We start from the raw sequence: 71,475 nt of genomic DNA, 5'->3' as shown, positions 1-71,475 counted from the left end.
ATTGTTATTTCAATATTATATGCATTAAGTATGTATATACGTATGTACATGCATGTGTGTAGATTTAAGTTTCACTTCTCTCTTATTCTTTATTGTCTGTATAAATAAATAAGTGTTGGTAGTCATTAAAGGAATATTTTCTAAAATTATAATTTAAAATTCATTTACAATATATACAAAATATTTTTACAGATTTGTCTCAATTTTTTTTTTTGTATTACCTGCACTGGAATATATTTATAAAGTTATTATTATTTGTTATTTTCAGTTGTATAAATAGATATTAGAGTTTGATTATTATTTTTTTTTATTCTGCTAATTTATTTCATTGTAGAGCATTATTAACTTATATACTCAATTAATATTTCTCACTTTTTTCTTTGCCCAACAGATAACATTTATTTATTTTATTGGAAATTTGATACATAGATAAAAAATAAAATAAAAATATCATGATTTTAAAGAAGCAAAAAAAGAAGACAAAAGTTGATAATGTAAGGGTCAAATAGGCATTTACAAAAGTCAATTAGGATAAAGGGGAGAGATTGTTTATTGTTCAAAGTTGAGGGAAAAATTTGATTTTTAAAGCAAAGTTGGGCAGTGAAAATGATTTTCACCCATTTTTTAATTAGGGATAATTTTTTTGAAACAAGCAAGAATACTTATTTGTTTGGTTGTCAATATACGATGGTGATAATTGACTGAGCACATCACAAGCATCCTCCAAGATTTTCTATATATAACTTCTAGAATTGTGAGACCTCATTGAGTCATTGTATAGCCAGGCCACTCGCTGAAATACTGGAATTTCATTCCCCATGTTTACACTTCTTAGTCTTATAGCCTGTTTGGCCAAACTTATTTTTCCCCCAAAAGTATTTATTTTTTCAATAAGTACTTATTTTAAAAAAAGTGAGGTATTTAGCCAAGCTTTTGGGAGAAAATAAGTGCTTATAGGGAGTAGCAGAAACAGTTTTTCAGAAGCTAAAAAAAATAGTTTTTGCCCAAAAATACTTTTGAGAAAAATACACATAGAAACACTTTTTAAAAACTTGGCCAAACACTAATTGCTGCTTTAAAGTACTTTTTAACTTAATTGGCTAAACACAAACTGATTTTAGCTAAAAGTACTTTTTTGAAAAATAATTTTGAAAAAAGTACTTTTTAAAATAAGCTGTTTTTAAAAGCTTAGCCAAATAGGCTGTTAGTTGTAATAAGTTATGACTTCTGACTAATTGAATTTTAGGCTCACTAATGTGTTGGAGCTTCGTTAATGCCAATGAAAAATACGAGGGGATATGGTAATGATAAGGGTATGAATATATCCAAAGTATATAAGATGATAAAATTAATGATTTCGGATTGTACAGAGGTAAAGTTTGATCCCCCACCCCTTAATTTTAAGCTATGATAGCGTAATTAACAATAAACATGAATGGGCAACACTGAGCTGGGCAACGTAGCCAAACTTCAGGATGTATAGTTTTAGTAAGGTGGTTAAGATGCATATGGAAAGAAGATTAATTTTTTTCTTCAAGTGAATGCATGTTAAAATGCTAGTTCATCGAAACAGAGGAATAATTTGAAGGGTTTCAATATCTTGCTGGCTAGTAAAGTACTACTCCTTTTAGCTTGGGCACATCCTATAAAAAAATTACTCATTTTTAGAAAGTAAAATGTAGGAGTATTTTTTACTTACCCTTAATTTGAAAAAAATGTAGCTCTTCACTATTTTCTTGGTTGTATAAAACTCCCTTTATTTAAATAAGGATAAAATTAAAAGAACATCATTAACGCTTTTTTGATTATATAAAACACTATTTATTTTGAAACAAAATGAAAAGGCATCTGACTTGAAAAAAAAAGGGTAAAATAACCACTTATTTTTAAATGGAGGGAGTATCGCAATATTGGGAATAGATAGAATATCTTTTCTAGTTTATACATGATCACTTTGAATTTTAAAAGAAAATTATTGTTCTCCAAGAAATGAAACAACTAATAGGAGACAAATTCAACGAGGAAGTACACCTGATGAACGCTGCATTTGTGATCTTCTTGGAATCAATCATGTAATATTCCTTTGCATGTGGGAGCCAGAAGTCGAGAACTTAACTTGGAATCATACAATATCATTGTCATTACTGGAAAATTCCTTCTTTTTATGTGCATGATATATATGCCATTAGACTCTAAAAGATAGGTGCCACTTGCGGTTAATTCGTTGAAATTCATAAGACTCCGGACAACCATTGTGTCCTGTTGCTATTAAATATTTACGACTCCTTCCGGTGGGTGTTTAGTTGACACTGAACTGAGCAATTTAACTTTAGTAAGTAGTTAATTATTTTAGTGAACTGTGAACCTACCTACTACTTTCACTTTACCGTAGTAAGGTGATGATATATGCGTTTATGACTGACACGTGTCTTGCTTCATGATTTGGTGTAAATACGGATTGGAAGTAAGTATTTACCGTGTTGCCATGAATTTACTGCCTATGTGAAAAACCTAAATTAGACTTGAATAATTTAAATTCAATCTAAGATTATTTACTGATTTATTTTTTATGACCAGAAATTAATGTTACAATCAAAATTACTTGCTTCATACATAGGAAGTATTGCATAGTTATACATAAATAGTTTGTTTTAGATTATTTAGGAGATATTACAGAGGAATAGAAACAGAAGACTTGCTGACAAAAAATAACTGCACAAATGATTGCAAGAACATTAACATAGTTTAACTGAAACTCGCAAAATATCACTAAGCCAACCAGTGACGAAAACAGAACTGAAATCATATATATATATATATATATAAGCAGGCCAAAGGCCTGCTGATGTGGCATGCCTCATTGATCAGAAAACCTATTTATCTATTTTCTCAGATTTTTGCTATTTTTATCTTCTTTCTATTAAATAAAATTACCAGAAAATAAGTTACCACATCGTTTCAGTGATTTATTATAGGACTCCAAGTAGGGGTGGGCGTTCGGTATTCAGTTCGGTATTTCTAAATTTCGGGTTCGGTAATTCGATAATCGGTAATTAAAAATAGATACCAAATACCGAACCAAAAAAGTTCGGTTCGATTCGGTAAATTAAACTTCGGTTCGATAAATTCCGGTACTTTGGGATTTACCATTCAAAAGAGAATGATTAATAATCTACTATACTAATTTAAAATGAACTGTCCAATGCTACATGAAAAAAGCAATTCAATGCTTCGAACATAGTTTTGGAAGCAAAATATGTCATGCAAAAGCGCAATGCTATCAATTGCAGTATATCAAAGTACAACATCTCTTTAACAGCAGTAACTTACAGGGATAACACCCAACACCCCTACTTCAATGATACCAAAAACATTTCATTCCTGTATGGGCCTGTGGCTTTGGTAGACTTACAGTCATGATCAAGTTGTTCTGCAACAACCATATATACCCTTTGGTCTATGGGAAACACTGTGAACTGATGGGAGGCCTAGCATATTGGGCTTGAGTTGGACTAGTAATTTAATAAATTGGGCCTTTAGGCTTTATTGATATTTATTTCGGTATTTGGTATTTACTGAATTACCAAACGATATAATTGTAAATACCGAATACCGAAATCGAAATATTGAATTTTATATTTTCAGTCCTGAAGACCGAACTACCGAATACCGAAATAACTGGTTCGGTTCGATAATTTGATTTTCGGTATTTTATGCCCCGCCCTAACTCCAAGAGTCGCTTTTGAAATTCCCTAATAATTGTCGGCATAAAAGAGTCGTCCTTCCCGTAACGTTACTCCTCACCAGTCATCAGGAAAAAAGCAAAATATCAACCGGATTTTTTCTCTTTTTTTTTTGTAATTTACGCCTTAAGGAGGCGCAACCCTTTTATTTCATCAATAAGGAGAGGTACACATATCTGAGGTTGGGAAAACCAGACCTCAGCAACCATTTACAGAAAATTTGAAAACATAAACTACGAGGTTCTCAGATACTTTAGCTACATTATACATATATGTTCTTCCTTTGTTTGTGTCTGATGGAAGCCACATTGTCTTTATCCAGAATGTAAGTCCCGACTGCCTCTTTTGGAAGATTCTTTATTTCAAAGACTATTTCTTCCTGACCATTCATACTCCATTTAGCCAATGCATCCGCGACTTGATTTGCTTCTCTATAACAGTGTTGAGCAATGTAGTTTGTTTGAGAGAGCAATTGTTTTATTGTATCAATAGAGTCTTGTAACTCCCAAGCAATGTTGATTTTTCCTTCAAGCATGTTGATTATGATGAGAGAATCACTTTCCAGAATTATGTTCCGAAAGCCATTAGAGATGCACCATTTCATTCCATATAAAGCAACTTTAGCTTCTGCTAAATTACTACTTCCCTTTCCGAGGGATTTTGCAAAAGCCATGATGAGATTCCCATTACTGTCCCTGACAATGCCTCCAGCTCCAATATCATCCTCACAATTGTGACTGCCATCGGTGTTCAGCTTAATCTAGTTCAAAGGTGGTCTAATCCATCTTACAATTATGCAATCAATTTTGGGAGACAAAAGCATAATTTGTTTGCAAAGTTCATGCCAAGGCCATTTCCAGCGTTTGTTATTGTTAGTCTTAGTGACTAACCATCTGATATGATAGCTTACCTGGTAGATAACCCTAGCCTTTGAGATTTTTGATTTTCCATATCTGTTTGAGCACCTTGATTTCCATATTTCCCAGAAAATGACAACAGGAATTACTTTGAGAAGATCTTTGTGCAGACCATTTTCTGCTTTGACAGACCACCATTTCATCAACAAAGTCCTTAAGGTATTGTGTTCCCTTGGAATTCCTGAAGGAATTCCAAAGAAATTCCATATAGTCCTAGCCAGCTCACCATCTAGGAAAGTATGATGAATAGTTTCATCTTTGGCCTGCAAACAACAACAACATTTAGTACCAACATCAATTCCTATCCTACTAATTATGTTATCAAAAGGTAATTTGTTTTTAAGCATTTTCCAAACTAGAAAACACATTTTGAAAGGGATATATTTGTGCCAAATTTTGTGGAGAATTTGATCAGTGTCTTGACTTTGTCTGATGATTCCCCATGCAGAGGAAGTTGAGAATTTTCCATTTGGAGAAGGCATCCAAATAGGATTATCCAGTAAATTCATGTTTCCAATAGGAATATCCAGAATAAGTTCAGCAAGATATTCTGGCAGATGTAGTTGTTCTATGTTCCACAAGCCATCTTCTATGATTTCATTCACCCTGTGGTTTCTACCAATGTCATTGTGAAGGATAATGTGGGCTAAAGCCCCCAATCCTGTCCAGTTGTCCCACCACAAATTGATGAATCTGAGTTAATTTTCCAAAGCATTTGCTCCTCTACTTTATCCTTTACTTCCAGAATACTTTGCCACGAATGGGATAAACCTGCTCTCCACTTCCTATCTATTGGGTGTGCAAGTCTAGAATATTTGATTTTCAAAAATTCAGCCCATAGTGTTTTTTCAGTTCTAAACCTCCACCATCTCTTCATTGCCAGAGCTTCACTGATATCCTTAAGTCTTTTAAAGCCCAAACCGCCTTCTTCAATTGGATAACACATCTTAGCCCATGAACTCCAGTGGCGCTTCTTTTTTTTCATCAGTTGAACCCCAAAAAAATCTTGTCATATATCTTTCTATTTGAAGAAAAATCTCATTGGGAGGTTTTAATGCTGCTAGAAGATATATTGGCTGAGATTGTAGTACATGCTTGATCAGAATTGCCTTGCCACCAACTGATAGCAATTTACCTTGCTAGCCCGATATTTTCCTGTCCACCTTTGTGACCGAATCATTGAAAGTAGATATAAGCTTCCTACCAATATAGATAGGGCATCCAAGATATATAAAAGGAAATTCCTTATGTTTGTATCCAGTAACATTTTTAATCCTGACAATCTCCTCTGAACTTGTTTTAGGGCTAACCAAGAAACAACTTTTATCCTCATTAATCAGCTGGCCAGAACAATTTGCATAATCATTTAAAACTGTTTTGACTAAATTCAAAGAGAAGACATCCCCAGATGTGAAAATTATAACATCATCGGCATAAGCAAGGTGAGAAATTTGGGGGCCAAACCTGGGCATAGAGAAACCTATATATTGTTGATTTTCATGAATAGTATTTAACATTCTGGATAATACCTCAGCTCCAAGGATGAATAATGAAGGAGATAAGGGATCTCCTTGTCTCAATCCCCTTGTTGAGTGGAAGAAACCTTTTCTGGAACCATTGATCAAAGTGGAATACCAAATATTAGAAATAGATCTCCAAATAAGGTCCACCCATTTGTCAGAAAAACCAAACTTTCTTAAAACAGTCATGAGGAATTGCCAGTTAACCCTATCATAGGCCTTAGACATATCTAGTTTAAGTATAACATTTTCACCTTCCTTCTTGTTCCTTATTCCATGAATAATCTCCTGAGCAAGAAGAAAATTTTCAGTAATAAGTCTTCCATGAACAAACCCTAACTGATTTTCTGATATAAGTTTTGGGAGGATAGCAGCTAGTCTGTTGTTCATTATTTTGGATATCACTTTGTTTGAGAAATTTGATAAGCTGATAGGTCTCATTTCTGAAAAAGTAGAGGGGTTCTCAACTTTAGGGATTAGCACAAGACAAGTACTTGAAAAATATTTTGTAAGTTGTGAGCCATTAAAAAAAATTTGAATCAGCTCCACCGGATCTTGTTTGATAATTTCCCAGCAGGACTGGTAAAAGACTCCATTGAATCCATCTGGACCAGGAGCACTGTTTGAATTTAAGTCAAAGACAACCTTTTTAATTTCTTCTTCTGTAGGTGTGGTTGTAAGAGCCTCGTTGTCATCTTCTGTAACCTCTTGAGTGATGCAATCAATATGATGTATTTGATGGATGTGATGACTCCCATCTTCCTTAAACATCTTCTCAAAGTGTTTGACTGCTTCTTCACCAATATCACTATCCCCAGAAATCCATTGTCCCTCTTGATTTTTGATCTTGTTTAAAGTGAGCCTTCTTCTTCTTTCGTTGATCATAGAGTGGAAATATTTTGTATTTGAGTCACCTTCATCTAGCCACTTTATGTTTGCCTTTTGTCTGAGAAGTGAGTCCTCACACTTTAGCCACTTAGTATAAGTAGCTTGAGCCTTATGCATTTCTTCTCTAGCCTCATCTCTGTTGTCATCAATGTATTGATCTTCCAGTTGTTGCATTTTATTCTCCCATTCCTTAACATGTTTCTGAATATCACCAATTTGTTCCCTAGACCATTTGCTGAGGTTTTTACTCAAGAGCTTCAGTTTTTGTTGAAACCTCCACATGATGTTGCCTTGTATATCATCCTGCCAACTTCTTTCAACAATATCTTTGAATTGAGGTTGGTCAGCCCAAAAATTTAAGAATTTGAAATATCTAATACCTTGAAATTCCATATTAGTAGATCTTACTAGCATTGGCGTGTGATCTGACCCTGTGCTAGCTAGGTGTTCTACACTGATTCTAGAATATTTAGCAGACCATTCTTGATTGATAAGAGCTCTATCAAGTCTTTTCCAGATTCTGTGCCTTTTATCTCTAGCATTACACCAAGTAAATCTTGGGCCAGAGAAACCTGTATCCACCATACCACATTCTTCCATACTATCAATGAAATCCCAGCTCTTCTGCATTCTGTGAGGATTTCCACCCTTCTTTTCTTCAGCATCCATAATGACATTAAAATCTCCAGAGAGACACCAAGGACCACTTATATAATTGCAGCAAGAGTGTAGACTTTCCCATAGTGGTTTCCTCAAGTGTTCCTTATTTTTGGCATAAACAACGGTCATATAGAAAATATCAGAGTTGTCCTTCTGCTTGAACTTCATAGTAACCTGTTGAGAGTCATTGGATATTTCCGTAGCCTCAAATAAAGAGGTCCAGAAAATCCATATTTTGCCATTGATGTTACTGCAACAACCATTCATGCCAATAAATCTTTTATAAATAGTGATAAAGTCTTTGTCTACAAAAGGTTCTAGAATGGAAATGATTTGAAGCTTATGCATTTTAGTGAGAAATTTTTGTCTTTCAAAAGCCCCTCTGGACTTTACCCCTCTAATATTCCATGTGATTGTATCAATCATGGATCACATTCTCTGTTGAGGCACTGCTTTTGGATGCCTTTACTTTGGCCCTTGTAAGTGGACCAGAAAATAATTTTTGCTTCCCAGTACTGATTGAGTTGCTTCTTGGAGAGAGATTTCCTTTCATGATTATATCATTTCTAAACTGAGTAATAGCATCTTCTGTTTCATCTGCTACCCAAGAAGTGCTAGGGGCAAAAGCCTTGATCAGTTCCTCTTCATCTGTGGAGTTGCATTCTTCATATTCATCTTCCTCCTTTTCTACTATTTCATCTTCACCTTCACTGCTATATTCCTCTATATCCAGTAGAGTGTCATTAGGTTGCCTTGTCTTGAGAGGAGACATATTTGCATAAGAAATCCCTTCAGATAGATCAATAGTAGCTGGAGCTGATTTATTCAACATTGCTTCTCGGCTCCACGAGTGAACCGCCAAATTGATACCTGGCTGGATTTTTACTAACTCCGCTGCTTTTGAATCTGAAACTAACACTCCTTCATTCTCCATAATAGCGTTATTAGGGGTGGGAACATTAGGAACTTCAGAGATAGTCAGATCATGTTCAATACTTGCACTGGCCAGTGGCCTATATTGGGATACTGGAGTAACCTGGCTGTCATTTGGAGAGTGCGGCAAGGCAGGAGAAGATGGGACATTTGAGACAAATGATCCTGGTCTATAATTAGGATCCATATGCCTTGGAGGAAACTAAAACATAGGGACTTCCTGGCTGTGTTGGATAATATTCTGCTTGGGAACAGGCTGAATAGCTTTTTGTAACTGAAGTAAATGTTGAAAAGAATTCCTTACAGGTATGGAGGAGGCATGTGGAACTGATATAGAGTTATTGACAGGTTCTATCACATTATTTTCCTTTATATTCTGGCTACGGGAGTCATCATTCACCACACTGTTAGAGTCTAAGAGTTTCTTAGGAGGATCCTGATTTTCCACCTGTATATTGAGATTGAAAGACTTAGCTCTCCATTGCATATTTCTCCTTTTTGCAAGCTTATCTCTGATCCCATTTCGAATATTCAATCTTGACTTACTTTTAGCCTTCTTAGGAGCAGGAATAAATCTGGACGGACCAGTCGTATCATTCATCTTTGGATTTTCCACATTCTGTAACTTATAAGGTTTGGAGACAACATTTTGTGCATTTGCTAGTGGCCTGTTTTCCCTCTGAGGGAACGGATATTGCACACAATCTTGAGGCCTGTCTACAATCTTTGGGTTTTCCTTTGGAGTAGCATTAGGATGAACATCCTGTCCTTGAATTGTATTCCCATTTTGAAAGTCCTGCTCATTTAAATTGTCTCTATGCGGATGTTTATTATACTTCGGAAAAGCCAAACATTCATCCTCATAATGGCCTTGATGTTTGCATTTGAAACAATAATCAGGGACAAAGTCATATTCTATACTTTGATAGAAACCACCACATTCAATCCCCTCATTATTCCTGATACTAACCCATACAAAATTCCTCCTTTGTTTAGTGAGATCAATTTCAACCATAACTTTAGCAAAATTAGGTCTTGATTTAAATTCTGTCGCTTTATCAATCTTAAGCAGAGTTCCTAGAGGAGAAGTAATTCTTACAAGAGCATCCCAGTTATAATAATGCCATTTAAGCTCAGGAAGATGAATCCATACTGGGGTTAGTGGTGTTTCCTCCTCCGGATTAAAATCGACAGTCCAAGTTACTAGTCGCATAAGAAAGCCCAGAACCATGAATTTCCTTCTTGAGTAGATATTCAAATAATCCTCTTTTAAAGAAAAATCCATGAAAATATGCTTATTATTATAGCGGCCAATGCTTACCTTACCTTTTACTGTGAATCTGGCTGAGAAATCGCTTTTGATATCTTCGATTGATGGTCTACCATGAGAAAATTTCCCAATTAGAGTGAATTTGAAATCTTTTGCAAGCTCTTCCTCCTCCTGAATAGTAAAGAAAACAACTGATTTTCCTTTGTGGATTTCCGGCGACCTGTAGGTGAGTTTAGTTTTTGTCACTGGGGTGAGGTTGGAGTTCAGAGCAGTGGCATAGGAGGGGTCGGGTAGATTGTTAGACTTTTCCCCTGTAGAATCTGTCGTAGCCATTACCGGTGCAAGATATTGCTCTATTCAATTCTTGTAATTAGAAGTTGCAGATTGCTGGAAAAGAAGACTTTGGGGAAGAAAGGTTAGAAATAAGAGTGTTTTTTTCACTTTTTCCACATTAGCACATATTAATCTCAAATGGGTGTACAAAATCTACTGCTCTAATCGAATGTTGACTCATGAGTAGATGGGTTTCATTGATGATTCACATTTGGGACATTGAATCAATCGTTAGAGATGAAGAATTTAGGGCATTTAGGGCAGTTGGGGAAGAAAGGTTAGGGAGAAGCCACACCTTCTCTCTCTAGAAAATTTGGATTTTTTCTCTTTCGATTCACATGCCATACATAAAATTAGCCGATGGTATCTGCCCTCTCCTTTTTCTTTTCCCTTTTCCGCTTTATAGTTACATCTAAAAGTCTTTTTTGGTCCCTTTGTCCCCATTATGTTTGCATCTTTGATTCGCTGGAATTTGGGTTTAACATGGGCTTGCTTTGTTTTTCAGTTCATTATTTTGCTGGTTGTGAGTGTTGTTGGTAATTTTATTGTTTATATTTCACCATTCTGATTGCAACTTTGTTGTTCAAATTCGCCTTTTTGATTTGTTTAACCGAATCACTTATTGGCTAATCTCGCGCTGAATTCCGCTTTCCACACTTTAACAGCGATCAACTATTGTTTCTCTCCTTCAACAATTTGTGCTTTCTTCTTCAACTGCTCTTTCTAAATTTGTTTAGTTATTTTTGTGAAACACTTCACTTATCATTATTATCAACACTTCAGTTATCATTATTATCGCATTGAATAAGTTGCTATTTCCTGGTGTACAGATTATTTATAGCTTTGTAGCAGAGATGTGGACAAGTGAAGAATCAGGTCCTACAGAGATCACTCTTGAAACTTCTAATGGTTCAGTTACACTCGAGGTACTATATTCTTCTACTTTTTTGTTTTTTATTATGGTGTATTTAGGGCTTTTGGGTAATGAGTAGATGTATTATAAGCATGCTCCAACCTTCCAGTGCCTCCCTGAAGCCCTTTGGTTGTGTCCAGCTTAGTCCCAGAATGGGAAGAAACATATACCACATATTTGCTGCCATAGGAAAATGCGAAAAAAAAGATGGTTTACTTATCTGTTATCAGTTAAAATACACTAAGATAACAAATAAAGAACAGCTGAAACAGTGTTCATGTAAGTTTTTCGCTGACAAAAATTAGACTCATCTCCCATTGTTGGCGGCCGGTAGTAGTATATCGTCATTCAGGCATAGTCATAAAAAATCTTCTTAGTACGTCTTGAAATTGTATTTAATGTTGGCTTTTCTTTGATGTCCTTGAAAGTGTAGCCAGTAGATTTTATAGCTTAAATAGGATTCATGTTTTCGTCTCTGTTGGCACGTGATGTACATACTGTCATACCCCATTTTAATCGGGTTAATGTATGGTCCACATAAGCAGATTAAGCCAAATAATTCCCAAGGCATTTTCAGCTAGAACAAACTATATTAGCACCTAAAACATACTCAACTGAGAGCAGACAGAGCTAAGCTGCCATACATTTAAAGTAAAATCCAGAACTAATCACGGGCTTCACCTAGTCATCTTATACTACCTGGAGCCATATGACACTGACCAAATCATAAACAGAGCATACTCGGGACAAATCGACCAGTTTAATCCACGCAATCATCAACAACCAACAACTCAACCACAATAGTTAAACCTAAAACAGACCCATTAAGACTAATTGTAATCTACCAACTGCCACCAAATATCAAACAAACAACCCGACACTAGGAAATTACATAATTAATTAACCAGAGCGAAACTGAAGACTGAACATAAGAGACGCATCAAGATTTACCTTTTTTGTGTGCAGCGAACTGAGGCGACGAAGTCTCGGATATACGCTCGAATTCGAACGGACTCGAAATCGAATAAAGAAACTAAAGTTTTAAACCGAAAATGAAAGGAAAATAGAGTAATTGTTCGTTGTCTTTGTTGATTAAAATTTGTGTTTGGTAGGGAATTTTGTTCTAGCTCCTTTTTTTTTCAATTGAGTAATTTCATTATTTATAGAGTTGGGAATGAAGAGGAGCGTATGAGAGAGAGGAAGCGGGGAACAGGCGTGGTGGAAGTGTCAGGGAAGATGGCAGAGGCGTGGGTGTGGGGAGAACGTGAGGAGAGAAACGAAGGCGTGGGGGGACAAGGAGATGTGGAAGTGCAGAGAGAGAACGTGGGCGTGGGAGAATGGAGATGACGATGAAGGAAGGAGAAAGGGAGGCGGGTGAGATGGAAGAGAAAATTAGGGCAAAGAGAGAGGGAACAGGGAGAGAGGACAGAGGAGGCGGAGAAGATGAGAGGAAAGAAAGAGGTAGGGTTGAAGGGTTAAGGGTAGATGAATAAGAAATGGTGGGCCGGGTCGGGTGAATGTGGTTGGGCTGGACCGGGTAGTTTAGGATGTGGGCTGAATTATTTTGGGTAGGGGAATAATGTGGGCTGGTTATTTGAGATCAAATGTTGATTCGAAAATATGGGTCCTTCTTCCTTTATTTAAATTATTTTGGGCTTCTAATTTAACAACTAGCACAATATATACTATATGAAGACAATAAAGATTTTACAAAGTGTTGTCTCGTCATTAATTTAACGATTCCAAACCAAAAGATGAAACGATGACGAACCATTTAAAATGTGTGATACTCGTAATGTTTAAAAAAAATAAAAGTAGCGAAAATAATAGTAGTGAAAATAAAGTATTTAGCTCGTCGGTAAATTTAGAAGCCCGAGTAAATAAATTAAATAAAGGAGGGACAAAATTGGGTGTCAACACATGCTCCACTATTATGTTTTGGCTTAACTGATTGAGACTCCTAATTTTCAAGTTGTTAATGACTTCTGTGGTGAAAACCTGTTTTAAATGAGGAAAAAAAAAATGAAATTCTAACTTTTGGAGTAGATGTATCAACAAGTATATACCAACACCTTGCTGTGAATTCATAGACCTTGCTTTCATAGGATATCTGATAATGTCCAAATCCACATATTCATCACGGTTTCTTTTGCCTCATCTTTTTTGGGTGTTCCTTTGGTTCTCACTTTAGATTGGGGTCTATATGTTGAATTTAGTCGGAGCAATAGTGGAACATTTTGATTATTCATTTGCATTTAAAGAAGAGATACTTGAAGGTTTCTTTTTGTTACCTGGAATGTGCTTATTTGGTTTTTGGAGTTCTTTCAGCAAATATTTTTTCAGTCACTTTCAAAGTGTTGCTACTAACCGAGAAATAGCCACACCAGTGATGGTGTTCAACTTCTTTCCGCGAGATTAAAGTCGTTTTCCCGCTAACAAGGACATGGGAATCCTGATAGTAAGTTTGTATATTACCGATGATATCGTTTTCATTGTTCCAAAGTGATCCTATCCTATAATTGTTTCTATATGGTTTTTCCAATAGTTTGGAAGAGTTTTAATCGGTATTGTTTCGATTCTTATTGTTGCTCCACATGATGATTGTTCTTTGTGTTTGACCTCCAATGTTTCAGCATATTTAATAGCTGGATAATTGTGATACAACATGACCATTGTTGCACCTCATTTTAACCGAAGGCTAAACAAAGCACAACTTATGGAGATCTGAAATAATTAATTATGTACAGAGTCGCCACCTAGCATTTAAGGTATACTAGGGTACCTATAAATTATTAATATATGCAGCTTAACATGGTCTACGAAAATAAGTGAGATTCTAGGTAAGAGTTCAAATTATTCCGAAGGGAAGGTGTTAGGCATCCTTCAGAATCCACAAATGTGGTTCCCGGCTGGACCAATTTAACTATTCGAGGGATGTGTAAAAAAGCTTGATTATTACTTACAAAAATTAGTAGAATTTAGACTAAAGAATAACTAATATGACTATTCACATAAATAATCGTGCAATATGTATTTTTTACATATGTGATATAATAATTACTTTTTTTTTTAAAAAGGGTTATGTGCAACTTAGAAACTTGGGTATGTGACAAAGGTATAAAAAGAAAATGGACATGAAATTATTTTGCACTCGAAGTGAGTTAACTAATTTAACTAGTTAAGTATGTACGCCTAATCAATTAATTATGAGAGTACATTCTAAAGCCTAAATATTGAGGCAAATCGCCCTATTTATTCACTTAACTGTGCTATGCTATTGAATTAAAACTCTAGCGAAACATGATAACTATCATAATATTAACTACAAAAATAATAACTGTCTAATATTAATTTATCTAAAACACATAAAATTTAAATCACCTAAGCAGATCATAAATAAATACCACTAGCCTACACCCTAAAAAGTAAAGTTTCACTATATTTTATGCTTGCATAATTTAAGAATGTAAAAGAAAATATAAACAAAGAATTTAAGAAGCTATTTGAACTTCCTTTGAGTGCCATCTTCAAAAAGTAACTCCGGATACCTGCGTGAGACTTAATAAAAATGTTAGTAAGAAAATAAATAACTATCGGATGAATTAAAGAAATAATGCATAAACTTAAAATAAAAACCCGTCTTTGTACATGGAAGGCCTTGGAAATCGACGGAAATTTCTTCATCGGCCAATACATGCTTACAATACATATCTATTTATTTTCCTTGTATCTTTTACCATATTCCTATCAAGGGTCTGGGTTCATATGACATAGGGGAGTTTCTCAAATGGGACTAACCTCAATGGCTGTAAAAGTAGTTGCTGTTAGAAATGAAAACTAAAAGACATTTGGTTTTCTATAATTGGAGGCCTAATTACATGACTGAACTACGTTAGTGAAGTGTACGTTTTATTATTTTCTAAGTACCCCAAAACTATTGCATTACTCCGTCTATTCATCGGACCTGGCATCTTCTACACGGCTGCCTAGTTTAACAATGTCTTCGACAAAATCTTTCCATCTGCAAGAAACAGACCCAACAGACGTTAAAAGCAGCATAAATAGAGAGAGGTTCATTTTTCATGTCAGTCTTGATAGATTCAGTTGACTCCTGGAAAATTGTAGCGCAATGGTTGTTTGGTCGCGGTGTCGTTTGTGGTGGCAGTGAGGGTGGTGGTGTTGGGAGTCATGGTTCGTCGGCGATGGCAGTTTCGCCGGAGAATGAAAGTGACGAGGCTCAGGCAGCACTTTGAGAGAGAAAGGGAGACGAACTGGCGGTGAGCGTGGTGGCTCGCAACTCTTGTTGGCTGCTCCGGTTCGCCGGAGCTAGAAGCTCCTCGCCGAAGCAGCGAAGAAGACGAAGAGGGGGCTGTTTTGGTGGTTGTTGGCGGAAAACGAAGGGACGAGGACGAGAGGGAGTAGTGAGACGAGATGGTGTTATGGTGCGTGGGTGGTTCGTGGTTGTGTGGGTTGATGTTCGTCGTCGCCGGGATTCGCCGGAGTTCGGCGTGGAGTGGATGGCGGCTGTGGAAAGAGGAGGGAGGGAGAAAAATGTTTAGGGTTTTGTTTTTTTAGAAGAGAGAGGGGGAAGCAAAAATTCTGAAAAAAATTAAGTATGTGTGTGTGTGTCCAATAATTAAATTAACCCCACCCTTTTCTTATAATGCAAAATGGTCCCTGTTTTGTCCAAAGAATAGAAGATTGCACCCTTTTGTCTCCTCAATGCTTATCTTAATCCCTTTTTAAAAAAAATGATGAAATCTTGACTTGATCCGATTTTACTCTGCGTTAAAAAAAAAAAATTACTCCGATTTTCTCTGCACTGTCAGACTGTACTAAAATATAGTTAACTAATGCATGTATAAATAATAACGCAAGTATAAAATATAAACATTAATGTCTATGATATGAAAATGTATTGCTATAAAATTAAGAAACAATTATTAATTGCACAAAAATGGTAGTATTACGCTGTACATGTGCAAAATAATGATTCTTGAAAAATGACAATAAATTGAGAAAATTCCTAAAATAAGGATAATCATCAATAAATTGTTGAAAAAATGTAAAAATGTGTAAAAATGTATTTCGTGCTCTTTAACGAATCAGGGCCCCCCAAAATGTTAATTTTAAGCACGTCGAGCCAAAATTAGGTGTCAACAACCATGGATAACTAAGGTTTGTTAATTAGTTGCTACATTGAATATATGGTGACTTTTCTATTGAAGGATATAGATTTCCATTATAAATCGTTATGTAGGTCGGGAATACTCTTGAAAGCATACGAAGAAAGAATATACGTCAATCATCCATGGAAATATATATTTACCAGCAGATAATGGCCACCACATCTGTTTGTTGGGGACATAAGAAGAGCGTGTCTAAGGTTTGGAGAAACTCTTGCAAGTTTATGTTACGTCAGCATGTTACCTTATTCAACAACAAAAACAAAATTTTATGTTACGTCAGTATGAATGTTGGATGTGTTAAAGGCGGTCCTGACATTTATTTTTTCCCCTTGTGTCTCTGGAGTTCTCCCCCAACTTCTCCTCCTTACTTTCTTGTCCTGGTGCTATAAGTAATCCTGCAATTTAACCTGTTAATTAGGAAGAGATCCAGTGGTTACTTCGTTTTAGTAATGATACCTAATTAGCAACAGAGTGTTTTGCCTTTTTTTAAGACCTATTAAATGAATCTTATAAATTGTAACATAAAATGCTTATGGATGCAACTCACATTGGTTACTGGATATCGCAGCGTTTTCAGAGTTGACTTTGGCAGAATTCAAGAGATGATTGAAGAAATTCGATGAGAACAAGGATGGAGTTAATAAGCGAATAAGATCTTACAGGGGCGATCCATTTGTCGACCGGAGGCTGGTTCTACCGACGCTAATGGCAATGGATGCATTGGTGAGGATGAAATCGTCAACCTCCACGAGTTCACGCTGAAGCACTTGGGTATTAGGATCGTCGTATCTTATTAATTTTCAAGCTAAGTGCTCTTTGTATGTTAATAACAAATTAACAGTGATGACTCCTTTTGTTTAAGTTTTGATTATTATGGCAGAATGCTATTTGCTTCATTTGAGTTTTTCTTTTTTGTTTTCCTCACTGTGAATTTTCTAACTGGAAACGTCTCCCTTTTTGGTATTCTTTAGCGTTGTGTACTTTCGAGCATTAAAGAACAATACTTATATAATGTATAAGATATTGTAAGCGAGTCAACAATCCAAGAATTTTTCAGTGTTCTCATGCGATATTAAATATGTCGAGACTCAACAATTTCAATAGCTGGTTTACATTTGACATTTTGTTCTAAAAGTTACTGAGTACCAAAAAAAAAAAAAACTACTAATGATGAAATTTTTAAAATTATATAGTAACACAATCAAATCTATTTAACTTGAAATCAAATATATTTTGGTTTGACGTCTAATATATTTAAGATAATTGTTTAATAGAAAAATATTACTTACGGATTTTTTGACCGCACGAAGCGCGGGCATATTCACTAGTATCAAATACAAGCAGGTAAAAAATAAATCCAGCACGATTATTTTTGTTGTAGTGTAAACTCCAAGATAGCAAATTGGAAGCCTAACAACATCCTTGATTAGTCCAGTTTAAAGAAAAGCAGCCATGGCAATCGGGGACAGGCTGGGCAGAAGACTGGCCAATATGGTCGTTGAGGATGAAGCAGGAGGAGGAGCACTACCACCTGGAATGAAGCTTGAAGGTCCATTAGCAACCAGTGTAGGTGCACAAGCTTCAGGTTGAGTGGAAGAGGATGGTGAAAGTACAACAGGGGTGGTTGGATTGCTCGGGTTAGGCGAGTTGGCTCCTGAAGGTCCTGCAGCAAACGGTGTAGGTGGGTTGGCTCCCGCAGTAACCGAGCTGGAAACAGTAATAGCTAATTTCAGACCATTTTGGCAATGCCTGCCAAAAGTGCAAATATAGTAGTGGTCTCCAGCAGAGTCAAGAGTCACATTTGCTGGTCCTGTCATTATGGGATTGCCTATGCATTCTGCGAATTGCACCGATCGAACGAAGATTTTTGTACCTACAACACGTCATGTCGGTCGGTCATAAAATTGAAAACTGTCAAAAAGAAGAAATGTAACATGATAAGGCACTAAATTTTTAAATTTAAGTTGAAGGATATATCTCAATTCAAAGGAAAATGGATATTGAGAAATTAAGTGTACGTAGAGTGTCACCAACCCTAAAGGTTTTCCCAGCAGCCCAATTTGTGTAGGCTGCTGCACCATTGCTCGGTATGATCCAACCCATGCTGTCCCCGACCACATGCACCGTTTGTGCTGTTGCATCTTGCACCAAACTTGGGACGAGTAAATCACCGAAGCCGATCATGCACAACATTTTGTCCATGTCTTTGAGTATTAATTTGGTAACTTTCTTAATTCTTTCGAATGAAGATTTTAAGAAATGATCCTATATATCACAACTGAGGAAGTTGATGATTGCTAGTTCGGCAGTGAAGGATGAGATGCCTACAGCTAGCAATATGCTTCTATACAAATAAGGAACGGGATTTTGAATTGGTCTAATTAATTAACTTGCATGGTGCTTGGTTTCGCAAGAGGAGTCCGGAACCAAAATAACCCCAAAAAAGTATTTTTGAAGAAAAATACCCCAACAAAAAAAAATATTACAAAACAGCCTTTAGCGCAGTAAATTACTGCACTAAAGGGTCCTTGTTTTTTTTTTTTGGTTAACCTCTCTTTCATTACATTTTTTAACGTACTTTGACCATAGATTAATCATGCTTCGGGACCCCGAAACTTTAATATTTTATACAGAACCCTACTTATTTTTGTGCGATTAATAAGTAGGCTCAATACATTAAGGATAAGAAACTTCGAATTGCTGTTTTAGTTGTTGAAAAGTGCTCGAACACCAATTTTGTTTGAAGGCTTGGTGTCATTAGCTTTAAGTTCTTTATGATTTAAGGTTTAGCTATAAGTGTACTATTTTTTAGTCAAAATTGCGGCATTCATACCAATCTCAAAATAATTAAATTGCATCATTCATAACAATATGAAAATACTTAAACTTGTTCATTAATAAGAAACCCAAACTTTTTAAAATACAATCATCAAAGAAAGAAAAAAACTTAAAAAACATTCATCAATTAATGCCCTTGAGTTGATCTTCCACCACCACCGCTAGATGTGCCACCACCGCAAGATGTTCCACCACCACTAGATCTACCACCACGAAAGTTTTCTCCACCACGAGAGGTACTTCCACCGCGAAATGTAGTTTGATCACCATGCTGTAAGGGACACTTGCGCTTATCACGACCAACATAATTGCAAAATGAGCATTTTCGAGTGTATCTACCTGGTGGAACATCCATTTCATTATGAATACGGGAGTATGCTTTCTTTTTTAATTTAAGGATAAATGCTTTATTTGCAACCATTGAAAATGGATCCGGTGGCCAATAACTCTCATTACCAAGTGGGTAGAACCTTCCAGCATACGTTTTTGCATAATTTTCAACTGTATATTCCTCAGCCATGTACGGGGAGGCGTTCTTTTCCATTGCAATAAAGCACTTGAAGGCATAAGAACATGGCATGTGATATGATTGTCACTTACCGCATGTGCATGTTCTTGGAATCTCAAAAATTGTGTGGACGTTACCTCCTTTACCTTGGTGCACACTTGTTGTGAGTTCAAATATGCGCTCTGCAGAGTTGTACTCCATCCGGTCATGTTGCTGAGCCTTAAATTTGTAGTACTCGAACAGTTTTGACATCCATCTTAGACTTTCTGTTGCATGTGCTTTGGCCTCTTTTGATCTATTGATGAACCGCTCCACAACCTATTTAAAAGTCATTCTCACAATTGCGGTGGCGGGTAGTCCTCGCGTTGATTTCAACAAGCCGTTGAATGACTCAGGGCTGTTTGTTATTAGTATACCCCGTCGTCTACCTTCATCTTAGTGTAATGTCCATTTGTCTTTACCAATTGCATTCAACCAATCGAAGGCTTCCTCATTCGCCCGCCTAATAATGTCCATCTACAGGTCAAACTTCTTCTCCTGATGCGTTGTTGCAGCCGCCCACATCCAATTGCAAAGTGCTGGGCTTCGATATGCCTTTTGGAAGTTTACCTTCGAATGTCTTAAACAATAACGATGGTAGGCAAAGGGTGGCTGTCACCCCTGTAAATTAAACATATTGTGCAATATGACAGCATTTCTGTCTGAGATCACACATATTCCCATGTGATCCTTAATAATGTCTTGCCTTAAGTAGTCTAAAAACATACCGTACGTACTAATGCTCTCATTAGCTGCAATTGCAAAAGCTAGAGGGAATATAGCTCCATTTGCATCCATTCCAACTGCAATTATAAGTTTTATGTCGTATACCCCGTACACATGTGTTCCATCTATTGATATTACAGGCGGACAATGAGCAAAACCATCAATGCATGGTTTGAATGCCCAAAACACAAACTCAAAAATATTACCGGGCACACCAGTATATATATATATATATATATATATATATATATATATATATATATATATAGAGAGAGAGAGAGCCGACTAGGTTGCTATACATGTTGTACAACAAACCAGGAGCCGTCATGGCTACATAACATCCCAACTACGTACATTTGTCTACAGACCTCTAGTGGAGTACAAGCTGTAAAGAGGATGGGACAGGGCGCCCGTCATACCCATACATTTATAAGTCAAAATGGCATACCAAAAATGAACTGCAGCCCCGGACTGAATGGAGCGCACCAACTACTGTGAGGGAAGTCCTACCGATCTGGACCGTCTCTCTGCTTATCTGAACCTGTGGGCATGAACGCAGACCCCCAAGCAATAGGGGAGTCAGTACGAATAGTGTACTGAGTATGCAAATCATGAAATCAACATGTACATAAAATCATGGAAGACATCTGAGACATGTCAATCAATGTGTAAAGATAAATAAATCAGTATGGCTATATCAAGAAAACTATAAAAATGCCACAACATAGGTCACATCGTCACCCCTAAAAACATCACAACATAGGCCACAGCATCACCCCCTGTCAACTGTGCCTCATATATGTATACATCACATCATAGGCCACAGCATCACCCCCTGTCAATTGTGCCTTATATATGTAAACATCACATCACAACGTCACCCCTGTCAATTGTGCCTTACATATGTAAACATCACATCATAGGCCACAACGTCACCCCCTGTCAACTGTGCCTTATACATGTAAACATCACATTATAGGACACAGCTTCACCCCTTGTCAACTCTGCTTTATATATGTAAACAACACATCACAGAATGAGTGCAGTACAATAATGAAATGAAATAATAAAACATGGTAATGTCACAAAATAGCTTTACACATATATTATACTCATAGCATGCATGAGGGTTCAAACATAAGCTACTACTTTAGCGGAGTGAAGTAAGGTCGGTAATCTCCTATTTATATTATGGAATAACCATCACCGTTATATCTCACCTTGAAGGAACAAGAACATGAGGTGAGATCAATCAACAATGAGTGGCATCAAGAAAATCATGAACTTGGAATTAGAATAGAATCATCATTGTCGTTATCATCATAAAAGCATACTCATCTTTGGCGTCATAAGAAACTTTCAGAATCATGAATCTCTAGCTTTTGAGAGTACGGACATTTTGGAAAGTAAGTATGGTTTCACAAGAAATGAATCATGCCTTTGGAAAGGAAGGGATTAGCCTTAGCATACCTGTTCGGTCTCCTAATACATATGCTTATCCTTTCGAGCTCGTAAATCTACATTCGAAAGAAATCATACTATCATTAGACTTATCGTCGTATACTTGTACCAAGCTTTCAACTTAAACTACTTCATATCCTGCCGAAAATCGAGCAGCATCTCTCCTGTTTATATGCCTAGCCCGTAATCTCAATTCAACAACTAACAACAACAACAACAATACCAACATCATCCATAATATCATCAATACCAAAGTACTCCATAAAAAATCTCCTAAGATATTTATCCCATATTTCCACCGACAAAATTATTATACGATTATTTAATAGTTCTATCTCCATAATTAACTTAAATCAATATTAATAAGGAAGAATTCATACCTTACTCTCGCTAAAATCGTGATATCTTTGATATCCACCCTGAATTCAAGCCAAAATCCCTCGCAATACGATACTATAATCGCAACTATACGCTGTCTGGGCCGGAATTCGGGGGATTCTACTTACTCCACATTAAAATTTGATAAGTGGAGGTTGGGGGAAGTTTCTAGAAAATTTGAGAGGCTTTGGGTATGTTTGGAAGAGGAAAGAAGGGGGTAAGCCCCTTTTTATAACGGTCCAGGATCTGCCTGAACCGATTTAAAATTTGCTCAGCATGATCGTGCTGCCTAGTGGCGCGTTCGGGCTGAGTTGCAGGGTCTTCCCCAGCGCGTTCGCGCCACCTTCTGGCGCGTTCGCGCAGGGTTAATTCCCAGCCCTGACAGCCTATCTTAAAACACGCATAACGTTTGGTCCCGATATCGTATGAGGGCCCACAACCTATGGTTGGAAATCTATTTCAATTATCTATAATTTCATTTTTGGTGTGTTTCCAAATTCCAAGCTTATAATGGCGTTTTGGCCTCTCTAAGTCAGTCGTCCGAAAACGTATCCTTAAATCATCCTTTGGGATGACTTATGCCCATATTTGGCTTAAGGGTTCTTCTTAAGACTTGCTCGACTTCCCATGTAATACTCATATAACTTTTCATATGTCCTTTATAAAATCCCGGCATGTGGGCCCACCTGAACTGCGGTTACGAGGGCTATTCATCAAGTAACGTATTAACTGATTTACACCATACGGTCTCCAAATGTCATATATATATATATATATATATATATATATATATATATATATATATATATATTACACTCATATAATATAATCTTCGTCCCTAATCCGGGGATACCTTGGGTTTTTTCCAATGTCGCCAACTAACACACGAGCAATCATATTGGTATCTAGATTGATATGATCATCTGGGAGATCACCCATATCACAAGTGTGCTTTGTGTAGAACTTTGAAATAGTCTACATCTTTTCAGCAATTTCCTTACCACGGAGCATCCGTTCGCAGCGTTGATATTTTCGCTTACAGACTAATCGCCAAAGTTTTCGTGTGGAATCGTCAACTTTAAACTTCCTCATCCCCTGGATGCAATAAATCTTAACAACCCTTTGCAATGATTTTTTTCGAGTTGAAAATCATGCCTTTTTCAATACGAGCCTTTTGTTTTAAAAGATCCACTGGCTCTTTCCACAAACTTCGCCAAATATGATCATCATTCCTAGTAAAGACAAAGGCATCTGGACGATCTTGAAGATGATCAAGATAGGGGATCTCATCGGAATGCCACTGAATCGGGGTTGACTCTTGCTGTTGAAATTGGCTTTGTGGCTGAATCGGGGTCGACTCTTGCTGTTCAAATGGTTGCTGTGAATTCAGTTCCTCCTGGTGTGCCGGACTGTTCATCATGTCTCGCAACAGTTAATTGATGATTAGTTCCAACCTTAACCTTATCCTCACTTTCTTCATCGTCACTTTCCTCCACATTAGGTATTTCCTCTCTATCGCTCGATGATGTCACTATATAATTCGGATAATCTGGACCATCCATAGCAGGTCTTTGCCTATAATTTGGTGCAACCACCACATTCTCCCTACATAAGAAAGTAGAGTATTTTAACTACTATACATCAAATAATACTATTGATGTTAAAAAAATAGATGTACCGATAGTAATCAACTGCACCGAAACTTGAGGAAGGACCATCGTTTTGAGTAGTTGGATAGACTGAGGATGTTCAACCTGATTCATCCATCCCGATTTAGAGGACTGTCTGATATGATCCATATCAGGTGTATAACCCCTAAATAATATAATCGACATTATTAGTAGCATTCAAGTGCCACTACACAATAATAATAATAATAATAATAATAATAATAATAATAATAATAATAATAATGTAAAAAATGAATATTTACCACTGCTCATTAAATTGCTGACTTAAACTATCCAGAGGCATTTGGCTCATCAAAATGCCTTCATAAGTACTTATGTCAGGGTAATTGTGTTCATAAGTAGATTTCGCTTGAGTGACTTCGGCTTGAATTCTGGACGAGGCTTCCCGACAAGGTCTATTTCGGGCTTCCCGAGGAGCCCTAGCCATGAATTCAAGTCGATTAATGGGGACCTTCTCTATGTACATTTCAAGGACGTTTAAAATTATGCATTCCCTATAATCATAAGGCGCCTTCAAATAATCCGTCAAAGAACCATCGTCTTGAATGTACCACTGTCCATAACTGGTTATACCTTGCTGCATAAATGACATTGGATATCTTCCAATTATAGTTAAATCAAAATCACTCCTACTAACTTGTAGTCTATTAAGAAACCGCCAATATTTTTCTGAGGATGATATTGAGGACTTCTATTCTAATGTGATTAAGAATGTTATGATTTTAGTTTTAAGTTTAATTTATGATGATGTTGTTATTTTGAAGAATATTAGTATGTTTAGTTTTTCATCAACTCAAGGGCATGTATTGATGAATGTGTTTTTTTTTTTTTTTGATGATTGTATTTTACTAGTTTTGGTTTATTATTAATGAACAAGTTTAAGTATTCATAAAGAACTTAAAGCTAATTACACCAAGCCTTCAAACAAAAATGGCGTTCGAGCACTTTTCAACCACTAAAATGGCAATCCGAAGATGTATTGAACCTACCTTATTAATCGCATAAATATAAGTAGGGTTCTATATAAAATATTGAAGTTTTGGGGTCTCGAAGCATGATTAATCTATGATCAAAGTACGATAAAAAGTGTAATGAAAGAGAGGTTAACCAAAAGAAGAAAAAAAAACCAAGGACCCTTTGCGCAGTAATTTACTGCGCTAAAGGCAGATTTGTAATATTTTTTTTGTTGGGGTATTTTGGTTCAAAAACACTTTTTTGGAGTCATTTTGGTTCCGGACTCTTGCAAGAGTGGTGTGGGAAATCAAAGTAGGAATTAATGTTTGCTTGGACCAATGGGACATTAACAAGAAATTAGCTACAAAGAAGAACCCGAAAGAGATGTTGGAACATCGGGCTAATTCAACTCCCAAAATAATCAAATGAAGCAAGTCTCTAGATACTTGACTTGAACCTTCCCTTCTACGGTTCGTGGACTTCATAATTTTGCCGTACGATTTACGAAGTTGATTTGCAGCTGGTAAATTCCTCCTTAATTATGGAGAAATTATTTCTTCTGACTCGCCTTTTAAAAATTAAAGAACATATTTTTGATAGCGTTAATCCTTTGAGTATATATTTTGTCTAAACTACTCTTTGTTATTAATACAAAGAATCGTGATCAATTGCGGAGTTAGGTAGGCACAAGTGATTTATCTGAACCGTTTTTGCCGAAAAATTACTACGTCTATATAAGGCCAAAATGATTTTTCAATATAATAGCAATCAACTAAACAAGTGATTTATCCGAATCCTTTTTGCCGGTGAATTACTATATTCCATTTACCTGATAGTACATAATAGCAATCAACTAAACAAGTTAGAAAGCATTAAAGTTCTCCAAACAACGTTCGTTGACTCAATTTTCCTAATATAGCTTCTGGAATTGTGATACCTTGTCCTCATAGCCAGACCACTTGCTGAAATAGTGGAATATCAATCTCCAAGTTTGCACTTCTTACTCTTAATTAGCTAAAATTAAGTTCCTAACTACCTGAACTCTAGTCTCTTTTAAGAAGCTCACCTGTTACGCATTAGTAGGCGTTTGGACATGCGATTTCATTTCATGATTTCAAGTCATGAGATGAAATCAGTGTTTGGACATGCGATTTTATCTCATGAGATGAAATCCCAAATCATCCAAAAAGGTAGGATTTAAGATTTCAAATCATGATTTCAAAATTTTTAAATGTAAAATTTAATCCATAAGTTTGTATTTTGTAAAAAAGGCCCATAAATTGATACATATTTTTAGCAATTACTCTCACCAACTATTTACCAACCTCATTAACTTCTACCAACCGTTATTTATGTTTGTATCATGTGGGAGGATTATATTAAAGAGTAGTTAATAACTATTTATGCTAAATTTTCCTTTTTATTGAACTAAAGTTTGATCAATTGATGTTGTATTTTTTTAGAAAGGCTATCTAGTAGCGTATTAAAGTTTGTTATGAACTATGACTTGCTGATTTGGTAAGATTGCATAAGAATTGAGAAAGTTTTGATAGTTTTCACGACATGTGGGGTTCTTATGTCTATAAAAAAATACAACTTAAAAAATCCAAATTGCATGTCCAAACATAATTTCATCTCATGATTTTAATACGAAAATATTGGGAAGGCTTCCCGTTTCTTTGTCTCCCTATAACACTAGGAGTCTTTTGCTCAGCTCCATCCAAATTTATTCAACAGTATTTGATTGCACAGAGTTTAGAGTTCAAAAATAGAAGGATAAACTTTTAGAACTTGTAAGAGTACTAATTATATATCGCTTTTATGTTGAGAAAAAGAAACCTCCAGTTTAAAGTATCTCGCCACACTTTCACAAGAAAAGAATGACAACCTATGGCAATGAGAATTATTTACTTTTTTCTTGAAAGTTTTTTACTTTATTTGGAATAAGCAGGGTTTGACCATGAAAATTTGAAATGTTTTCACATTTTTCACTTTTAAACAATCAAATATTCTTTGCAAAAACTATAATCAAACACAAGTGCAATATATATGCCATTAGACTCTAAAACACAGGTGCCACTTGGGGTTAATTCATTAAAAAAACATAAGAGTCCGGACAACCATTGTGTCCTGTTGCAGTTAAATATTTACTCCTTCCCATGGGTGTTTAGTTTACACTGAACTGAGCAATTTAACCTGGTAGTAAATTGTGGTAGTGAAACTAACATACTATTATCACTTAATCATAGTAAAGCGATAGATGCGTGTATAAATGACACGTCTTGCACTGCTTGAGCCTGTCTATGTGAAACACCTAAATTAAGGCTTTAAGAGTTGAATATTTTAAACGTTATCTAAGATTATTTTTATGTTTTATCTCCGGAAAATGTTACTATCAAAATTACCTGCTTCATACGTAGGAATAATCGCAGAGTTATACAGTAACATAATAAAGTATGTTTTTGATAATTTAGGCGATACTACAGAGACATAGAAACAAATTATCTGCACAGATGATTGCAAAACAATTATCATAATTTTACTGAAATTCACAAAATATCACTACGACAAATCAGTGCCAAAACAGGGCTGAAATGTCCAATACAAGCCAGTAAACAAAAGGAAAAAATCCATCACAGGTTTATCAGTACAAACTGTAGCATAACAAATGCAAAGCTCAACAACCTCCTTAATTTATCCAATTTAAAGGAAAGTGGCCAAGGCAATTGAAGACACACTGAGCAGAAAACTGGCCAATATGGTCGTTGAGGACGAAGCAGAAGGAGGAGCACTAACACCAGGAGTGGAACTTGAAGGTCCAGCAGCAGACGGTGTAGGTGCACAAGCTTCTGGTTGAGTGGAAGAGGATGGAGAAGGTACAGTAGGAGTGGTTGGATTGCTCGGGTTAGGCGAGTTGGCTCCTGAAGGTCCTGCAGCAAATGGTGTAGGTGGGTTGGCTCCTGGAGTACCGGTGCTGGACACTGTAATAGCTAATTTTTGGCCATTTTGGCAATGTCTGCCAAAAGTGCAAATAAAATAGTGATCTCCAGCAGAGTCAAGAGTTACATTTGCTGGTCCTGTCATTATGGGATTGCCTATGGCATTCTGCGAATTGCACCCATCGAACGAAGTTTTCTGTACTTGCAGCACGTCATGTTGGTTGGTCATAAAATTGAAAACTGTAAAAAAAAAAGTAACATAACATGAATAAGGCACTCAAAATTAGCCTTAGATTGACGGATATCGCAAAGAAATTAAGTGTACCTAGAGTGTCGCCAACCCTGAAAGTTTTCCCAGCAGCCCAATTTATGTAAGCTGCCGCGCCATTGCTCGGTATGATCCAACCCATGTTGTCCCCGACCACATGCACCGTTTGGGCTGTTGCATCTTGCACCCAACTTGCGACGAGTAAAGCACCAAAGACGACCATGCACAGCATTTTGTCCATGTCTTTTAGTATTTGGTAATTTTCTTAATTCTTTCGAATGATTGGAACGGATATCCTATTTATCACAACTGAGGAAGTTGATGATTGCTAGTTTGCTAGGGAAGGATATGAGATACCTAATGCTAGGAATATGGCTCTATATATATACAAGGGAAGGGATTTTGAATTGGTCTTATGAATTAACTTGCATGGTGGTAGGTCTTGCAGGAATGGTGGGAAATCAAAGTAGGAATTAATGTTTGCTTGGACCTTCGGGACATTAACAAGAAAATTAGCTCGAAAGAACGCAAAAGAGATGTTAGAACATCGGGCTAATTCAACTCCCAAAATAATCAAATGAAGCAAGTCAACGGACATTCGACTTGAACCTTCCCTTTCACTGTTCGAGGACTTCACAATTTTGCCGTACGATTTACGAAGTTGATTTGCAACTGGTAAGTACTAATTAGTTCCTCTCGCCCTATTAAAAATTAAAGAAGATATTTTTGGTAGCTTATTTCCGATGAGTATTTTGTGTAAGATACTCTTTGTAATTTATACAAATAATCGTGTTACAGTGTTACTAAACATTGTATACAAAAGTTAAAAATTAGTTTTATGTATATAAAATATAATAAATGTTACATCCCTTAATTTATTCATGTGTTCACGATCATATCCCGAATCTCATATCTGCGTATTCCGAATCTCATTAGTAAAGATTCTTACTCTCGCTGATAGTGTCATACATAATAGCAATCGACTTAACAATTTCCAAGCCATTAAAGTACTCCAAACAACGTTCATCGACTCCAATATGGCTTCTAGAATTGAGAGACCTTCTCCTCACATCCAAGCCACTCGCTGAAATGGTGGAATTCCAATCTCCCAAATTTACACTTCTTACTCTTAATTAGCTGGAGGTTCTGTCTGAACTCTAGACTCTTGTAACGAGCTCTTTTGTGACGCATGATATAGATTGTTTTTGAAAGGTTCCCCTTTTCTTCGTCTCCCCCAGGGGTGTTCATGATCCGGTTTGACTCGGTCTTTGGTTAAAATCAAACCAAACCAATTAAGTCGATATTTTTGAATATTCAAACCAAACCAAACCATTATAGCATAAATTCCATCGGTTTGTTTTTCCGATTTTGTCGGTTTTATCGGTTTGGTTCGATTTTTGCGGTTTTTTCGAATTTTAAGAATGTATTAATACAAAGAACCTTTAAATTAAATGGTAACTAAATACGGCTTTGACCGTGATCCATTCAAATCTAAGAATCTTCTTAATTAATTCATTAACTTTATTTAAGTATAGGCCTGGTTATGGGTATAGGAATTACAGAAACATAACATCTACTTTTCATGATTCTAGTTACTTCCCTACATGTAGCCTTTTGATATTACGCAGTCCTTCAGAATTTTTGTTATCTAGACTCATCGTGTTTATGAAGCATTGAGAAGAAAGCACAGAAGTTGAAACGGAAAATGATAAACCAAAAGACAAAGTCATCTACAAAATCATTTTAAATTCCAATTACCATTTTCTTCCCTTTAATTTTTGACGGATAAAATGCTAGCTTATAAGTAGTAATTTAGATGGCATGTAAAAGAGGGAGCCGTAAAATTGGATAAGAGGAAATTTTTTATTTTACCTTTAGCAAATTTCTTTTTATTTTACCTTAAACTTAAATGGGTTACACTTTTCTTTCTAATTATTTGAATTTGTATTGGACTTGAAATGAGCCAAAATTTTCAAGAATCTATATATATATTAAATATGTATCTATCTATCGGTTCGGTTTTAGTTCGGGTTTTTTTTGGTTTAGCACCAAACCAAACCACATATTATCGATTTTTTTAAATTTAAAACTAAATCAAGTCAAACCAAGCCGGTTTTCGATTTATTAAGTCGGTTTAACTCGATTTATCGATTCGAATCGATTTTTCGGTCTCATTTGAAAACCCCCAGTCTCCTCCCCAAACGCAGCGTCTCACGCTGTTCTCCATCCAAATTTATGTGATAATATTCAATTGGCATGACGTTCAAAAAAGTAAAAAAGAACTTATGATCCAACTTATATGTATAAAAAAAGAACTTATGATCCAACTTAAATCATACATACTCATGTAGTTATATCGATATATCATCTCATAACAGGTAATATGAAATACTTCCATTCTGTTCTGAGAAACTAAAAAAATAACTACCACATAACAGGAGTGGTATATTATTCATCATTTTCCTGTTGCCTTATCCGTCTTAGGCAAGGCCGCAACACCATAACGACGAATTACGCCACTGCTTTGCCCTAGTAAACAAAAAAATCAACTATTTGTGTAAAGAAATGAACTACATAGTTGATTATTTTGGGAGTTCATATACTACCTTGATCTAGTATGCGAATCCCACAATAAACAACAAGCTATCCATGTTAGAAAGAGAATAGAACACCATAATATATCACAAAGTACAGATCACAGATGCAATGTCACAGAAAGATCAGTAAAGTTGACCCCCGAAAAAGCTTAATCCTAAACTAATAAACATACTATTGCAATCGTCCAAGCAAATCCCAGTGAGACGGATGAAAACATGCACTGGGCGAAGGCGTAATTTACTTTATTTAGTTTAGATGGCTACACTCAACAACTAATAGGAGCAGCAGATTGATGCTGTGGGGTATGTGCCCGCTCTGGTTGGTTAATCTTGCCATTATCCATTACAGGATCAGCCCTATTCTTATTTTTCTCTTCTTCCAGCGACTTATGCTCTCCAAGGTTCTCGCAGAAATCACTAGTTTTCCCAACAAATGCAGGGTCCTGCATGTTGCACGTCTCACTTCCCGAGACAGGAATATCTTGAGTCATATCATCTGCACTGCTGTCTATCGCAATCTGGGAGTGTAAATTTTCTCCATATCCCCGTTTATCCTCGACTTCTGTTCCTGCTTCAGCAGCCTTTGTTTCTCCAATTGCAGCATTTGAAACCACTACCTGGAAATTGTCCTTGTCCATGGGATCATTGTGGACGTTGGCATCAATTGCGATGGTCTCCTCTATATAATTTTCAGCCATTTTACCTCCACCCTCAATCTGCCAGTCATCACTGGCCTGGATTTTAACCTCTCTATCAGACATTTTCTCTTCTTTGTTGTGCTCTGTATCTTCCTTATTAGCCCCCATCTCATCCTTCTCCTTGTCCTCCATTTCATTTTCTACTACATTCTCCTCCTCTAAGCTTTCCCTTTCTTCTTTGCCAGATTCCATATCTATCTCGTCAAAGTTTTCCTTCTCTACATTTGCAACATCTGTTTCTTTAGCTTTATTTGCATCCGCGGATGTACGGCGTCGTTTCTTTTTTGGCTCAAGCAATGCTGGAGGTGGCATTGCCTTAACCTTCTCAAGGATCCGTGCTGATCTTCTCGGAGCCTCACCAGTAGTCCAATCAAATTCTGATATACCAGGATTACCATCGTGTGTTTTCAGGTACTTCACCAACTGCCTGCGATTCCTGATCTCCTCTCCTGTTGGAGCAACAAATACAACCTCATCCTTCTTTATTTTACCCACTTTCTTCGGCATGACCTGCAAAGCAACAGAGAGAGAAACAGAAACATCGTAAGGTACCGAAGCTCACTAGGAAAGACCATGCTTAATTCGCTTATGAAAGCTATTTCTTTTCTCCAAAGGACTGCTATGGCCACAGGACAGTTATAATTCAATAATCCAGGTAGCTTTCGCACACTGATCTTTTCATACACTCACTAATAGCGAGACCTAAACATGGTAATGGATTTATCTAGCTTGGAAACCAGAATTATTTAAAAATTACACAAAATAGATGCTAAAAATTGTTAGGTGTCTATGCCACGGACTTTGGCACCCCGTCTGTTATCTATGCCACGGACTTTGCTAGACTTTATGATGGTAAAAATTGTGCCATCTGGTTGCCAAAGTTTGGAGCATAGCTTACTCAAATTTTTGGCTAATTAGTGACTAACACTAATATTGAAAAATTCTTGTTCAGTTGGTTTACTATTCATTTCTTTTGCCTCTTTCAATGCCATTTGACAAGTTGTGAATGGCATTGAGAAGAGGTCTTCATCTACTAGTAGTATGAAATTACTATTCTTGAATGTTCCGAAAATATCAGGTAGCCCCTTCACATCTGCCTCAGTTCCAAGTTACAGCTTCCTTCAGAAGTCAGAACTAATGTTTGTTCAGTAACATTTGAAAGCTCAGCCAGCAACTCACCTTTTTTTTTTTTTTTTTTTGATAAAGCAGCCAGCAACTCACTTATCAGCTCAAAAAAAGGGGATTAGCATGCAGTTCCGCTGATCCCAATTGATTTGACTTAAGTTCCAATATATTGTTGTCGCTCTCAGTTCATTGTAAGCTCCAATTCTTTGCTCTAATAGAAATTGACCTCAGGGCTACTAAAAACAATCAGCTCCTAACAGATGATTGCCAATTCAAAAGTTTCAAATCTTCAGTAAATCATTCCATTTTCTATTTCCCTTGATCTCAATTGTTTATAGACCACGGTTCTTCTATCTCCCATCTTCTAACCCAATCAATATAGGCTCAGAAAAGAACAGATATAACTAGACATGTCAGCAAGTAACTGAAATTGGGGGGAAATAGCAGAAATAATCAAAAGAAACCGCAAGAAAGAGATTGAGAAGACGTACAGGATACAGTAGCATATATTAAAGACTAGCAAAAGAGTAGTATTACAATCGCAGCAAAGTGTAATTCTGCTAAAGCACAATCAACGACACTAGAAAAAAGCTGGGGAAGAAAGAAAGGAATACCAATTTCTTCCAAGACGGAGGTGCAGGAAGCTCCAAAGGCAAAACTTCATTCTTCTCCATATTTTTGCTAGCTCTTATCCCCTCCTCCAAAATTCAAGCTCAAAAACTACACTTCCTCTGTTTTAGTTCTGTTGGTGCGTCAGTAAAATAAAATCAGCTCTGCTCTAATACATAAAGCCGCCCAAAATGTACGAAACCGCCTCAAGCACGCAACGGAAACATCACACGTGCCACCAAGCCAAGTTTCCAGGACCCTCCACAATAACTTATTTTATTAATAATATGCAATCTAGGAGTTACAAGTGTTAACTTTGACGGATAAATTCGTCCATTAAAAGCTGCTACAGGATAGGGTGATTAGTATTCTCCTAGTCTGTGATTTAGGAGATTGGACACGTGGTATCTGCAGGGTTAATCTCATTGATGAAACGACGTGCACCATTTGGAGAGAAACGTATATGCTTCACGCTTTACATGAGTGTGTTTAATTCACATAGAAATGGTGACCGTTGGATTTGTCGGTGACACGAGACGCACAGCCTTGTTGTTCTGGTCCTGTTAAACAAGAGCATCGATCTCGTGCCACGCCGTGTTGTTTGTGTGGATAACGTTCCCCAAAAACGCTATTAACTGAATTTAAACATAGGATTTTGGGTCCGGACAGTCACTTTCTCTTTCTTTCTTACGCAACCTCCTTTTTTTAAAATAGTCAAAGGACTGTTACCTTGGGGCATATTTTAACTCAAATTTATCAGTAAAATATATTCAAAAGATATTTGAGAGGATGCGCATTAATGAATCATGAGCAACAGCCTTGTTGATAAAGCTGTTCTAGTGCGACGGATTTCACATTCAGTGCAATACATCAATTAGTAACTGATTTTTCTACCAAAATGATTAATCATCTACATATTTGCACGCTCAGTAATCGAACTTTGATTATTACAAAGCAAACATATTGCCAAAACAAGTGAATACTTAAAAAGTTCAATACATAGAATAAGGAAAAACTATTTACCTGGAAATAATAAACAGAAATAGGAAACAATACTGATAATTAACATTTACTCTAATGATCTTCTCATGATTCAGCTGAATTGAACACATTTAAAAATCTGCCCAACATACTCCGCAATATGGTGGTAGCTCAAGTCTATATTGGGCTAGTTTTAGCACGGTACCATGAAATAGAAGTCCAAGAAGACGGCCCAACCGCAAAGAGCAGTAGAATTGATGGGCCTAGATAATATGTTTAGAAACTAAAGAAACGAAGAACGCATTTCTCAAGTTTCATTAGTTTGGCAACGATCCCAAACGAGATGATATCCGGCTCATTCCAATTACTATTTAAGGAGTCTATGAGGTAGTATAACCACGTTTTCCTTACATTTTTTCATCATAAGTTATAGTATTTTTTTTTATGTACAACAACGTACCCTCGAAATCCCACAATGTGGAATCTAGGGAGAATAAAGTGTATGCAGACCTTATCCCTACAATATGCTTCCTAAATATATAAATTTTATTTTTACGAACTTGAAAAATCTATATCAAAATTTATAGTCAAAATTATAAAATTTGATCCTCGTATTCCGAAAAGGTTCACATAAATTGAAACGAAGAGAGTAGATTTGATTGGTTGACCAGAGTGCTTCTACTTTGTCGAAAGAGTTTACAATTTTGGAGCGAAGAAAGTGCTAGTGTTGTTCGTTTTAGGTTAACCAAACATAGACAGGTTCAAATTAAATATTCAACCCGAAAAGATGGAGGGGAGATGTGAGTTACTCGGTACCTCTACTGGTGAGCGGTAGCAAGTTCCTGATGAAATAGTTAAAGTGCATGTAAATTAGCCCAAACCCCACCTTCATCAAAAAAAGTTCTGGCGAGGAGTTGGATTCCCTATGTACACAAGTGAACACTTGAAACCTGTGTATTCTGTAAAATGGAGAGAACTTATTATACTACAAAACAACTAGCTTCATGCTTTATTTGAGGGCAACGAAGTGTACAAATGATATTACTCGGTTATCAGACATCACAAAATTACAATTAGTTAAGACCTCTAGTTTTATTAGTACTTGTGAAAGAGACAGAAGGAAAACTCTTCATAGTCGAGAGCAATCTATTTCTTAGCTACTTATACGCTAGTAGTACATATTAGTTATCTAAATTATGTGCTTAGGAGTCTGATTAACATCGGAAGAGACCGTTGAAACTAAGAAGCAGCAGTCAAGGGAGGTCGATGAGACGATGCACCAAAGAAGTTCTGGGTTTGTGCTGAATTCCCATTTCGAATACTATATTGCCTACTTAGATCTTCTTCCTCATTCTCGTCCTCTTCTTCAGCATCCCACAGGAATCGAGCGTATGATGCCAATACATAGCTGCAATAACAACATAGCACCCATTCGTCACGCTAAAAGACAAATAAAGCAAGCCACCACAAGCTTAACAGGGTCAACTTGTTGAAGTATGTCACCACCTCATTTAAAAGCTTAAGCTATTAGAGAAATGACACTTTTATTTATTGAATTATATCTTTAACACACCCCCTCACTTGTGGCTTTGTTATTTTTCATGAGCCAAACACGTGGAATTCGGTTTAATGAGGGGCGGGGGTGAGACTCGAACATAGTAGCTGTTGCTGGCTTTGATACCACGTTGATTAAACCGAAGATCCATTTCTTTAATATGGTATCAAAGCAGGCTGAAGTCCTGCATCGAATCTCACCGCCACTCATAATGAAAAAAAAAATCACACGTTTGATCATGAAAAAAAGAACCAGCCCCGCACATGAAAAGGCGCGTTGAAAATATAATTAAGTAAGTAAAAGTGTCCGTTTCAAACGGTCACACAATTGGGTGATGGTGCGGGCAATGGACCACCAAGATTTTTTCAAGAAAGTGGGCAAACAGCACAAAATAAGTGGTCCATCTAGTAGAGCCATTCAGGCTGGAAACATTTGAAGGTTCCATCAATCATTAACGTGATACCAATGCCCAGAAAGTGACAACTAGAATCTTATTCCACAAAAGATTTCAAATCTTAAAAAGGGGATGCAGAGCATATATATACCAGTCATCAGGGTCAGATTTCACGGCTTGATCAAAGTAAGTGTGCGCACGAGCTGCGTCTTTTTGAGTTTGCCATATCAGATCAGCGTAAAGTGACAACGCATTACCATCATTTGGATTTGCTAATATTGCTCTTCCACAGTACTCCTCAGCCTTCCCTAAATCACCTTTAACCTATTTACACCGATAATTGGAATCCCACGGGTCAATAAATCATAGTAGTAGTAATAAATGACGTAATTAAAAGGGTAACCCGGTACACAAAGCATCCCGCGTTAGCAGGGTCTGTAAAAGGAACGCACCCCAAAAGGATGTGATGTAGACAGCCTTCCAAGATGCTTTGTGCAATTAGTTAGAGGTGGATGGAGCTTTAGCGGTACATGTTATTCTGAAAGCGATATATACTACTCCAATAGATACTTCCTCCATCCCAAAATACTTGTCACGTTCCAGATCTCGAGAGTCAAACTATTAAACTTTGATCAACAATTTAAGATGTATTTATCGTATTGATATAAGAAGAATTACAACATACATTACTACTATTAGTTTAGTTTTTGAATATCCTAATTTTTAATTTTTAATATATTGAATTAGCTCCGAAAATTAGTCAAATTCACTCTCGAGAACTGAAAGGTGACAACTCTTTTGGGATGCAGGATATATATATATATATGAAATATCACAATTTTGAACGCATAATTTCAAATGTATAGTGAATGCTGAGATCTTCAAAGGTGGAACCCATCAAGTCGTACAAATTCTGAATCCGCAGTTATTACATTAACAAAGGCAATGAAAATCACATACCTCTTTCAAGAATCTGGCATAATTGGCCAAAAGCAGCCCATTCCCTGGATTAGCTTCAATCATTTTCTGGTAATAAGCATCAGTACTATCATGCCCATGCCAACTATTCGAATCCTGAGAATCCGACCCATCTCCACCATGCGACCCACCACCACCGCCAACTCCACCAACACCACCCCCCACCAAAGTAGACTGCAACACCCTCCCTTTTTCCTCCACAGCAGCCTCAGCCTTTCCCAAACCTGAATTTGATAACAATCTCCTAACCTCAGTCGAACCCAACCCCACTTCTTTCTCTTTTAATTTCGTTAGCTTCGGTGTTTTTACCTCTCTCTTTTTAGTGGGAGATGTTTTTTTAGTTGGAGATTCATCATGACCAAATGACGTGGACATTGATGCAGATCGAGTGCGAATTAGTTGTTGGGTTTGTATGGGTAGTAAGTGGTCGGATTCGGGTGATGATCCACATGAGTTTGGTTTCCATGAATTGAGTAAAGGGCTTGATGAACTTCTCAATAACATCTTTTTTTGTGTAAGATTGATCGAGTCACCTCTGCACCCTCCGTTGGAGGAGAGAGTGGAAAGTGGTTGGCTTAATTGAAAGGTTTTATAGACGACCGAAAAGATTGCTGATGGGTATAAATTAGAGCCGTTGATTGGCCAATTACTCCGCTAAACGACAAAAGTCAGTCATATAGATCTGCACGTTGAACATGATATTTAAGTGCGACGACGACGTATTGCTTAGCTCCCGATGCCCCAGATTTACCACACTGCTGTGGGCTACCGAATTGGGCCTGCATATGGTTCCACGATCACTTGATTTAGCATGGATGGTCAGTTGAATCCTATTAATATTGGCCAATTTGCACGAATGTCCCTATCTTGGGTGGATGCTCTTTAAATTTTGGCCCTCAAATCGCTTCTCTTTAATTTTTGTATTTCGGCACTTTAAATAACAAAAAATTGAGATATTATTCCTGATATCAAAAAAAAAAAACAAAGAAAAAAGAAATTCGGTCTGCCCTTATCTATGACCTAATTTCGCATGGCAAAATTTCTACCTTTTCGGGCAAAGTTACATAGAAACTTTGCCTTGTCTAGCATAAGTTCTGTAGGAATTAAGTTACCCGGCATAATTTCATTTCTACAGAACTTATGCCGAACAAGGTGAAATTTCTATAAATTTATGTGAGCGAATTAGTTACTAAAGAACTTATGCCCTTCATTTCTATTGAACCTATGGCGAACTAGGCAAAATTTCGATTTAAATTTTCCTGAATTGCAATTTTTTTCCCGACTCTGCTGGGGATGATTTCGTAGACTAGCAAATAAGGGTACTTTGGCTCACAAGTTTTCATTAAATGATAAGCAGGGACAAAAAGTAAAGACCAACTATTTGAAAGGGGGGGGGGGGGGGGGGGGGAATTAAAGACCAGTCCATATGAAGGCCAGTCCGCGCAAAAAATTGTTTCCCTTCAAATAGGCTGGTCTTTAGTTTTTTCCCTTCAAATGGCCTGGTCTTTACTTATTGTCCTTAAAAATCAAACTTATGTCTAGCGAGGCATAAGTTGTTTAAGGGCGCAGATTACTTGATTATGTAAGAATTTGCCCTAATTGACGGTTTCCACTTATTAATAGTTAATCACAGTTTGAAATGTAATTGTGAACTGGCGAATATAACATCTGAAGAAACAAAATACTCCTAACTTAAACACGAAACAGCTTTGTAAAAATTTGTTGGAGTTTCAAATTACTTGAATGATTAATGGAGTTCAAATTTAGGAATGGTTCATGGAATCCAAACTTTCACAATCAAAGTATGATAAATTGATATATTTCAAACTTCATGGAGCTCGAATTCACAAATAAGTGCAAAAATTTGTCACGAGTATTAAATTTCATGAACGATTCATGAAGTGTGAAAAATTATTAGAGCTTCAAATTTCAAGAATGACTCATGGAGTTTAAACTTCACAATTGAAGTGTGAAAATTAATTGGAGTTTCAAAACTCCATGAACGACTCAAAGAGCTCAAAGTGGTAATTGTTCAAACTCCAGTGAAAATTTCCATAAGTTTTTTCGCGTTTTAACTTGAGGAATTTTTATCATCATTTTATTTCCACATTAAAAGTAGTTAAACACTTTTAATTATTTTGGAACACTTTCTAAAACTGAAGTAGGAAACGAAGAAAAGACTATTTGTCAATTTCTTTCCGTGATTTTAACTTATAAAGATGGTGTTCACTATTGAGAATTGACAGCCTAGAATGGCTATGACATAGCATATGCGATTGCTCCATCTTTATGTCACATAATCGGGCCGAATTATTTATAGAACCTTTCTAGAGACCTTTTGTGATATAAGAAATTGTAACTATATTAGATTACAATTTAAGTTCCAAAATTCTAATTTTTTTGCAACGTGACGAGAAAAACTTCCCTACGGCTATAAGTTGTGTTACCAGTTACTAAATGTTAACAACAACAAATCAAAAGGATGAAGACGAGATGATATTTTGGGACAGTGTGGCTCCACATTCACTAAATGATTGAAGCCTTGCAATAAAGGGAACTTGAAGTTAGCTCACAAGTCACGTAATTGCAAATTGACACAGATTATTTATACAGGTTGAAAACGACTAGAACAAGCAGTTCCTCCTCATTTCCTTCTAAGTTTCCACTTGACGGACGTCAAAACACTAAAAATCTATGAAATGTTATACAAGTGGAACAGTTCAAAGACTGAAGAGTCCCTCAATTATTCTACCCCAGATTCCATATGAATATAACTGGGAATTATCCTGGGGTTTTCCTCCTTTGATGGCACATCTAAATATCTAATGCATAATGCACGAATAACACAATACCAAATGCAGTCTAAGGAGGTCCCTGTTGCCCATGTACAATATAACAATTAACCAAACACGTTATAATGCAGACAATCAAATAGGTCTATCAAAATCATTAACGACCACATTAGGAATAGACTACTAGTTGGTTCGTTTATGTTTGCTAGCCAGTCATCAATAATGCAATGGAATACCAAATTAAGGTACGAGAAGGGGACCAGCTGCCCTGTCTTTAACTGCAAGAATATACCTACCCTCTCTTTCCTGGTACCAGAGGAAAATGGTCCTGCTTTTATTGCGACCTTCCATAACTACAAGTTTCCAGTTCCATTCACACCCCTATACGAACAGTTTAAACAAATATGCTCAAAAGTAGGTAGATTATGAATCCACGACCTAATACAGTACAAAGCACAACAAATGAACTTCCAATACTCTGCCATAGTTCCAACCCCATACCCTGAGGACTCCAGGCACATTTGAACTTTAAAACATGTATTGTGCTTAGTTCATCAAGTTATTCTTAAATTTCCGTTAACTTACAGAAGGAGAGACAACCAGAAAAGAGAAGAATATTTTACGATGCATAGAGTTAATTTTAATATTTCATTTATAATTACAGAGGTATGGAGATATTAAACAGCCATGATGAGAAGTATCAAAGCAACTATAGGACAGCTTCCATCCCCAGCCGTGTTTCTTGTTTCTCACGTTCAAACAGCAACATCTAGAACTTTGGTATTTATGATCTTATTAGCAACACTTATTTGAATGAGAGTACTAAACCACTTTACTCAAAAGCCAGGATGATGTGCAAGTCTTTTACGTTCAATCACCAGTACAGGGAGAGAAAAAATAGCTCCTGCGAGAAAAGAGAATACACACCACATTCACCAAGGAAAAGACACTAATAGTTGCTTCAGTTCATTAGATCTCAATTTCTCCAAATACCTCTTTGACAAGTAATACAATACGCTCTACCCTATGATATGTGGTACAAATCCACATTTCCCTTCATAAGGATTAAAGCCACTACGACGTGTTTTTCCAACCTAATTCCATGCAGATACGCTGAAAGAATTCATCTTTACTTACTTGATCAGCATCAAGATTTTGAGAAGGTAAGGAAAGAGAACAAAGCTTGCGAGCTTCAGATATTCAGATACATGAGTATTTGTTGAACTGATACTTTCAAAACTTCCTTAAGGGAACTACTTTAAAACACTATGTTAAGTCCAATAGCTCTGGTATTAGATAGCAAGAACATACTAAATTTAGGTTTCTTTTTCAACTCAAACCAACAAACACCACGAGAGAGAGAGAAGAGAACTTCGCTTTGCCTTACCAAAAAGCACTGTATTTCACAAGTTCTTATACGAGACAAGAAAAGGTATTCTTCTATTAGAGATGTAATTAAAGACGGAGTAGCTCATAAGTTCTTGAACAAGACAGGGAAATGTATTCTTTTACCCGTAATGAAAGAATATAAGGACCACTGCAACAGACTCTAATCCTGTATAATTGTACAAAACCCAAGAATCATAGCATGAATGAACTAATGCTAGCTGGGCTAACGAGGAGCTCTACACTACCTTAAAGTGAAGTAGACAGAAGAATCTCCACGTTTCAGTAACTCTAAATAACTTTAGACACTAAATTTCTCCTCTTTTTCCTTTTTCCCTTTTGCTCCCCCTGCTTTACACTATAGCGTAAGACAACATCAGGAGTTAATTGTAGATGACACCATAAAGAAACTTCTTACAATTTTATCTTCTAAATCGAGAACCCTTGTTCGGTCTGCCATCATTCTTCCCATCCCACACAGAATACCAGAAGAAAAGCGACATCCAGAATAACACAGCAAAAAAGATCCGCATGGTGTCTTGTGCTTTGGAGAAAGATGACATGATACCTGGTTAAGAAATTTAAACATTTATCAGGGATCCTTAACAATATGAGTACTGTCAGGTCATATGCTCAAGGAGAATGAGAGTTCAATTAGTTTGAGAAGAAAACTAAACAATGTCAAAGTTACTTACATGCTCAATCATCATACACTCTCAGATTATCAGTTAAGTCTAATGAATCTTGACCATCAGTATCTCATATAATCAGTAAATAAATACGAGGGGATCCTTTTAGTACAGAAATAGAGCACAAACCAGCTCCACCGTAGGGCTCAAAAACAACAGCACAGCAAAAAGCTATGCTAAACCATTAAATTAATAAAAGAATTAAATTTCAGGCAAAGCATGAATGTTAACTATTTTTTCTCTACGAAGAGCTAAGCCTTTCTTGTACTTCGATTATCTTATTTATTTGTGGTAGCTACTGCTTCTTTTTCTCAGACTGCTTTATCATGACTTTTTCGCTTTCGTTAGTTTCGTCTTCATATTGCTTTGAACTGTTTGTGCTTATCTGACCTTTTCTCGCCATGTTTTCTTTTGAGCCGAGGGTCTTTCGGAGACAGTCTCCCTATCTTCCGAGATAGGGGTAAGGTTTGTGTACACTTTACCCTCCCCAGGCCCCACATTGTGGGATTTCACTGGGTATGTTGTTGTTGTTGTTGAAATGCTAATCCTGATGAATTCTAGTCATTGGAAGATGTCATTAACAATGGATAAGATCGCTGCCTGACATCTTTACCTGGATGTAAAAATATTTGTTTCAGGTTATTAAGCAAGTGACACAAATCATTCATTGGATAATTACTCAACTTGATACGCTGTGAATGAAACATCATAACCATATGGTAGGGGTTGTTTGGCCTCTCAATGCCTTATCTCTTTTAATGATGGCAACTGATCATTTTATCCAGGTCATTTCATAAATAGTTAAAAGGATCCGAAATTAAAAGTGCACTGGTCATAATTTATTAATGACGGTACTGCTAAGCTCATTCCAATCATTAACCTCCAAGTTATGACATATTTTTTGTCTTTGTCAGCCATATTTTTCACTTTTCCCAGATGATTAGCCTCCAGATATTCATGTACCTTGCAGACTAAACATTTGGTTATCCATTTAGCAGATCGTTTGCTACACTGCATCCAGGAATGCAGTAGAGATATATTAAATGGGCATGGGCTGGTAATATATGGGTGGGGTTATTTGTCACCTAACACTTAGGATTAGGGGCACAGAAAGGAGTATAGGTGTGCTGCATACGGCAATCAGATGTACAAGGATTAATTTAGAAGACAAAGAACCAAAATAAGTAGTATATCCAATTCTACAAATAGCTAATGTTCTATTCCATAAGCATATCTCATACAATAGCAAAATATTCTATAATACTTATGCAATTATCTGTACAGAGTATGTATGTTTGTTTATGTGTACCCAACTGAAACCAAGAATCCCAAGCACCCTATGCTTCTCAGTTCATGGGCAGTCAACTTGCACCTTACATGAATTGATCAAATCTGGTATGTATCACAGAGCCACATCCAAGTTGTGTCAGTGCAGCAGGGTATTGAAGGATTCATGTAACTATACTACCCTAAGCCAAGGTGCATTACTCTTTCCAACAGCTTGTATCTTTTTAAATATGATGCAATAGAATATGTAGCAGCCCCAATCAGAATACACTTTTTTTAACTTGTCTAACCAAATCAGTTAAACCTGAAAGTAACTGGAGTATTATATATGATAAACTTTTCGAAGTGAAGAAAAGACGCGTACAACTTAATCAATGTAGAAGTCAAGCTGGTTTCATGAAGACATTGTGGTAAAATTGTCTTCTACGATATCTCAATTTCGTATAATTCTGACCTTGAAAGGACAAAAATATATCAAGCAAGAAGCATAATCTGCTTTTTCTTTCTTCCATAGGTGATTTAGAATTAGTTACATGTCAGTTATATCGCACAACTTCACAAGGAATTGGCATTAAATCAATCTAATTGCTACCAGATATAATATCTAAACAAAGATGGTTCCTATCCCCCAAACCATAAAAATATAGTTCATGATATGCATCATGTTTCGAACATGGTTATTCTTACTAAAAGATGCAAAGTACTAGCATCAAAGTCGAATTTAGCTTTTGATAGCGTCTAATATCTCAATCAATAAATAGGATAACAAAAATTTCAGCAGAAATAGAATAAAACGAGCTACGAATACCTGGAGACGATGACGAGTCTTCTTCGTTATTGGGTGGTTCGGTCTGCGGTGGGCCAGCACTGGTAGCCCGGCAGCGACCCGGTGACGTATTAGGATAAGAATAGGAGTGAGTTATTAAGCTTTGTAGATTTACCATATAATAAGAGAATCTAAGGTTAGAGGAGGGCCAACACCGGCGCGAGGGTGTTACACAATTAGCAGTACTGGAGGTGGAAAATTTTGGGGGTGAATGCTGAATGTTTTTGAGAGAGAGCAACGATTTCATTTTGCTCATTTTGTTACACCAATTTTCCAAGGGAAAGTCATTTTGATTAGCACACTCGGACTAATTTGCGACACGTCTTCTTAATTTTCCCGACTGCGACTGTTTTCATTTTTTGATTTCATCTCCTTTTATCTGTAACTAAGGTCTTTTCTTGGGACTCTTTTTCGCTTTGTTGTGTGTCGCTACAATTTGTTACGAAATGACATATCTTGATTTTGGAATATTTCTGCGCATGGTATTTCGAGACCTCTTGAATTTGATACCATATATTAGATGCACATGTAAACTATCTTTAGTATTAATTAATGTTTTAAATTTGATAATTTGATAGCTTTAACCTCATTAGATGTCTATGTGGCAAAGAAGTTGAATATATACTGGTTTTTAAGCGCACGATAAATGAAGAAAAATCAATTTGCAAATTTAATATTTTCCATCCGTTAATCATCACATATCCTCATAGGTTTACTTGTTTCAATTGTATATTTTTTGTTGCTTCTTCTTAATATAAATGCATATTTTACCCCAACTTTATATATATTTTTTTTAATTTCTCCTTTTGGAGCAATGGCTATTTCTTTCATTTGTGTATTTTATTTTTTACTAGATTTGTAAAAAAAAAAACGTGACTCGAACCCTGTTAACTTTAATCAAATTAAAAAACATTTTAGTCAAAATAATATAGAGTTTCAATTTTATTTTAGTTTCAGTTTCTGTAGATGCAATACCTATTTGTTCGAATAGTATATTTCTTTTTTCAAGTTAAATTTTTTAAAACTTAGCGAAAACTCCATTATTTTTAGCCAAAACAATAGAGTTTCAATTTTATGTTTGTCTTTAGATGCAATTTCTATATCATTCTAACTATATATTTCTTTTGGTTAGACTTCCATTGCTTTTATCTACTAAATAAAAAAAAATATAGTAGCAATCTGTCAAAAGCACGGAAGGCCATTCTTTCACGATATTCAATTGAGGGCTATAGCTGAGCCAAGATTTGAGGGAGCAAGACTAGATATTGGAAGGAAAAATCTACATCATTTTTTGCAGATTGAAAAGTTAAAATTAAACGAGAAAAACCACGCACTAAGCTCTGCCATTATATTTGAACGTAATTTCGATAAATGAAATGCACAGAATTAAGCAACAAGGATGAAAGTTTTTTCCTTTATTTGTTTAGGATAGGAACTAATTTTTGTTACACTCACATCGGATATGTCTAGACTGATGGGCACAATGCCGCGATACTTTGTTCCATTTTATTCTGATGCATGATTACTCCAGACCTATAAATAATACTAGACTGTATAAAGGAAGACCTCAGTTAGAGGGTTGTTTAAAGTCATGTATAATCTCTTTAGAAAGATTAATCACCGATTCGCAAAAAGATAACCTTGAAATAAAGAGGTGTCGAGCAACATAGTATCATATACCTTCACAAATAAGTCCTATTTTATACATCTGCAGACTTAAATGTAATAGCATTTCATTCATTTTCCTTTGCGGATGCTTAAATATACAATTACTTCCATACTTGTCTCTTATCAAATACAGTAACTTTTTTTAAGTAGAAAGCAGAAAAAAGACTTACTCTTAGAGAAGATTGATCGTTGCTAGAATTTGATCACCGGAATAACTGTTGAGTGTCTACGATGAATTCGACTCTGGGTGGTGTTCTCTATTTAATGATTTGTGAGAATGGAAGAATTGATGAGGAAAGAAGGGTTTAGAAATTAATATGGGTAAAGAATTTTTCTTTCTTAACGTGGGGGAACTGAAGAATACCTTTTGGAATTTGGCCTTTTTTTAGAGGAGGGATTTAATTACAAAGTGGGTGAGAGTGGGGATTAAACAATAAAAAAATATTGTAGCTAGATTCGAACTCTGGTCGCTCACTCGAGTGAAGAGTCAAAGGGGCGCGACGACCGGATGACTCAATCCGAAAAATATATTTGAGGAGTTCTTTTAAAATATATAATAGTTATTCAAGGAATATACACATAAATATACAGAGTTTTATTCCATAAGCATATCTAATACAATAGCAAAATATTCTAATACTTATGCAATTATGTACATATATAGAATGTATGTTTGTTTGTATGTACACAACTGAAACAAAAAGCCCAAGCACCCTATGCTTCTTAGTTCATGGGCAGTCAACTGCACCCTACATGGAATTGATCAAATCTGGTACATATAACAGAGCCACATCCAAGTTGTGTGAGTGCAGCAGGGGTATTGAAAGATTCATGTAACTATATTACCCTAAGCCAAAGTTCATCACTCTTTCCAACAGCTTCTATTTTCTTAGATATGAGGCAATAGAATATATAGCAGTCCCTAGTATATATGATAAAATTGGTAATAAATGAATAGCTCGAAAATTATCAAGCAAGAAGCATAATCTCCTTTTGTTCTTCATTAGGTGATTTAGAGTTGGTCAAAAGCCAGTTATTACGGATTTTTACAAAGAATTGGTAATAAATGAATCTAATTCCCAACCTTGTTTCTAACATAAAAATTCTTACTAACAGATACTAAGTACTAGCATCAAAGTCGAATTTAGCTTTTGATAGCGTCTAATATCTCAATCAATAAATAGGATAACAAAAAGTTCAACAGAAATAGAATAAAATGAGCTACGAATACCTGGAGACGATGACGGGTCTTCTTCGTTATTGGGTGGTTCAGGCGAAGGTGGGCCAGCTCTGGTAGCCCGGCAGCGACCGGATGTCGTATTAAGATAAGTGTATACGGTAAAAACCGGAGTCAAGGTTCTCAACCCAACGCCCAAAGATTCGGAGTAAGAACGAAAGGCAATAGGTCAGGATGAGTTTGGATAATCGGATAGGAGTTTGTCGGATAGGAGTAAGAACTCTGGCTTAAGGTAGAGTTTGTCATATGCCTGAAGGCAGAACTCTGCCTTAAGTAGAATTTGCAATCAAACTCTACCTGATCAGGCACACTTTGACAGGTAGAGTTTGACTGTAAATTCTACTTGAGGCAAAGTGTCAACTCTGCCCGAAGGGAGAGTTTTGCAGCTAGACTTTGTAGGCAAAAATTTGCCTTGCGAATCCAAACTCTACCTTGCGGATTTTTTAAAAATTTTGACTGAGCGAGAGTTTGAATCAGGGACCAAGAGGTTTTTTGCGAAGGGCAAAAATTAAAGACCAATCCGAATAAGGTCAATCGTGCAAATTGCCTAGCTAGTACTCCTTCCGTTTCAATTTGATGGTCCCACCTTTTTTTTAGTCTGTTTAAAAAATGATATATTAAAAAAAAAAACTCTTCAATTCTAACTTTCCACATGACATAATTAAGACCACAAGATTAAAGAACACTTTAAAAAATTCAATATATCTTTAGTTTAAGATTACAAAATTAGAAATATTCTCTACTTTCTTAAATTCCGTATCAAATCAAAACAAAACAAACAAATTAAAACATGTCGAGGGACGAAGTTGGCCGCACTACGAATTAGTCCCTTCGAATAAAAAAGAGTGTTCACTTAGCCAAGAAGTTAATATTTTTTTAAGAGATTAAAAAGAGGATTCACTCAGCTAAAGAGTTAATATTTTTTTAAGAAATGTATAAATAACTGAAGGAACACTCCTTTTTATGCTGAGGGAGTATCATACATTATCACTGCATGGGGAAAAGACAAAACGTACTGCCACGTCGAATCGTTTTATATTCGCTATCGAATTGTCCTTTCTTCAAAAATCTAGAAAGTAGAGAAAAATATATATGCGCGCACACAAAAAATTAGAAAGAACAAAGAAAACAAAGGAAATACTCGTAACACATAAATTACGAAGTGAATAAAACAAAACAAGATCAAAGAACAGGGAGAAGAAGCAGATGCTATCAAGTACTCTTGGCCTCACTCAAGTACTTAATTAAGCATGCATATATAGCATCCATTACAAAAACAGCAGTTCCCTGATGATGCATAGATATACACTTGTACTACTAATTAATTTTTCTCCTTATAAGGCTAAGCTACTGAAATTGGATAGTGGAGGATCAAGGTTGAAAGATCTGATCTCTGCATCTGCATTTCCAAGAAAGGAGGTAATAGGTATCATCTTGTCTTTTAGATGGATCTGTATTATTAGGGCCCTTGTTCTTCAGGCTGGGTGAAATGACTAGAGTTGCCTTGCATGGTTGGCAAGTCATGCACTTGTTTACACACCCTGGTGGTCTTGACCCTATCATCTTCCTAGCCATACTCACTGTATACAACAATTTCATATGTATTACTCATCAGTAACAGATCTAGTCAGGAGTTTAGATAAGTGTATTCAAGAAATGTAAACATGTCACACCTATGATATAAACTAGGGATTCATTAGTTTTTTTTTTTATATATATAATTGTATATATACCTAAATTGTTTTATCTTTTTTGCACAGTACAAGTTATTTATGATAGGGGATTCAATTGAATTCTCCTCCACCAAAGGTAGCTCCGCCGCTTATACTCATTGATGACTACTACAGAAACTAAAATAGTTAAATTGTAGTAATACATTACTTAGCCTTTTTCTCTTGAATTAAAACAAGAGTCCACTTACCAAATTAAGAAAGAATTAACCTTGTTTTTTCATATTTGTCCCTATTAAGTGTTATATGATCAAATCTCAATGCCTATTTAATTAGGGGTAGTTTAGTCAAATTATTTATTTTTGTCTAGGAGTTAGTATTTTCTTAAGAGATGTGTAAATGGCTAAGTGGTCTTTTTTTTTTTTTTTTCATCCGGAAGGAGTATCTCTTATGCATTTAGCCTACAAAAGAAACAAGAAACGACTTTTACCATATAAGTAGAGAAGAAGATAAGAGAGTAGTTCACCTGATTGGGAAGGAAGAAATGCTAGAGACAATAAAAGAGCCAATGTAAATCCAAGTTTCAGACAAAGTGAGCAGTTCCTTGATAGAGCCATAGGTTAATAACTTGATGACTCTCTCCTGTCTTTCAGTTATAGCAGCAAACTAATGAAGTTTGTGACTCGGAAGATCGGACTTTAATTTCTTTCTACTTTAGATGGATATATATAGCAATACATGGGATGATGAAAGGGTGGTATTTATGGTGAGACAAGGTGGAGTACTGTTTCTGCAAGAAGGGACAATACTCTGATGCCCAAAAGCTATTCACCAATCACTGGACAATTCACTTTGAAATTATAGTACACTGCTCTAATTTTCCGCATCTTTCTGGGAAATGTTGCACTTGGTATGACTATTTGAAGATCCTGCTTACATCTAACTAACTGCTCCACTATATAAATGTCCATAAGCGTAGTTTTTGATTTCCCACCTGCTATCCAATGAATTAATTGGCTTCCGATTAATCCGAATTCATAAAGATCAGGGAAGCGTTTCTTAATCAAAAAAAAAAAAAAAATAGACGCAAAAATCCTTCGTAGTCCCATTTCATCGACATAGTTAGAAGGAATGTTGTAAACGCAGAAATGAAAGACGAATGCGTCGGAGGTTAGTTGAAGATGATGTTACACGGCGTTCAGAACCAGTCTTGAGAATCCAAAACCTACGTAGAATGATCTTATCCATTAATTTCACCACAATCCTTGATGGTATAATGATAAATGATAGTTTCACCTTTCAGAGACAAATAGGATAAACATAAAAAATACTTAGCTTAGTCCCAATTTAAGTAATGTCTTTTAAATTTTATCACATTCATTGAAAAAAAATAAAGGTACGGTTTACCAGATTAACCATATTTATTTCTTATTTTTCTTTGACTATTTAATGCTACTTTTGGAACATGGGTAGTACTAATTACTTTTGACCTCTTTAATTATAAGGGTAAAATTGAAGGTAAAATACTTAATTACATGTCTTAATTTTTCAAAGCGACGTTGTTTTGGGACATTTTTGGGGGCTAAAACTTAAAATGAGACGGGAGGCGTACTAATTAACTATGAAAACTGATGCTAATTGAACTTTTGTGTATAGCAAATAGGAGGATACGTTCTCCAGACCTCGTAACTTAATCCTGTCTATTCAAAGGGGTAGATTTTAACGACTTCCTAGGATTTTGAAATGCTTCTTTACTAGCACATCACATTTCGAGATTTCACCCACACAAAATTAAACAACTTTTTAGTGCATAATTTTACGATATGGGTCACCAATCTTTGACTAGACTGTTTAGTACTAGAGGAGTTGCACTTTTAAATTTTTAAAAATAGTACTCTCTCCGTTTCATTTCAAGTGTCTTAATTTCTTTTTTTGAAGTGTATCTTTTTATATTTAGTAAGTTGATAATTGACACATCTAACATGATAAGTTTAAAACCACAAGATTCAAAGAACATTTTAGTATATTACATACATTTTTAGTTTATGACAACAAGATTCAAAAATCTCTTTTTCTTTCTTAAATTTTGTGCTCAGTCAAACTAAGACACCTAACTTGGAACGGAGGGAGTAATAAACAACTCAATTGTTGACTCCCATTTCTTGTCCATTTTAGTTTTTTACACTAGCAATGTGAGTCTCATTCCAAAATAATTAAATTTTTGAGACTTTTTCTTTGGTCCAAAATAAGTTAATTGTTTAAAGTCTAAGAGGTTATTAATTAAATTTTTCTAAAGTTACCTTTTTTTAATAGTTTTTCCAAATCTCAATACTCACTATTTCAATCTTTAAGAAAAGTTTGTGCAAAGACATAGGGTTATTTAGTCAAATGACTATTTAATTAATGCCATTAGATAGATTTCTTAAGAGAGAGTGTGTCACACTCCAAAAATTCAATTATATCGAAATGGAGGGGTAGTATTATAGCATGTTATTTAATTAGTTGTCATCTTTATGACGTTACATTTACGTGCATTGTCAATTAATGCTTAATATAGAGATTACTTATAAGTATATTTGATATGTAAATATTTTTATATTATCCTGCATATAACTTAAATTATACTACTAGCTTTTAACATGTGACCTTGGAATTCAGCATTAGTACTCTACATTTGTTTCTTAGAAAAATTTACATGTCTACGTAAGTCGTAAATACCTCCTTTGTCTTGGATAAATGTGAAAAGTTGGCCAGGTTTAAGGGCTTTACTTTTAGGTGCCGTTTGGCCATAAAAATTATTCATTTTTTTTCACTTTTTTTCTGAATCAACGTTTGGCCATAAAAATTCTGAATATAACTTTAATACCAAAAACTTAAAAAAATTTGTTTGTCAAAAAAAATTCACTTTTTTATAACTACATTTCACCAAAAATTACAATTTCAAAAACTATGACCAAACACAAATCCAACTCTAACTCCAAATCTAAATTGTTTTTTTTTTTTTTTTTTTAATATTTATGAACAAACTGGGCCTTAGTATCGTTATACTATAAGCAGTAACTGTTTCACATACAAGACTATACGACAGGCTAAAGGACAATTATTACTTGCCTTTCTCTGGGAAAGGTCGTGTCGTTTCACACCATGAAAGATATTCCAAATGATACTTCACTGTTAAATCTTGATTTATACCGGTTGATTACGATGTACAATTCCACCTTTTTTTTTAAAATGATCAAGAAATCAGGTAGTAAAAGCAGCATTTTGGCTCGAATTTGAAGAATTAAAATTACTTTAAAATGCTTGAAAAAGTTATATCATCGGTTCAAACCCCTTTTTTTTGTACATAATTTTTCCAATTTTTTTTTTTTTGAAAAAGTATTCGGATATTATTTCAAGTTTATCAAATTAACTCATTATTTCAATTTCAAACTTAAAATACAGAATTTGCAGTTGTAAAATCAGGTTTTAATGTATTTACTTTCCCTCAGAAAACTTCAACTATATTTGCATATCCAAACACAACTTCAATTTTCAAATATCAACCAATTCATATCCAAATGACTACTTAATCTTTCCTGTAAGTAATAATGGCATACAAGTTTTAGTACTTAACCGCTTTGTTTCAGCTCGTATAGGCTCTATGAATAGTTTGGTTTCCAGTCGATAAGACATTACATAGCTAGATCTCTTAAACTAACCGCAACTGAACATTGAATACAAGGTCAGGACGTTCTTCTTATTAGTCTCTTTGGTCATTCAATTTCTTTCTCGGTTGAAGCTACAACCACCCACTGAAACAGAAAGTGTTTTTCCAAATTTGAGAGAATATAGTACTCCAACTCTCATACATTACAAGTATACATTTCTCCCCTCATATCACCTTTGTTCTTAATCGTTTTTTGTCCAGAGTAGTACACCGCATCTTTAAAAGATGTATTCGAGAACGTAATCTAACTAGGACTATCTTTATTGAGTCTGAACGGCGAAAATGAAAATAGATAGCAAGATTGACTATTAACAAAAGTTTGCAAACTAGTAACGTGGTTCAAGTTCTCCGGGGCTAGCAAAATCAATAACGCATTCACAAGACCTGAGGACCAGAAACATACTGAGAAAATACCGATTACTCCATTTGCCTAACTGATTTAGTATAATTAAAGGTGATAGTTCCATGTGTTACTATATTAAGTATTAAATGCCTCTTTAATTATTGTGTTTAATAAAGAGTCCACTCAGAGGTGGAAGCCAGCTGGAGAATCTTCAAGATAGTACGGGTTTTGGACATAAGCCACACATTAAATTCAGTTGAGGTAAAAATGCTCCGAGAACAAAATGTTTCAATTTGCCCGAAGTAGGTTACATTTCATCTACAGAATCTCCATTAGTAACCTCCTACTTCCTAGTCACGAAGCAAATGGAATCTGCATCAGCCTATCTAAGTATCTGCCAATACTTGACCGTTCATCATTCATCCATAAAATAATCCCTTGCTTACAACATGTCAATCATACAGTCCTTCCAGCTCCCAAAAATCCATAAGGAAATCAACCATTTCCTGCCAGTTTTACATGAGCATTCATAGTGTCATTCAAACAGAAATATGAGAAGCATTGGCTTCTAAAAGCTCAATCACGCATACTTACAGCAAGCGGGATAGGCTTGGGCAATGGCTTGTTGCTCCCAAACAAACTATCATACGTAGCATTCCAACTGCAAAGCCAAAATTTCTTAGAGGAAGTACAGACAAAAATGATCCATTGACAATCATAGGCCCATAACAGAATATACGAGGAAGCTCAGTTCTCAGAATGTCTCGGTAGGAGCACATGAAAATAGGATTAAGAACAATAGGCTAATTTTATGTAATCATCTTAATGTCCCAATTATGCAAATCTCTTTTCCTCTTTTTGGATAAGGTAAGATATGTCCAAAATTCCAGTGGCAATTTTCTTTCAAACAAACGTTTGTTAGGGAAGGACAGTGGAAATGGACAACAATATTGGTGCACAAATTCGTGGCCACCAATAAAACAAGGTTCCTGATTATGCTTTCATCCCAGTGGTAAAGAGGATTACAGACCAGAAGGTTCTCCCCGCTGAAATATCAGCTAAATTTCTCTCTCCTTTGCATTCTTCATCCAATTATATTCATGATATTTCTCCCAATTCACCCATAGAGCACTAGTTCTAGCTATGCCAGCAGTAAGAACACAAAGATTGATCAATGGCTCATTCACTCTTGTTTATCATAATATAGAAATATTGGGAACAAAAAGAGCAGTTCCTGATGTGGCTCTTGAATTACATGTACTCCCCTGTCAAAGTTTTACGGCAAACTGTCAAAGTTTTACGGCAAACAGTCTTACACACATTGAGGTTAATATCTCCCCTGTCAAAGTTTTGCGATGGATGTGTGAGCACACCAGGCGAGATAGGATCAGGAATGAAGATATCCGAGATAAGGTGGGAGTGGCATCAGTGGAGGACAAGATGCGGGAAGCGCGGCTGAGATGGTTTGGGCATGTGAAGAGGAGAGACACTGATGCCCCAGTGCGGAGGTGTGAGAGGTTGGCTATGGATGGTTTCAGAAGAGGTAGAGGTAGGCCGAAGAAGTATTGGAGAGAGGTGCTTAGACAGGACATGGCGCAGTTTCAGCACATGACCTTAGATAGGAGGCTATGGAGGACTCAGATTAGGGTAGAAGGCTAGTAGGTAGTCCCACGTATCCCGTCGTACTAGTAGTCGCAGTTTTGATCTTCATTTTCTTGTCCTTTGATTCGTGCAACTCTATGTTGGTCCTTGTACCGCAATTATCGTATTTATCTGTGGTGGCTACTATTTCTTTTTCTCAGACTGCTTTATCATGGTCTTTTCGCTTTCGTTAGTTTCATTTTCTTATTGCTTTGAACTGTTTGTGCTTATCTGACTTTTTCTCATCATGTTTTCTCTTGAGCCGAGGGTCTTCCGAAAATAGCCTCTCTATCTTCCGAGATGGGTGTATGGTCTACGAACATTTTACCCTCCCCAGACCCCACACTGTGGGATTTCACTGGGTATGTTGTTGTTGTAGTAGTCGTCTTACACGCACAGAGATTAATATTTTGCCTTGAAACTTAAAGGTAAAAATCTCAATTGGAAATAAAACAGAAACAAATTACAACAATTATACTTTGTGTTTGTTAATGACTATAAATTTTTACTGACTGAAGTAAAAATGAGGCTGATTGATCTCAAAAAAAATAAAATTAACTGGGGATGATACCCTTTTAAGCAAAAGCTAGAAGGGTGGTGAGTATAATAAAACCTAAAACTTAGGTGTCATCAGAAAGATGATGACAACACAAATTACTTATCCAGTTCTTAAATCCAATTAGAGAGTAATCTAAACACACAAGAAACCCACCTACTACATTCCACGTTTTTCTTATTTTTCTTTAGGTATCAAGCTAAAATTAAATGGTCACTCTACATGGAAACATTTCAGCGTAGGTAAAATATGTGTTAGATGTGAGTCCTTCAGAGTGTGGCATGTTACATGCCCACATTGGATTTTGACGAGCTCTAAAAGTATTCTTTACACAGTTTCTGCAGAAAAATTAAGTAAGATATCAAACCGAAGATAGGTTTGATTTAAGAATATAAACTTCCCTCCTCCATGAACCACTTGCATATTTGAAATCATTTCTATATACACTAGTTGGCTGGCCAGTTGCTAAGATCTAATTTATTTGAAGAGAAATAGAACATATAGCAACATGCTCTACACTTCAGTGATTCAGAGTTATTCTATGCCTTCAAAAGCGATAAAGTTAAAGGCTGGATATGGGCAATTGCAAAATGTGAAGCATTATTTACTCTCTGGATCAATAATTTTGCGAAATCTTTGAATCTTTCCTCAATGGGCAACTTATATGACAAGACTATTTAGACCATAAGAAAAGAGATTAAGTTCAGCAAATTATAAAATAAAAACTAGTCTATATGCTGTCACGCCAGCAGTTTAGAACACCAAATGTGGAAGATCAAAAACTTCAGTACTTAAGACCATTAAATCACCGCCATTCAAAGCTTACACCTAGTCCAAGAGATTTGTTCAGATTCCAACCGTTGCATGCATGCTTATCACCTATATGCGATGCCTCTATATCTTTTTTTTTTCCGATAGGTATATGTTTTGCCTCTATATCAAATAGAAAAATGATTCCACAACTACATAATGCCTCATGTTTCCAGTAAGAAGCAAAAGACCTGCTATTGCTATGTCATTACAAGCCATTCATGTAAGGCAGTACAGGGATTTAAGACAGACATCTCACTTTAGTTTAGGTTCATGAAGCTGTTGTGGTTGGTTGACATGCTTCTTGTGTCCTATCCACTGCTGTCTGATTTGGTTCCAGAGGTGTAGTCCTGACAGAAAATGTGTACATATAATAATTGTTGAAATAGACCTTTAAAAGATGATGACAGGAAAGCAATTATGTTAGGAAAATGCCTAAAATAATGTGTTGAGTCTAAACAGAACTTATCAGAGATGGACCTATTATCTTTTATATCTCTCAATGGCGTGACAGAATTCAATTTGGAACATCAACATCACTATGGTTAAGCTATTTGGTATTTAAAGATGTCAGTAGTGATAAAGCGCCACCCCCCCCCCCCCCCCCCCCAACCAAACAAAAAAAAGATCAAGCCTGACAAATTTAACAGTTAGACCTAAGATCAAATATCATAAAATTGATTTACTTACATTTGTTACTTATATTAACCATTAGTATAAACTAGCAAGTATGTTTCCACAAAACACAAGGTACGTCTAACAACAAAGTTAACACAAGATAAAACGTGGACGCACAATGGAGAGTCAAATTTACCATGATTTCCAAATTCGGCAGGGTTGATTGGATTTGCAGTCACATGACCGTCATTCGTCGGGGTAGATCTACTAACTGATGAGTTAATGACTTGCGACTTACCTATGCTTTTGTCCATGCCACACGTGCTGGCTGTCCAAAAGTCCTCCAATATTTTGGTACCTGTAATTGATGTTTCTGATCTTTTCAGTGGCTCGTGAAGTGAGGAACTTAATTTTGGCTTATTATAGCATTCCAGCAACCACTGCTCTGTTATAAGTGATATTTGTCGTTAAATTCAACCAAAACACACACAAAAAAAAAAAAAAAAAGAAGGGAAAATATTGTCTTTACTGGAACAAAGTAAAAAATGAAGTAATATTATGAAAACAAATAGCCCAACAAATCAAGATTGCCTTTGACGTTGTTCATCACATTACATTTAGCAATGATCATAATGAGGTTCAACTTTCCGTAACATTAGACTTTGGCCTGCTACAATCGAAACCGTGCAGTGCTATCATTGACTGCTTCTAACTGGATCGGGACTTAGTACTATCAGATATTAAAGGCATGATAATACCAAACACTTGCATAAAAAGCCCCAGTCACTAGAGTATAGGATAGAGGACTGGGAACCAAGTGAAATAAAGAGATTGGTTCTCTCTTTTGGGAACCTGCTTGTCAGCCAACCTCCTTCTCCGGCAACTCTAAACTAATTATTTTAGATCATCAATCTCTCCAATCATTTTCCATGCCATCCCTGACATTATATTCTGATAAAAGACTTATCTCTTTCTTTCTTCAGCAAAGTCTCTTCTTTGCATTCCCTTTCTTCTATCAAACAGTTCTTGTACTTCAGAAGGTACTGGGAAAATCTGTCTCAGATGAACATTGATCAGCTATACTCGTACTTTGTCTTCCAAAATTTTAATTCTTATGGTAGATTAGCAGTATTGTATCAGTGAAAGGTAGAAAGAGGACCTTAGTGATAATCCCCAAAAGATGTTGGCTAGGATGAGATTGCTGATAAAAATATGGAATTAGTGGAGAAGGGTGTGTGTCGAATGGAGGTACTAGCTCAGAATCAGAAGAATGGAGTTACGCGCAGGTAGAAATAATCAAGAGCTGGACAAAGAACAATAATGAAATCCAAGAAAATAAAGTTGAAGATCATATGGAGCTAGTCATAAGAAAAGATCCATTAAATCAAGTGGTATTAAATACTTGCAGCACTGTCTGATAGGCCATTCTGGGGATATCTTACTGGCCGTAGTAAGGTGCAGAACTGGGTTGAGAAATCATGGAAGGTTCTGGTTTAGGTAAAAGTTAAAGAACTTAACAAAGTGTTCTTTTCATTTGAATTTCCATCAAGACAGGAGGCTCAAAGAATTAAAACGGGAAGCTGGGACTTCAAATTCGAAAGTTACACTTGGAATGGTGATCGCCGATAAGTATGTGTCACCGGAAAAAAAGGCACCCGAACCATGTTAGGATTAAACTCCTCGGTTTTCCAGCATACCTCATGTGGTCCAAAAATATTTTCAGATAGATACACGATAGACTTGGTTGATTGGTATAACTTGATGAAAAGACCAGTAATAAATCGCACATTCGATGGGCAATGGGCAGGAATGTGTGTTTGTGAAACAGAACTTCACTGCAAAATTTGACAGTCTCAATTATTTTCTACATCCATTCTTCCTTGCTATCTAAACTGAAGTATGTGTCTGTAGATATTGCATGCTTCAGTGCTCTACTAAGTTACTGAGAAGACCAATTAGCATATATGGAACTTCCACTTGGAAAAAGAATTAGTTCTTTTCAAATGAGGCATCCACTGGCAAAGCAAGAATTTCTGACTAGAACCACTCTTATCAACTCTTCAATTCTTTAATGAAGAAACTAAAGCATACAAAATCTGAAGTTTTTCTGAAAGCGAGCTTCTAGAATCCAGATATCAGAATTGTAAACAAATTAAATGATTCTTTTTATTTATTTATTATTATTTGGTTAATTATAAACAAAATAAGTGATTCTAGGTCAGCCATTCTAAGTAAACGAGTTTAAACACAATTTCTACAATCGATTCCTCGAAATAGCTTTCGCGTCAAATGCCTCACAGTAATTAAGGGCTCCAATTCGCCAAGATTGTGAAAAATCGGCAGACGTAGAGAAACCCTAATTGAGTGGAAAAAGCAGAAATCTAAAACCCGAAGTAATGAATTTATGATACGGAAGAAAATATTTACCACATGCACTCATTGGACGAATGGAACAACGTTAACACCGTCCAAATTCCAGGAAAGAAAATTCTCGTGGTGCTTTTTGATTCAACTTTAGACGGCTTTTTTCACGCTTCACCTGCCGGTTAAAAGTCTTCTTTTCGGACTCATTTTAACTTCCTTTTCTCGTTGACCCTGTTAGTTTTATTTATCTTTTCCCGCTCGCGCCTTATTTTTCCAACGCAAATATGAAGCACGAAGATATAAATCACGGAGGCGTTTGGACATGGTTTGAAATTATGTTTGGACATGTAATTTGAATTTTTTAAGTTGTATTTTTTTCTTACAAACATAAGAACCCCACAAGTTGTGAAAACTATCAAAATATTCTCAATTCTTATACAATCTTACCAAATGACCAAGTCATAGCTCATAACAAAATTAATACGATACTAGAAGACCTTTCTAAAAAATACAACATCAATTGATCAAACTTTAATTCAATAAAAAATAAAATTTAACATGAATAGTAATGTAACTACTCTTTAATATGATCCTCTCACATGGTAAACATAAATAACAGTTGGTAAATGGTTAGTGGGAGTAATTGTTAAATGGTTAGTGGGAGTAATTGTTAAAATATTTACCAACTTATGGTTTTTTTTTTACAAATTATAAATTTATGGATCAAGTTTTATATTTAAAAAAATTGAAACCCCAAATCAAGCCTTTTTGGATGATTTGGGATTTCAAACCATGGTTTGAAACCATGAGATGAAATGCATATCCAAACGCCTACTATGTCTTAGAATCAATATCTATATAATACAGTAATATAAAGCAAGGCACTAGGCCCGCTTACGTGGCACTCCCACAACACAGAATTCTCATTTATCTTTTCTCTCAATTTTCTGGATTTTCCCCTTATTTTCTCCTGTTTTACGCGCTCTATTTATCAAATAAACACACTAAAAAGTCATGTCCTATTCTTAATTGCCTAGGTCTCTTCGCCTGCTTTCTCCCCAACGAAGAACTGATCTTTCTTTTTTTAACAACCCACCTCTGCCATAGCAGAAATTCCCATAATCCAACGATGCCAACAGTTCCGAAGGATGCTTTGAAGGATTATCGTAAACCCTCCATTATAAACCCGTCACGACCCAACTAGGGGGCCATGACGGGTACCCGGAGCTGACTACCGAGCACCACTCATTATGCTAGTCATCATACCCAACCTGAACATACACAATCTCGAGGCAACATATACATATATATAAGCCCTCATGGCTACAAAAATGATATACAAAATATACACCGATATATCCATAAGACATCAACTACCCAAGCATTTGTATCTACGAGCCTCTACTAGAGTACTGTGACATAAGGACGGGACAGAACCCCGTCATACCCAAAATATATATACACAAAATAATATGACCATAAGTAGCACCTCCGGAGTAGAGGAGTGCTCCTGTGAATCCGCTGATAAGATAAGCTCCTACGAGTCTGCACCGTCTCCCTGTCTACTTGTGGGCATGAACACAGCGTCCAAAAAGAAAAGGACGTCAGTACGAAAAGTGTACTGAGTATGTAAGGCATGAATAATACTAACATAGTAAAGAATGATGAAACATGAGGCGGAAATATAACCTGCTTAGCTTTTAATGGAAAACACATGTTATGCATATCATATATGCCATCATCGTTAACCAGTGTCCGGGTAACTATCACACGCCGCCCACTAGTGGTGTCATGTCCGGCCATCTAGGCACGGTGTTATCTCAAGCCGCCCGCCTTAGCGGTGTCATGTCCGGCCATCTAGGCACGGTGTACTCATAAGCCGCCCGCCTTCGCGGTGTCATGCCAGGCCATCCAGGCACGGTGTACTCATAAGTCGCCCGTCTTCGCCGTGTCATGCCCGGCCATCTAGGCACGGTGTAATCATCATTATCATGTACTTATCATAAAGCATGCATTAGAACTCAATTACAAACTATAACTCTATCGGGGTGACGTAAGGTCGAGAACCCCCCGATTCCATTATGGAGTAGTCATGATCATCATATCTCACCTTGAAGGAACTAGTATTATAAGGTGAGTCTAACATCAATGAATAACGTCACGGAGTCACATAAGGATCATTAACGTCATAAGAATATCATATAGTAGGCTTTGGAATCTCTAAACTTTGAATCATCATCATCATTGTCATATTCATAACATATCTCTTATCTTTGTCTCGTGAGTAGTTCTTAATAGTCATAAGCTTATAATTTCCGAAATATGGAAAAGCCATGGAAAGATAAAGGAGGTCATGTTATAGGAATCATGCCTTAGAAAAATAAGGGACTAGCCTCACATACCTTTTTGCCTTTCTAACTTGCCGACTAAACACTTCCTTCCAAGTTCGTAATTCTACATTCAAGGGAATTCGTGCTAAGATTAAATAATCGATAACATACTTGAGCTTAAGCTAAAGTGACTAAAAGCTAATAAAAATTGGGCAGCATCTCCTTTGTTTCTACAACTTTTCCCATATAATATAACAACTCCCAAACATCAACAACACACCCACAATATCATAATCAATAACTTTGCTAAGTTCGCCATTATTCAATATATCATAATCAATAACTTTGCTAAGTTCGCCATTATTCAATTCTTACAATTCTCTCTCAAAGTCATCCATAACCATGTTTATCACCCGACGTCGTATCCACCCGCATATAATGCTTCTCCAACATTCTTAATATTATTCATAACAAGATTATTCTCATAATATCTCAAGAATTATGGTTCATGTCAAACTATTATTCAAGAACACCATTATCTTCACATTTGAGCTCCATATTCTACTTCCTTCCATAATCCAAGTCTTTCAACCCTTCATTATTCTAAATAACATGAAATGATCATAAAACTCACCTTTGATTGTGTAGGAATGGGGTTTGGATGGAAATGCTTCACTTGGAGAAAAACCCTAGCTTCAATTCCAAGAGATTTCTTGACTTCTAGCAACCCTAAAGAGCTTCTTTGCTCTTGATTTTCTTGGATTAATGAAGTTGATCTTTGATTTGTCTTGAATTTATGTAAATAGAGTGGGTGGAATATTCTAGAGAGTTGGAGAAGTTGAAGAAATAAGAAATTAGAAGTGGGAACACATTTTTATACTTGAAAAGTATTTAGCCCGTCGGGTGTTATACAGACCCTTATACGGTCCGTATAAGTGGCCGTATTTCACCATCAAGGATTTTCCCTTTATGTTAGGGTTATACGGACCGTATAAAGTTATACGGACCGTATAAGTGGTCGTATAACTCCACTTTTCTGAAATTATTTCCGTCGTTTCGTTTGATCTCCAATCCTTATGGAACCTTCTTAGCACTTGTTTAACACTTTATTAACCATCTAAGAGGCATTATAACTCTTCCTTAAGGCATTATTAAATCAACATTTGCTCGATACCTTGCAAACCCTTTTCAACACACGACTTATACTTTACTTTCTTCAACGAACTTTCTTCTCTTGTCTCAAATGTCTTTGGAATCTTAATTAGAACCGTTAAATACTATTTCTTACTTGTAGAAATATCATATACTCTTACCCTGCGTTAGTCTATCTACCATACGACGACATGAAATTTTCCGAGGTGTAACAAAACCATCCTGATAAAGTGATAAGGAAGGCGATTTTAAAAGTTATCCATAATTTTTGTTTTTTTCACAGAGTTTTTACTTATAGATTACTTATTTCAGCAATCCTTTCTAGCGCAAAGATTGATATATTAAGTTATTTTACATCCATAGCGAATTTTTCCATGTCATTCATCTTTTGCAAAATGATGTGGTAATTAAAGGTCGATCCCTTATGATGAAAAGAATTGCATATTGTCATTTTTCTATTTACCTTTACAAACTTAATATATTATTATATACAATCTGATACTCCTTAGATTTTTCAACAATCTGTGGTTTTGTTTCTCTTAAATATAAGTTGAACTCCTTACTGACCTCCCTCTCAGTCATGTATCTATTGACTCTTGAAGTGTTGCACAATAAAAGAAAGAAGGAAAGGTTTGAACTCTGTATTCCACTGAGATGATTTTTTAATTAAACAACAATTTGTTGTTGCCAAAGTGATCTTGACATATATGAATGCTTACAGGCTTAAGTGGACGACGACTGTTAAATTTTAGATTAACAAGAACTTTCATTATGTAAATGTTTGAATTAATTATGTATTAGATTTTCTTTAAGGCCGCTCAAATCATGGATAAATTATGGGTATAGCTTAAAATATATATATATATATATATATATATATATATATATATATCTTTAAGATTTTGATTATTGTAATAGGTGTGTTCTGTTTTGATTCCATGTTCATGTATTCCTTAAGTTAAAATAATATCCATTCTTCGCAATTTTGATACCTAAAGCATAGTAACTTGATTTAGCTCCTATTAGGATGACAAATAAAAACAAATTAAGTCTGCATAAACCTGATTTCACTCTGCTTTCTGATTCATTTAGGTGTTTTGTGAACTTTCTGGTTCATCACATAACAGTTCTACTATCTTGATGTTTGGGGTCACCGTTTCCTTTGTTTGGTTATGTTATATTGCTTCTTAAAGGGAAAGGTTTTTGCTTTCCATTTTTCCTTTGGTTCATTATTTCGTTTCCTTATGTTTCTATAATCTCCATTATAAAAAAACTAATGAAGATCCAACCATATCGAGTTTGAATGATGCGTCCATGGTTACAAATGGAAATAATCAAACAAAGAAGAAGAAGAATGGAAAAGAAAGAGAAAAGGAAAGAGAAAGAATTTCAGACAATGACTACATGTCTTCCACTTGAGAAAGGAAAAGAAAAAGATGCCCAGACAAAAGTAGCATGCCTTGCCTTCCACTTCAACGTGTTCTACAACTTTAGACAAAAGTGACATGTCTCCCACTTCAATGTGTTTTATGTTGACTAAAGCATTGGATGCCACATGAAGCAACCACAGCATGCCTTCCTTCACGTGCTAGTCATGTGAAGGAATATTTTCTATTATACCATTGTACAAATCATAAGTAGACAAGTGTATAGGATTTTAATTTTTAGTATTTTTTGAGCCTATTTTATTTACAATAACATGTATATATAGGAATGAACAGATTAATGAATACAAGGAAAAAATCATTAAAATCAGTCTCTTCTTTTATGGTATCAGAGCAGACTTAAGCTTGATCCGAAGCCTTCATCAAAATCACCTTCAATCTCTCAATAAATCAAAATGGCGGATGCAACACCAAATGTACAGTCAAGCAATGTAAACAAAACTATCACCTACGATAACAGTCATCCTTATCATCTGAATAATTCTGATTCACCTGGAATGGCTTTAATCAACAATGTGTTTGATGGCAAAGGATATCCAGGTTGGAGGAGATCTATTCTCCCAGCCTTATCAGCCAAGAGAAAACTTGGATTCATCAATGGAGCTTGTAAGGCTCCAGATCTGAAATCTGAAGAATATGAACAATGGAGTTGTGTTAATGATATGATTATTTGTTGGATCTCAAATGCACTAACAAAGGAAATTGCAGATAGTGTAATGAGTTCTAAAACAACAAAGGAACTTTGGGACAGCCTAGAGCAAAGGTTTGGCAAGTCAAATGGAGCCAAACTCTATCATCTGCAAAAGGAATTATCGGGACTTGTTCAAGGAAATAATGACATTGCTGGGTATTTTACCAAACTGAAAAGAATATGGGATGAACTAGATGCACTTGATGTTGTCATATGTTGTTCATGTGTATGTGTGTGTCAAGGAAAAGCCAAACTAATGAAGTCTTTTGAGGACCAAAGATTGATACAATTTTTGATGGAGTTAAACGATATATACACACAGGCAAGAGGAAACATTCTCATGATGAACCCATTACCCAGTATGGATCTGGCATACTCTTTGCTTTTACAAGATGAAAATCAAAGAGAAGCATATGCCAATGCTAACCACACTACTGAATCTGCCTCGTTCATAGTGACTTCACAAGGCAGAAATTATCAGAGAAATGGGAATCAAAACTTTAAAGCATCAAATCAACCACAACAAAGGTTTGGCAACTACACACCAAAGAACAACAAAAAATGTTCAAAGTATAAACCTAGGAAAAACAAATACAACCCAAATGTGAGCTGCACATACTGTGGGAGGACAGGTCATACAGAGGCTGATTGTCACAGGCTTTATGGTTTTCTTGAGGATTTTGAATTCACAAAGGCTAAACCCTATCAAGCAAAGGCTAATGGAATAGTTACTGAGGAGGACACGATATTTGCTAAAGGGGAGGTATCCAACAACCATCACAATAATCCTATTCCACACATGAGCAAGGATCAATATGCAGATCTGGTTCAGCAAGTGATTAAAGAAGTAAAGATGGGACAAACACGAAGTTCAAACAGTTCAAATGGTGGGTTCAATGCAGGAGCAATTGCTGGTACAATTCTAAAGTATTCAGGCACTTGCTTATCTGTTTTTAACACTTCCACCTGGATTATTGATTCGGGAGCATCAGAACACATGTGTTTTGATTCTAAATTCTTTATTTCTTTGTCTATCCTTCCTGTTCCTATTAGTATCACATTACCTAATTCTTTTAGGATCATTGTTACTCATGCAGGAAGTGTCTCTATTCTTCCTAAAATTACCTTAAAAAATGTCCTCCATGTCCCAGACTTCAAATATAACTTAATATCAGTTCATAAGTTATGCAATCAGTTTAGATGTGATATGTTGTTTACTCTTAGTGGCTGCACATTACAGGACCCTTTAATGAGGAGCACTCAAGCTTTTGGTGAGGCAAAAGAAGGACTCTACTTGTTGCAGCCTAGTCCTAAGTCTAAGTCTATTTCATATGACAGTGTAGTTTCATATCAAGAAGTAAGCAATTTCATTCCTCAGTCTAAGTCATTTTCTCTTCCAGTTTCAGCAAATATAGTTCCTAGCATAAATCTATGGCATGTAAGATTGGGACATGTCCCTTATTCAGTAATGAGAAAGTTTCCTTTTATCAATTTTCCTTCAAATTTCCAACATATTTGTGATGTGTGTCCTAAAGCCAGGCAGACTAGGCTACCCTTTCCCCTAAGTCAAATCCAGTCTAAAAGACACTTTGATCTGATTCATATTGACACATGGGGACCATATAAAACATGTACTCACAATGGATACAAATACTTCCTCACTATAGTAGATGATTTCAGTAGGGGAACTTGGACCTTTTTATTGAGTTCTAAGTGTAATTCTTTTCCTATTTTAAAGGATTTTCTGATCATAGTTGAAAGGCAATTCAATGCTAAGGTAAAAGTTATAAGATCTGATAATGCCCTAGAATTGGGTAAAGGAACACAGGAAGCCCTTCTTCTCAAATCTCAAGGGATAATACACCAAACATCATGTGTAGGGACTCCACAGCAGAATGGAGTAGTTGAAACAAAACATAGACACCTCCTGGAAATTTCCAGGGGTCTGATGTTTCAGTCTCACTTAACTAGTCCCTTTTGGGGAGAGTGTATATTGACTGCAACACATCTTATCAATAGGTTTCCTTCCAGGGTGTTGAGAGGAAGGACACCATATGAGGTTTTATTTGGAATTAGACCACAGTATGATAGCTTGAGGTGTTTTGGTTGTTTGTGCTATGCCTCAACCTTAGCACAACACAGAACAAAGTTTGATCCTAGGGCAGTAGCTTGTGTTTTCTTGGGATATACACAAGGACAAAAGGGGTACAAAGTTATGGATTTATCCACCAAAAGGGTTTTTGTCTCCAGAGATGTTAAATTTTTTGAGCAACAATTCCCTTTTGCATCTAATTTGAATTCTCCATCTACCATTTTTTCTATGCCACAACCTACTCCATCAAATTCAGACTCACCTCAACCTAGTTTATTCCCTTCTCCTACTTTACCTACTAGTCATCATTCCACTACTCTACAACACACCGCACCATCATGTTCTATTGATCAGCCCTCCAATTCCACTGATGACACAGCTACCAATTCCACTCCAATTTCCAACACTCCAACTTCTATTCCTACTCCCATTGTGTCTAACAACCCACAAAATGAAGTCATCACTAGAACATCAGGGAGAGTTAGTCAAAGACCAGCATATCTAGATGACTATGTTTGCAATCATGTCATTTTGACTGATCTAACTACTGCCTGTTTCATTCACCCCAATCCTCCTACTATTTTTTCCTTTGGATCTCTATCACTACATAACCAACAAGTTTTCCTTTCTCTATCCACTATTACTGAACCAAACTCTTTTGCACATGCTTCTCAACATCCAGGATGGAGCAAAGCTATGCAAGAAGAGCTAGATGCTCTCAAGGTCAATCATACCTGGGATATTGTTGAATTGCCCCAGGCAAGAAACCACTACCTTGTAAATGGGTTTACAAGGTTAAACACAGATCATATGGAACAATAGAAAGGTTAAAGGCAAGGTTAGTAATGAGGGGGGATATCCAGCAGGAAGGTGTGGATTATACAGAGACATTTTCCCCAGTGGTAAAAATGACCACAATCAGATGCCTCTTAACTGTTGCTGTGAAAAAGGGATGGCAAGTACACCAACTTGATGTAAGCAATGCCTTTCTACATGGGGACCTGCAGGAAGAGGTTTACATGAAGTTTCCTGCAGGTATGGACTGTCCTAATCCTAAATTGGTTTGTTTATTGAAGAATTCATTGTATGGTTTAAAACAAGCATCCATACAGTGGTATGCTAAGTTGGCTGGTGCTTTAGCTTTTAAAGGGTATTCTAGTTCTCTTAATGATTACTAACTATTTTTCAAGAAAAATGCCAATCTTATCTCCATCATAGCAGTCTATGTGGATGACATCTTGATTACAGGTAATGATCTTGTTGAAATACGACACATCACTAATTTTTTACACACAGCTTTCAAGGTCAAACATTTAGGTGATATTCATTATTTCCTGGGTATGGAAATCTTAAGAGAAAAACAGGGGCTCATCATAAATCAGAGAAAGTTCACTCTGGACCTTTTACAAGAATTTGATTGTTCAGGTGCTACAGTTTCCTCCCCTCTTGACCCCTATTCCAAACTAAATGCACACGATGGTCCTTTGATATCCAATCCCACTTTATACAGGCACCTAGTGGGAAAACTCAACTATTTGACCCATACTAGACCTGACCTTAGTTTTGCAGTTCTGAGTCTTAGTTAATACATGCAACAACCACGAGAATCACATTTATTAGCTGCTATTAGAGTTTTGAAGTACTTGAAAAATGACCCAGGTCAAGGGATCCTCCTCTCCTCCGATTCATCTTTCGAATTACTTGCTTTCTGCGATGCCGATTGGGCATCTTGTACTGACTCTCGACGGTCAGTCAGTGGTTTTTTCATCACCCTTGGTGGAGCACCCATTTCCTGGAAATCAAAGAAACAAATTTCAGTATCATTATCGTCTGCGGAGGCTGAATACCGTTCAATGCGTAGAGTGACAGCAGAAATTACCTGGTTAGTGAGGCTTCTATCAGATCTTGCCGCTCTTCCTAGCTTGCCGGTCACTATTCAATCCGATAGCCAAGCGGCTATCCATATTGCAAAAAACTCGGTCTTCCACGAAAGGACGAAACATGTTGAACTGGATTGTCATTTTGTAAGACAACCGTTCGTCTCCGGTCTCATTACTTTGTCCTTCGTCCCTTCAAAGCAGCAGATTGCGGATCTATTCATAAAACCCCTATCTGGGGCATCTCACCGATTTTTGCTAGACAAATTGGGGGTTGTTTCACTACCCTCCAATTTGAGGGGGGATAATGAAGATCCAACCATATCGTGTTTGAACGATGCGTCCATGGTTACAAATGGAAATAATCAAACAAAGAAGAAGAAGAATGGAAAAGAAAGAGAAAGAATTTCAGACAATGACTACATGTCTTCCACTTGAGAAAGGAAAAGAAAAAGATGTCCAAACAAAAGTAGCATGCCTTGCCTTCCACTTCAACGTGTTCTACAACTTTAGACAAAAGTAACATGTCTCCCACTTCAATGTGTTTTATGTTGACTAAAGCATTGGATGCCACATGAAGCAACCACAGCATGCCTTCCTTCACGTGCTAGTCATGTGAAGGAATATTTTCTATTATACCATTGTACAAATCATAAGTAGACAAGTGTATAGGATTTTAATTTTTAGTATTTTTTCTGAGCCTGTTTTATTTACAATAACATGTATATATAGGAATGAACAGATTAATGAATACAAGGAAAAAATCATTAAAATCAATCTTTCTTTTAAAAACATGTATTTGATGCTAATTACTTGAATGATTAAATTGATGACGTTAATTACTAAGTGCATTAGTTTTTGTTGAGTATTCTTTCTGCATTTGAAAATAATCTTGCATTTTTCTTATTTATAGAAGTATTTTTGTGAATTCAGAGACATTCTGAAGCGAACAAGCCTCAGGTCAAGGACCCACTTTCTTTTGTCTTGACAGAAAAAGTCTAGTATAGACTCGTGGCTTTGCTCTTATACTCTGAAGTGGGAACATTTATGATGCTAGCCCCTTTCTTTTGCTTGTAATAACCATATGCTGACTTAAGGTGTTGTTTGAGACTCAATAATTAAGCCATAAAGAAGTGTAGATTAAGATTTAGATTGAATTTTCAAGTTGTTTTAGGTTGATTTACATTGTCTTTGTCACCACTGTCTTCTTTTTGGCATGTTATGTTTTCTGAAAAAATTAGTGGCAAAAATCTCATTTCTTTATTCATTTGATCTCTTATAATTACATATCTAGATGATAAAATATTTGGAATTACATATCTAGATGATACTCTTTACCCCCTTGGCACTGGTCTGGCAGCTGCAGCACATTCCAAAGTTTAGCTGTAGAAAATTACTACTAATGATGATTCAGGGCTCCATATAAAACTACTATCTCCTTTTCTTAAAGTTTTTTTTATTTATTTCAATTTGATTGGATTGCTTAACCTTTTCTACTTTATGAAAAAGAAATGCTCATTTAATTCCTCAAGAAACCGTTACTTCTTTTAATCCCTCTTATTTAGGGCTCTTCCGTTCCTCTTCCTTGCAAATCTCCTCTTTCCTGCTTGTAACGCCTTCTTCTATTCCTCTTCTTTTTACCCTTGCCACAGGTAAAATTCCTCTTTTGGGCTGAAATATTTTCAATTTTTTCCATAAATTTCTCTTCCGATGCTTTCTATTACTCGCCATAGTTAAATCTCCTCTCTCTGGTTCAGTGTTTTGTTAATTTCTCTTATGTTTGGTAGGCGTTTTAAGGTAGCAAAGTCTGAAAGAAGTACAAAGTAATTATATCAATCTTAACAGGTCTGACGATTGAAGCAATTGATAAAAACAAGTGCCAGCATGCCATTTTTGTTTGTAAATTTTGTAGCTCTACAATTCCTGTGTGGAAGAGTCTTTGTTTAAAAGCACTTGTGTGTCAAAATAGAAGCAGATTTTTAATATGTGGACGGAAAGCAATTTCTTGACAAAACTTTTACTCCCTCCGTCCCAAAAGATTGTCCTCCTTTTTTTTAGTCTATTCCAAAAAAATTGTCCCCTTTCTATATTTAGAAACAGTTTAATTTTATGAGATAATTTACAACCACACAAATATCTAAAATTTATTTTGAACCATACATTTCAAAAGTCTTCTTTTATTTCTTAAATTTTATGTCAAGTCAAAAAAGGAGCAACTTTTTGGGACGGAGGGAGTAGTTATTAAGATTATGGTGTCTGAGCAGGAAGCCAACTTGAGTCCAACAAGATGACATGAGTGTTACTAAGGTTTAATCCATAGAAAGACCCACAGAGTAAAATCAGGGAGAACAGTTAAAAGAAGAATTTTAGTACTTTCTTGAATTTCACTCTTTTGCTCTTCGTTTTTGGTTCTTTTATTCTAATTTTTGGAAATATCTGAAGTAATATTCAAGAATCTGTTAGATAGTTTTGTTGAGGAGATTATAGCAAATTTTGATATCACGGTGAATACCATTAATTTCTTGAAATGCTCATTGTTTTCTTAGACTTTGAACGATTATTATCTCCTATGTTATATACCTAACAGTATTGCGGAGTTTTCCCCTTTGATTATTACTATAAGACCTATAGTACATGCTTTAAGCAGTGAAATGTTTGCTCCACACAATCCAAAATATTGTTGTTTTGAAGTTGTTAAAATATGCATCTACAACTTATGTAAGTCATCTACTCCTAACACGGACAATCACCAACAAAAGATGTTTCCCTATTTCTACTTGAAGCAAGACTATTGCGGTAATATCTTTATATTATTTGATATTATTTGGTAGCATATTTGTAGGGAGATAATTACCATATATTAGTTAGTTTCCTTGTTTCACTAATTACCATATATTAGTTAGTTTTCTTGTTTCACTAGGATCTTAGTTTCCTTGTTTCACTAGGGTTTAAGATTGTATCCTATATATATTCTCTCTTGGTGAATGAATGGAATAAGTCAAGATTGTGTAGTTTCTACATGGTATCAGGCCACACATTTTTTCTTCTTCTCTTCATCGTAAATTTCCATGGCCGGTGACGCCGTACCTCCTCCACCACCACCCAAAATGGAGTCTAATTCTCCCTATTTTCTCGGTCCTCAAGACCGACCCGAGGACTATATCACGCCTACTCATTTCAAGGGCGC

General features: G+C 36.0%; 6 protein-coding genes, 1 long non-coding RNA gene and 1 pseudogene across 11 annotated transcripts; all 8 read right to left on the bottom strand.

The window, feature by feature from the left end:
* Nucleotides 1-4,005: 4,005 nt before the first annotated feature.
* LOC132631475 (uncharacterized) lies at nucleotides 4,006-5,606 on the bottom strand. The gene is made up of 3 exons (XM_060347051.1): nucleotides 5,432-5,606; nucleotides 4,654-5,321; nucleotides 4,006-4,503 (listed from the first exon to the last, which is right to left on the bottom strand). The coding sequence occupies exons 1-3, from the start codon at nucleotides 5,604-5,606 to the stop codon at nucleotides 4,006-4,008; spliced, it is 1,341 nt and encodes a 446-aa protein (XP_060203034.1).
* Nucleotides 5,607-17,802: 12,196 nt separating this feature from the next.
* On the bottom strand, nucleotides 17,803-18,568 carry LOC132634297 (cucumber peeling cupredoxin-like; annotated as a pseudogene).
* An 8,910-nt stretch (nucleotides 18,569-27,478) lies between these two features.
* LOC132634296 (cucumber peeling cupredoxin-like) lies at nucleotides 27,479-28,540 on the bottom strand. The gene is made up of 2 exons (XM_060350567.1): nucleotides 28,226-28,540; nucleotides 27,479-28,140 (listed from the first exon to the last, which is right to left on the bottom strand). Exons 1-2 carry the CDS (start codon nucleotides 28,407-28,409, stop codon nucleotides 27,665-27,667), a joined length of 660 nt encoding a protein of 219 aa, XP_060206550.1. The 5' UTR covers nucleotides 28,410-28,540; the 3' UTR covers nucleotides 27,479-27,664.
* Nucleotides 28,541-30,820: 2,280 nt separating this feature from the next.
* LOC132632994 (methyl-CpG-binding domain-containing protein 11-like) lies at nucleotides 30,821-33,743 on the bottom strand. Its single transcript, XM_060349165.1, has 2 exons — nucleotides 33,203-33,743; nucleotides 30,821-31,973 (listed from the first exon to the last, which is right to left on the bottom strand). Exons 1-2 carry the CDS (start codon nucleotides 33,260-33,262, stop codon nucleotides 31,032-31,034), a joined length of 1,002 nt encoding a protein of 333 aa, XP_060205148.1. The 5' UTR covers nucleotides 33,263-33,743; the 3' UTR covers nucleotides 30,821-31,031.
* A 1,463-nt stretch (nucleotides 33,744-35,206) lies between these two features.
* LOC132632995 (uncharacterized) lies at nucleotides 35,207-37,677 on the bottom strand. The gene is made up of 3 exons (XM_060349167.1): nucleotides 37,088-37,677; nucleotides 36,279-36,451; nucleotides 35,207-35,586 (listed from the first exon to the last, which is right to left on the bottom strand). Exons 1-3 carry the CDS (start codon nucleotides 37,607-37,609, stop codon nucleotides 35,418-35,420), a joined length of 864 nt encoding a protein of 287 aa, XP_060205150.1. The 5' UTR covers nucleotides 37,610-37,677; the 3' UTR covers nucleotides 35,207-35,417.
* Nucleotides 37,678-41,307: 3,630 nt separating this feature from the next.
* On the bottom strand, nucleotides 41,308-44,642 carry LOC132632993 (uncharacterized). Its single transcript, XR_009579520.1, has 2 exons — nucleotides 44,068-44,642; nucleotides 41,308-41,851 (listed from the first exon to the last, which is right to left on the bottom strand). It is a non-coding gene; the product is annotated as an uncharacterized LOC132632993 (long non-coding RNA).
* A 3,561-nt stretch (nucleotides 44,643-48,203) lies between these two features.
* On the bottom strand, nucleotides 48,204-49,351 carry LOC132634295 (EPIDERMAL PATTERNING FACTOR-like protein 8). The gene is made up of 2 exons (XM_060350566.1): nucleotides 49,187-49,351; nucleotides 48,204-48,570 (listed from the first exon to the last, which is right to left on the bottom strand). Exons 1-2 carry the CDS (start codon nucleotides 49,275-49,277, stop codon nucleotides 48,362-48,364), a joined length of 300 nt encoding a protein of 99 aa, XP_060206549.1. The 5' UTR covers nucleotides 49,278-49,351; the 3' UTR covers nucleotides 48,204-48,361.
* Nucleotides 49,352-52,867: 3,516 nt separating this feature from the next.
* Nucleotides 52,868-58,957, bottom strand: LOC132632991 (uncharacterized). Of its 5 annotated transcripts, none has more exons than XM_060349164.1 (5): nucleotides 58,765-58,957; nucleotides 56,636-56,695; nucleotides 55,979-56,069; nucleotides 53,307-53,373; nucleotides 52,868-53,218 (listed from the first exon to the last, which is right to left on the bottom strand). In XM_060349164.1, the coding sequence occupies exons 1-5, from the start codon at nucleotides 58,775-58,777 to the stop codon at nucleotides 53,165-53,167; spliced, it is 285 nt and encodes a 94-aa protein (XP_060205147.1). In that variant the 5' UTR covers nucleotides 58,778-58,957; the 3' UTR covers nucleotides 52,868-53,164. The 5 variants fall into 5 exon arrangements, with proteins under 5 accessions (XP_060205147.1, XP_060205145.1, XP_060205144.1 ...); XM_060349162.1 differs by having other exon boundaries at nucleotides 52,877-53,218; nucleotides 56,636-56,782; nucleotides 58,765-58,954; XM_060349161.1 differs by having other exon boundaries at nucleotides 52,881-53,218; nucleotides 56,534-56,695; nucleotides 58,765-58,949.
* Between the last annotated feature and the right edge of the window lie 12,518 nt (nucleotides 58,958-71,475).

This window comes from Lycium barbarum, chromosome 3 (genome assembly GCF_019175385.1).
Source record: "Lycium barbarum isolate Lr01 chromosome 3, ASM1917538v2, whole genome shotgun sequence".
Taxonomy (NCBI): Eukaryota; Viridiplantae; Streptophyta; class Magnoliopsida; order Solanales; family Solanaceae; genus Lycium; species Lycium barbarum.
Note: the sequence above shows the minus strand (reverse complement) of the source record. Positions and strands in the feature narration are given on the sequence as shown.

Coding starts and splice junctions, on each gene's coding strand:
- LOC132631475 (XM_060347051.1), bottom strand. CDS start 5,606: ATGTGTTATCCAATTGAAGAAGGCGGTTTGGGCTTTAAAAGACTTAAG. Junction 5,322..5,431: donor AGATAGGAAGTGGAGAGCAG/GTTTATCCCATT, acceptor ACAACTGGACAG/GATTGGGGGCTTTAGCCCAC. Junction 4,504..4,653: donor AGGCTAGGGTTATCTACCAG/GTAAGCTATCAT, acceptor CCTTTGAACTAG/ATTAAGCTGAACACCGATGG.
- LOC132632991 (XM_060349160.1), bottom strand. Junction 53,374..55,978: donor CTTCATGAACCTAAACTAAA/GTGAGATGTCTG, acceptor TTGGCTTTGCAG/TTGGAATGCTACGTATGATA. Junction 53,219..53,306: donor CCAAGCCTATCCCGCTTGCT/GTAAGTATGCGT, acceptor TAAAACTGGCAG/GAAATGGTTGATTTCCTTAT.
- LOC132634295 (XM_060350566.1), bottom strand. CDS start 49,277: ATGGCTCTATCAAGGAACTGCTCACTTTGTCTGAAACTTGGATTTACA. Junction 48,571..49,186: donor ATTTCTTCCTTCCCAATCAG/GTGAACTACTCT, acceptor TGTTGTATACAG/TGAGTATGGCTAGGAAGATG.
- LOC132632995 (XM_060349167.1), bottom strand. CDS start 37,609: ATGTTATTGAGAAGTTCATCAAGCCCTTTACTCAATTCATGGAAACCA. Junction 36,452..37,087: donor ATGCCAGATTCTTGAAAGAG/GTATGTGATTTT, acceptor CGGTGTAAATAG/GTTAAAGGTGATTTAGGGAA. Junction 35,587..36,278: donor AAATCTGACCCTGATGACTG/GTATATATATGC, acceptor TTGTTATTGCAG/CTATGTATTGGCATCATACG.
- LOC132634296 (XM_060350567.1), bottom strand. CDS start 28,409: ATGGACAAAATGCTGTGCATGGTCGTCTTTGGTGCTTTACTCGTCGCA. Junction 28,141..28,225: donor CAGGGTTGGCGACACTCTAG/GTACACTTAATT, acceptor TTTTTTTTACAG/TTTTCAATTTTATGACCAAC.
- LOC132632994 (XM_060349165.1), bottom strand. CDS start 33,262: ATGGAGAAGAATGAAGTTTTGCCTTTGGAGCTTCCTGCACCTCCGTCT. Junction 31,974..33,202: donor CTCCGTCTTGGAAGAAATTG/GTATTCCTTTCT, acceptor GTTGCTTTGCAG/GTCATGCCGAAGAAAGTGGG.